Source organism: Vigna unguiculata, chromosome 6 (genome assembly GCF_004118075.2).
Source record: "Vigna unguiculata cultivar IT97K-499-35 chromosome 6, ASM411807v1, whole genome shotgun sequence".
In the NCBI taxonomy this organism is placed as follows: domain Eukaryota; kingdom Viridiplantae; phylum Streptophyta; class Magnoliopsida; order Fabales; family Fabaceae; genus Vigna; species Vigna unguiculata.
The window spans coordinates 7102840-7174928 of NC_040284.1; the positions used below are offsets into that span (position 1 = coordinate 7102840).

Below are 72089 nucleotides of genomic sequence, written 5' to 3' on the forward strand. Positions count from 1 at the left end.
AGATTTGCAAAATGTTTTTTTTTTTGGATCGGGGCCCTCTACGTGGTAATGGTTGTCCAATCTTTTGGATGTAGACCCTCTCCTCGGAATTTGGTTTAATCTTTTTTAAAAAAGAAATAAAATTTGCAAAAAGGACATTGTTTTTCCAAATTGGGGCCCTTTACGTGGTAATGGTCACTAAATCCTTTAAAAATAAGGTTTTTGGATTGTGACATTTGTATTTTGGTCATGGTTTTCGTTTAAACATAATCATTTCACGTTTTGTCATCTTTGTTTCTTTTGAAATCAGACAAAATTAGGATCTTTATCTTTACTTGTCTTTTCTCTAAACATATAAAAATGTAAATTCTGAGATTATCGCAAGCAAATCTAAGTAAAGAGGACAAGGTATAAATAGTGCGGATACCTACAAATATAATTTTTTTACAAGTGGTAGTGCCAGCTAAATGATGTAGGATTTGATTAACTTTAATATATAATGCATTTAATAAAATTATATATTAATGCTGTTTTAGTCAAATTAGAATTTCATATAATGTATTTAATAGAATTATAATATTGAATTGTTTATGTCATATTTGATGATTGATTATCTGCCTCTGTTGTAAGTATTGATTTTTTTTTGTCATATTTGATGACTAACTTTCCGCCTATGTTCTAAGCTGCAGAATTGGAATCAAGGATCACATTTCACAGTCCCCTCTGTACTTAAAGCTACTAGTTCTTCCATCACACACACAACCCTAATAAATTTAATTGACAACTTCTCTCTAAAAAATTTGAAAGATTGAAAGGAAAAAAAATGAAGAATATTCCTCTGATTCTAATGGGTTGTGGAGGAGTTGGTCGTCAACTTCTCGAACACATTGTCTCTTGCCGTTCTCTTCACTCCACACAGGTAATGTCCCTTTAGATGGATTCTTATGTTTCCAAATTGTGCTTCAGTTTCCTATTTTTTTTGTCATGGCTTTAACCTGAAAATGACAAGTTATTTGGGTTTCTGATATACCATTTGTCTTTTGAACTTTTTTTTTTCTTTCTGGGGTTATTTGTGCGGGCTTTTGGCTTCTCTGCCAAATGAATCCAGCGATTGCGCTCCGTGATTTTATTTTTTGAAATTGATTGAGAATGGGTATAGAAAAATGTGCATTTTTTGTTTAGTTGATTGATGTTTCAATTTATTTATTGTGTTTGAGTTTTTTTTTTTGTTGGCAGGGACTGTGCTTGAGAGTTGTAGGAGTTGGTGATAGTAAATCTTTGGTGGTGTCGGATGATTTGCTGAATAAGGGGTTGGACGACAGCTTTTTGTTACAACTTTGCCGGGTCAAGAGCGCTGGCGAATCTCTATCAAAACTTTGTGATTTCGGTTGATATTTATGCCTAATTTTTCTTGATGGTGATATGAAAATTTATATTTTTTAGAATGTTTACTTGTTGTATGTTATTTAAAGGGGAATGCCGGGCGTTTGGGCATCCGGAGTCAGAAGGAAAGATTCTAGAGATTGCATCTCAACTTGGTAGAAAAACAGGTATGTAAGCAATCATTCACCACCATGAACTGGTTATGGCAGTACCCATGAAACCTCCTCTGCTGTTGTATCCTGCAACGCCCCATACCCCAAACATATTTAATCCTTGAATTTTTATTATAGACTGCATTGCTTGCTTACTGTTGTGGATTTTAAAATAAATTTGAAATGAGAGTGAACCTTCACAGCTTCATGCACTAAATCACTGAACAGCTATTTTTTTTTTTTTTTATTATAGGTTTGGTGCTTGTGGATTGCTCTGCTAGCTTTGACACTGTTGTGGTGCTAAAGCAAGCAATTGATATGGGTTGTTGTGCTGTTTTGGCAAATAAGAAGCCTCTTACATCTTCAATGGTACAACCATCTTCATTATTTTATAACAATTGTTGAGATGAGAGTTGGGGGATATTTATCAAGTCAAGAAAGACTATTTATTTTGATTTTCTTTTGCTTCTCTATATGTAACCCTTGGTACTGATGTACACAAAATAAGAAAGAAAATATCCAGTATACGGGCTCCAAGTTATGGCCTTGTACGTGGTCATAAAGCTTAATAAACATTCTATGTGATCCTTAAACACTATAATTTTTGTATTGTTATCCTTTTGTTTGATTTTTGTCAAAATTTGTTGTTCTTAAATCACAATTTTCATACTTAAGGACTGTAGTGCTCATGGCCGTTTTTTTTTATCTTGATATAATGCTCAAGCAAGAACTTACATGTATGTGCACATAGCATCTTCTCCCATGCTTTGATCTTAGTCTTCCCTTCACGCTCATGCTTCTTTAGATTCTCCACCTTGTGGAAGCATGCTTCTTTAGCATAACTGTGACAATCTTGACTTTTAGATCCTCATGGATTTCCTTAAATTCAAACATTTCTTCGTCAGTTTGGATCCAATCAACAAATTCTTTAGGTTGTAACTTGCCATCAAAATGTGGAAGCTTGACCATAATATCATTAATCAAAATTGCTGTCTTCTAGAGCAACATTGCTATTGTATGAGGACACTCATCAGATTCTTCACCCAAACATTTTGTTTGTTCTTCTATTAGAGCTTGTTGAAGTTCACAGTGGCTTGAAGATGTTGAATTTGGCATCTCAGTTCCTCCATCTCAATTTCGTTATTAGGTCTGTCTTTTTGGTATTTTGTGGGTTATTATTGGTTTAAAGGGTAAAAGTGTAAATTTGAAAATGTTTGGATTTTTTAAAACTTTACGGTTCAAATGGTAATTTTGTAACAAATATGGCGTAAAGGGTGACTTTTTAAAAATATAATGCAAGGTAACATGATTTTAGAAACTTCATTATTAGCTTGTCCCATTACTCCTGAAGCGTCCCAATTATCATCATTCACGACTGTATTTACATTTTCAGAAAACGTACTAGAAATGTTTAAATAATGAGGTGATAGTTTTAATTGGTGCATATTCAAAGTTTCTGAAACAAGGAGTGCATTATCCTAATTGGACGGGGCAGTATTTTACATTTTCATATTAAGGTTTCAAAAGATTTTGGTTTCTTCCTCTCACTAGTATGTTTTTACGTAGTTGTGCATCCTTCATCCAAACAATTACCTCTTTTATGTGACAGGAGGATTTCAAGAAACTTTTCATGTATCCACGTCATATCCGGCATGAGTCAACTGTAAGTGATACTTATTTCTTTCCTTAACTACACATGTCTCTCTAGCAGCACGTAGCAGGATTATCACATTTGTGATAGCATTGAAAATATTTATTAAAATGTGTATTTTCCACTAAGTGTAATATAAAATTCAGCATTACTGCTTTAATTTCTTTGCTTGGTTATGCTTTGTTGTTTTGAACACTGGTCTCATACTAATCAAATCTAAGCCTTTAGAAGTTCTGAATGACTTGTATGGATCAATAATGTACAAACTGACGCTTTGCTTAAATTTTTTAAGCAAAATTTACCTTGATAAAAAAGGAAAATTAAATCCACGGAAAAAGCCACATGGTGTGTTTTCCAGCTATTGATGATTCATCTTCTCCATTATATTAAGAAGGGAAAGATGAATTGCGGTGTGTGGCTGACTTGTGAAATTATGTTGATGAAAATATAAAACACGAAGAACAAAACTTAACATATGAAATTCAATTCCCTTTTGAAACACAAGGAGTATATCTTATTTTCTTTCTTTGAAAAGTGATCTTAAAAAAATTGCTTTTTATGTTGTCGTTGAACCAAATGTGTGTTTCTTTTGAAGTGTAATAGTATGTGATGAATCTTATGATAGTCATTACACAATTTTTTGTTTCTATCTCCTGTTTTCCTTGTTACTTGTTCAAATACACTCCAATTTCGTTCACAACCCAATGAACTATGTTAAAATTTAAAATTTTGATTACTAGCTTTTGTAAGTTTAGAGTTGCATGCCCATAATTCTTCCACCATTGAGCTACAAAAGCAAAGAAAATAACTTAGAATGTAACCATTATATCTTAACGCAATTTAGAAAGCATTGATGTGTCTCATCGGGAATGTGGTCTACCTTGATTCTTTGGCAAAGTCATCACCAAAGAGTCCACTTCCACTCTTATAAAGAGGCAACTCAATTACAATTTTTTGTTGCACGTCTTTACTTGGCACCAACCTCTTGATGCAAGCATACAATCCATTTGTAACTTCCAAATCATATTCCATTTCTAGGTTGGAATAATAGAACTTTGGGTTCAAAAAGTGACTAGCTGCATGCAAAGGGCGATGAAGTTGACATGCCCATCTATTATCAATGATTGCAAATACATTTACTTTCATTGTTGTTGAATGACTTCATTATTGTTTCCATCTAACTTTGATATGCCTAACAAATCTCCTATAAACACTTTTTCCATATTGCAAGAATTCAAAACAAACATTAAGATAAGTCCCTCTATAGTGTTTCCTTATAGTAATTTTTTTTCTTTAATACTTTTCTACCTCGAGGGACAACACATTGTTAGGAATGTTCATGGTTCCAGTCATGGTTATCAAACTTGCGAGTTAACTCGTTAACTCGGACGAGTTTGTGATTCTAGACATGGCTTCTGAGTTAACTCGGAATCAAACTCGATTTTTATGTAAACTCGGTGGAATCGGAAGTAGGCTCGTTAGAATTGCGCAAAATCGCAAGTTTGGAACGTGTGTGCGAGTTTGAATGGGTGAAAAAACTGAAACGAAAACGACGCCGTTTGGGGGAGATCTGACCTGATTTTGAAACGAGATTTAGGGTTTTTGGTTTTCGAATTTTTCAATCGTGTTTGCCCTCTCTGTGTGTTAAGCTCTCGTCGCGTCTGGAGATCTTGGCCACTGCAGTCGCCGTCGCATCTGGAGGTTGCCATCGTTCTCGCGTTCACGTCCTGTCATTGTTCACGTTTGTCGCAGCTCGCGTCGCATCCTTGTTCGCATCGCCTCGCTGTCGTTTCCCCTCGCCGTCGTCTCGCCTCATCGTTGTGTCGTGGTCTGTGACAGTCGTCGTGGTCGTCGCATGTGGAGGTTGCCACTGCGCTCGCGTTCGAGTTCGTGTCCCGTCACTGTTCGCATCGCCTCGTTGTCGTTTCGCCTCGCCGTTGTCTCGCCTTGTTGCGTCCTGGTCTGTGACAGTCGCTGTCACCGTCGGTCACCATCTCGCCGTCAAACGTTGGTTGCATCTTCCCTATGCAGTGCAGTGCGTAGTGTGATCTGTCCCTGGTAGCTCATCTAGGCTTGTTATTTATAAATAGAATTATTTACTTAATTTTTCTTTTAAATAATTGCAGTTTTATTTAAGCCCTTGATAGATAGGTTTAGTTCAACTGTGATTTTTTATATGTTAATTTTGTAGTGAAAATTTACACCACTATGTCTGGAAATGCTTCAAATTCAGTGGATACTAATCCAAGTGCATCCTTATCTTTCAATAGTAGAAGTAAAAATGCTCCGGGGAACCGGTCTGATATTGGATGGAAACACGGGTTTGATATTAATGGCAATGGTAGAAAAGTTAAATGTAACTATTGCTCAAAGATTGTGAGTGGAGGAATATTTAGATTCAAACATCATCTTGCTGGAACTAGGGAAGATTCTGAACCTTGTGCCTCTGTTTCAGGAGAAATAAAAAATTTGATGATAAAGATAGTTGCAGAAGCTAAGCATGCAGCATTAAAGAGAAGAAAGTTGAATATCATTGATGAAGAAGATGAAGGAGGACATATGTTGTTTGGCTTTAAAGGAAAACAAACAGTTGCCAATGCTAGTAAAGGGGGAGTCCAAGAAACTATAAATCAAATGATGAAAAAAGGATTCAAAGAAGAGGTTGATGCTCAAGTAGCTGAAGTCTTTTACACTAGTGCCATTCATTTCAATGTGATTAGAAATCCAGCATTTGCAAAGATGTGTGAAATGATTGGTAAATATGGAGTTGGCTACAAACCACCCTCTTATTATGATATTAGAGAGAAGCTCTTGAAACAAGCTATGAGAAAAACATATTTAATGCTTGAAGAATACAAGGAGTGGAAGAGAACTGGTTGTACCATTATGTCTGATGGTTGGACGGACAAAAAAAGACGTTCTATTTGCAACTTCTTGGTGAATAGTCCTAAAGGGACGACTTTTCTTTATTCACTTGACACCTTAGACATTTCAAAAACAACTGATAAAGTATTTAAGATGTTAGATGATGTTGTTGAGTATGTTGGAGAAGAAAACGTAATTCAAGTTGTCACTGATAATGCTGCAAATTTCAAGGCAGCTGGAGATTTGTTGATGCAAAAAAGAGAACGATTGTATTGGACTCCATGTGTTGCACACTGTATTGATTTGATCTTTGAAGATTTTGAAAAGAATTTGAAGGTCCATGAATTGACAATCAAGAAGGGAAGAAAGATTACCACTTACATTTATGGAAGAACAATGTTGATTTCATTGTTGAAAAAGTTCACTATAGGTAGAGACTTGATAAGACCGGGTGTGACTAGATTTGCCACGGCATATTTGACTCTTGGTTGTCTTCATGAATTGAAGGCATCATTATTGACCATGTTTAACTCCGATGAGTGGAAGACAAGCAAATTTGGAACTTCACAAGAGGGGAAAGGAATAGAACGCGTGGTATTAGACAACCGAGTTTGGAAGAATGTCTCCACATGCTTGAAGGCTACTGCCCCTCTTATGGTGGTCTTAAGATTGGTGGACTCAGATGTAAAACCCACAATGGGTTTCATTTATGAAGAGATGGACTGTGCAAAAGAAAAGATTAGATCCAATTTTAACAATATTAAGAAGAGGTAAACTTCCAAACTTTAACTCATTAAAAGTTTAATTCCTTATGTCTGAAATTTGTTTGGTATTGAATGTAGTTATGAAGATGTTTGGAGAATAATTGATGCTCAATGGGATAATCAACTTCATAGGCCTTTGCATGCAGCTGCCTATTTTCTCAACCCCCACTTCCACTATGAACCTAACTTTAGATGTGATGATGGTGGAGAGCTTAAAGAAGGATTGTATGAGTGCATGAGAAGATTAGTGCTAGATATTGTAGAAAGAAGAAAAATTAATTTGCAAATTGTTCAATTTCATTTTGCTATAGGTCTTTTTGGAATGGAAGATGCAAAGGAATGCAGGAAAGCATTAAATCCTGGTGAATGGTGGGAGATGTTTGGGGATGCAACTCCGGAGTTGAAGAGATTTGCTATTCGAATTCTAAGCTTGACTTGTAGCTCTTTGGGTTGTGAGCGTAGTTGGAGCTCATTCGAGATGGTAATTTAAATTATTTATAATTTATAATTTTCTTTATTAGGTTTATATCTACTAAAATTTAATATTTCATTTTAGGTTCATACAAAGAGAAGGAACCGTTTGTATCAGAAAAAGATGAATGATTTAGTTTATGTGATGTATAACTTGAAGTTGAAAAGTAGACAAATTCGAAAAAGTGTGCTCCACCATTTGATGACATTGAATCAGATGATGAATGGATAACTGAAGAGGCAGATGATGTTGTTGAGATTGAGCAAGCTGAAGGTGAAATTGATGTTCACTTAGATGGACCAACAACAAATCCAACTCTAGATGCTCTTGATCTTAATAACATAACTTTTGATGCCAATGAGGATGCACGTTACATCAGGGGAGGAGTTGGATGAAGATGATGATGATGATATCATTAGAGGATCAGAGGATTACACATAGACATTTGATATTTGAATTTATGTTTTATAGTATTTGTATAAACTTATTTATTTCAAATACTTTTAAGCTATATAATTTTATGGACTTGTTTGAATTAGGATATTATTTATATAAATTAATTTTTTTTCCTTGTGAAGTAAACTCTTACGAGTTTACGATTCGAGTTTACTGGGCTTTCACAAGTTTACGTAAACTCTCGAGTTTGACAACCTTGGTTTCAGTTACCCGATGATTCAACTTGACCCAATCCAAATGAATTAGATTGGGTTGGTTTCATTTATGATTGAGTCAAACCTGACCCAACACAAACTAACTTACTCTTATACAATTTGAGTGATGGGTTTAGTATGGCTGACCCAAAATCCAACCCAACACTCACTCTTATACTTGTGTTATGACAAATTGTGTTATGTTTTTTTCTTCACAGCTTGAATTAGTATGGTCAAACTTGTTATAACTTGACTTATCTACTTGAAGCCTTAAATTAATTTTTATAAAGATGTTTCATCTTTTAATTAGAATGAAACTTTAAAACTAATTTTTTAAACAAAAAATAAAGTTTTCCAAATTTCTATTCAATTGATCCAACTCAAGCCAATTCGCACAAGAGTGAGTTGGGTTGCATTGAGTTTTAACATAAATACAGAAACCCAGCCCAATACAATATTTTTTTAGTGGGTTGGGTAATGGGCTTGCCTAAATCCTACCCAACTCATCCCTTAAACACCCGTACTCTTCCTCCACCTTATTTATATGTTAAACATATTGTGTTATTCCTCTGTCACATATTTATAAGCATGAATGAAGTTATGCACATTAGATTTTTCTCTCGCATACACATTCTATAATGATTTAAAAGATTCTAGAATAAGGAACATGTTGGACTGCCATAGTTGAGATGTAGAAGGTACATGAATGCACTTAATTAATTCATGATTACTCATGATTAAGGTAGTTAAGTACATACGTGCACCAAACTACCTCATCGCGTGAATGTAGTAGCTTCTGCATTTCAACATGACAATAGGCATCCAAAAGGGCTTCATTTTGTTAAAACTTTTATCTTCAGAAGAATGTAAATGACTTATCACCTCCTACACAATTTATTAATTGGCCATAATAATATAACAATGTAAAGCAAATAATAACCACAATCAATTGTTACTTCTGGATATTTAGTCCTACATCACTTTTTTAATACACGTACTAGAATCCATAAAGGAATTCATGTAGTTAGTCATTTCAGTGAGAAACCAATGCTCAAGAAGCCATTCCAACAGAAATGAAAAACTAACAGAAACAATAAGCATGAAATTATAACACAGGCCTCACTAAAAATACCTTTAGTCTCTTTTCTCCATTGCTCTCTCTGTTTTAACCTGTTATTTCACTACCTGCCACACGAGCGGGTTTTTACCACTCAAATCCATTCTCCTTACTCATCCTCTCCTCATTGCGCTTAATTGCAATCTCCTGCTCCTCTTCCATTTTTCTGTGGCACAACATAGATTTGGAGGGTGCTTGTCATATTCTTATTAGACTTAAATGCAATTGAATTATATTGATGAACTACTACTGAGCTGGTAATTATATTTTTAAAGGTAGGAGCTGGTCTTCCTGTAATAGCATCCCTGAATCGTATAATCTGTTCTGGTGATCCTGTTCATCAAATTATTGGCAGTTTGAGTGGTATATATCTTTTACGATCCTATAATTACACATTATTTTTGGGTTTTCCAACATGCATTATTTGTACAAAATTAACTCTTTTGATACTGTATTCTGTTACTTGCTCTTGTTAGGGACATTGGGGTATGTAATGAGTGAGGTTGAAGATGGAAAGCCACTCAGCCAAGTTGTTAAAGATGCTAAAAGTCTCGGGTATACTGAACCAGGTTAGTGATGTTACATTTGAAATTGTGTTGTTGACATGTGAAACTGATTAATCTATGTCATAGGTAATTTCTACCCTTGAACCTTATGAATATGGGGATATTATCAGTATTATGACTTCCTTTGGCTTGTACTAGTAACACTACACTAGTGTTTGACCAAATTATAATATAAATTGGACTTGGGTCCGAATCGCATCCATATCAATCTAAATATTATTCTCACATTTCTTCTTCCCCACCTAAATCTTATAATTCCTATGATTTTAACATTTGAATGTATCATGTTTCCATTAGTTGTGGAATATGTGGAAAAGCACTTAGGGAGGGTTATGGTTTAAGGCTCCAAAGTCTGAAATCCAATAGTGGGTAGGGGTGTATTTGATACATTAAGTTCAACAGAAAATGGTAACTTACTATAATATGTCAATGAACACACACACAAAAAAGAAATGCTAGACCAGTTATTAGACCACATGATGATACTAAATTTGGGAAAAATCTGGTGTACGGCTGAAGAGGAAAGTCCATTCCAGAATCTACTCATGTTCAAGAGTTCAACCCTATATTATTACACGAGGTAAATGTGTTTGACCTTATAAATTCTGATTCTACTAACTTTTATGAACTACTTCCTTCTGTAGAACCAGTTGCACAAGTACATCAGAATTTAGATCTCCTAATTGCCCTTAGAAAAGGAACCACATCCTCCACTAAACCATGTTACCCTTTAGCAAACTATCTATCCTTTGAAAAATTCTCATCTACCCATAGAACCTATCTAACAAGCTTAAATACCACAACTATAGTTTCTTATGTATCTAAAGCATTGATTGACAAGAAATGGAAAAAGCCAAGATTTGGAAATTGAGGAAGACAATACTTGGAAACTAGTAACCCTATCACTTGAAAAAACAAAAAAAAAAAGCCTGTTGGGTGCAAGTGGGTTTACATAGTAAAATACAGGGTTGGTGGTGGGACTATTGAGAGGTATAAGGCTAGGCTTGTAGCAAAGGGTTCACTTAAACTTATGGAGCGGATTCCTTGAAGACCTTTGTTCCAGTTGCAAAAAGGAATACAATCAGAATAATTTTTCCTTTGGTGGAAAATCATGATTGGAACTTGAAGTAATTTGATTTGAAAAATGCATTCCTCCATGGGACGGGTTGAAACCATCACCTAGAGTATGGTTTGGAAGATTCACCAAAGTTATGATGAGCCTTAAATACAAGCAGAGCCAAGGGGACCACACTTAATTTATCAAGCAGTCTAATTCAGTGGGAGTAAGTGTTTTATTGGTCTATGTGTATCGTATCATTTTTATTGCAAATGATGAAAAGAAGCAACAAAGGTTGAGCCTCTGCCTTGCCAAAGAGTTTTAAATCAAGGCTTTAGGAAAGTTAAAATACTGTTAGGAAATAGGTAAAATAGCATGCAATAATGATGTTGTTGTGGATAAAACAATGTACTAGAGCCTTGTGGGGAGACTTATTTATCTTTCTCCCACTAGATTTAATATTCCTTTTGCTAAGTCTAGTCAGACAATTTATGCATCAACCAAAGGAAGCACATTTACAAGTTACACTTAGAATTATCCAGTATTTAAAAGGGACACTAGAAAGAAGAATTTTGTTCAAAAGAAATGAGAATGTTAGTGTTGAGGCATATATTGATTTTGATCATGCAGGTTCAATTATGAACAGGAAGTCAATTACTAGATATTGCACCTTCCTTGGTGGAAATCTAGTAACTTGGAAGAGTAAAAGAGTGTGATAACTTATTGAGCAATGGTTGAAGGGATATGTGAACTTTTATGGCTGAAGATTACATCTGAAGACTTTAATACAAAGTAGGATGAACCTATGAGGTTATATTGTGACAATAAATCTGCAATCAACAGTAGCTCACAACCCTGTACAACATGATAGAACTAACATATTGAAGTGGACAAACATATTGACACTGGCTTAGATTTGCAACCCATATGTGTCTACTCAAGGACAACTTCTAGATATACTCACAAATGGGTTGAACAAGGTTGTCAAACTTGATAGTTTATGTAAACTTGTGAGATTGTGGTAAACTCAAATCGTAGACTTGAATCGTAAACTCGTAAGAGTTTACTTTAAATAAAATATATATATATATATATATTATTGTTATATGATTTTATAAATAACTTTTTTAATTTTTTTAATGAAATATTATTATTATTATTAGATTATTATATACTATATTTTATATAGGCCCAAAAGTCGATAATAGAACAAAGAAACCCTAAACTTCATCTTTAACCAAACTTTCCTCCTACCCTTAGCAACCCTACAATGGCGAGTGAGCGCAACGATAAGCGAGCGTGATGGTGAGAAGGTGCTACAGTGACGGCGAGTGATCGCGAGGACAACAACTTGTGACAACATTGGCGAGCACAGTGACGTGAGTGCAAGAGAGTGCAACTTCAAATGAGTGACACTGGGCCCTAATCAGGTGAGTGTTCTTCAAAAATGCATTCCATACGAACAAGCCAAATAACTTGCAAACTCGCGAGTTTGAACGAGTTCACTGATTCTACGCTCGATTCTACCAAACATGAAAAGCGAGTTTGCTTGCAAGTTGACTCGGAAGCCATGAGTAGTCATGTAAGCTTGTCCGAGTTAACGAGTTAACTCACAAGTTTGATAACCATGGGGTTGAACAACAATAACTTTTGAGAGAGGATTATATCCAACTTGGGAATTGAGAACACTTATTCACCAACTTGAGGGGAATTGTTGAGATATTTTAGGACGTTTTAGATTTTATTTTGTTGTATTTTGGTTTTATTACTAGCATACCAATTCCACAATCTCAGGAATTTGTTTTCTTGAATAGGCTATATGTATATATGTGTATATATGTGTATATACGTATATCTATCTAATATATATATCAAATGTATACAAATGTATACACAAGATGAATAAGGGAGAAATTATTTTCTTCTAATTTTGAGGTAAGCAACTTTTTTTTATGAGGTAAGCAGCTATTAACATCTTTTTTTGTGTGAAGAAAGCTATTAACATTATGAAGTATATTCGTAGGTTATTGTCATGATTAATCTTCATGTTTAAGTTATTAACATCTTTTTTTTTTTTTTGTGAAAAAAGCTATCGACATTATGAAGTATATTCTTAGGTTATTGTCATGATTAATCTTCATGTTTTTGCTCGTTTCCTCTTGAGCTCTGTAAATTGCAAAAGTTAATGATAATTTGACTTCAATGTTTTAAATAGTTAGTTAATGATTATTTATCTATACATGCTATATTGTTGCAGATCCACGTGATGACCTTGGTGGAATGGATGTTGCTAGAAAGGTTCATGTAGTTTGCTTAACCTTGAAGATTAATTTTGTAGCTATTTCTGATCTGTGTAAAAGCTGATAATGTCTCACAATCAATATAAAATGGTTTGGTCTCGCAAGGACATTGTACATTACTGCAGCCTACATATAAACAATGTCCATTTTGGTCACCAATGAATGATGCCCATTCTTTGGTAATAGGCTGTGTTATTAATATCGGATTGCTGATTTATAGCAGCATGCCGTTGCCAGTTATGGTGGATAAAATATCTTTAGAATTTTTCTGTTCATTTCACCTTATTTGAAAGAGTTTGAATCTTGGAATTAAAGGTGAATAAAATGTAATTTGTAACGACCCAAGAAATTTGATTATACTTTCCTTGTGTTCCTACAATTTAGTATTAAACAGTACCTGGCCATGTAATTAAAGGGAAACATACATAACCCCATAATAATAGTGTAAATTACAATCCTTACATAGTCACAATCTTTCAAAACTACTTAGGTTTATAAAAGTTTTTCAAAATACACTTGAAAACAAGTAATCACATCATTTCATATACTTATATGCATACTTCCAAAATATCCTTTCCTTTAAGGACCATTGACTTACTGGTTAGTCACATCACCACCTACAGTCCTATCTGCTCACGCCATGATAGCGGTCATAGCAAAAATAACATAATAACCAACAAACAAAAAAGGGTAAGCTAATGATAAAATTGAGAAATCATAACAATCAAATAAATTCAAAATAATACTCTTAATCATACACTTTGCAGTTTAGACTACATTCATAGACACATGACTTCTAGACTCGATGTTTATCCGGATTTATGCATTGACTCAGATATAAGAAGCTATGCACTTGTCATAAAAGTGGATTGCGGTAAAGGCCCTGGCTCCAGTTGGCCTAACCAACATGAATCAATTACCTCTGGACAAGGTAAGTTACTTATGGCATCGCCAGTTTAGTGGTCCCACCTCTAATCTCGCCATAAGAACCTCCTTCAACTCTCACCACCTAAGTCACTACACTCTATATGAGTTTGTAAACCTAATAGAGTATAGGATAGCTTCTGACCAACACATATCCCTAGTCATGCATAACAAACTCCTAGTGGGGATTGTACTTCTTCCTTAGAAGCACAATCCTTATACAACAAACAATCAGTGTTATTAAAAACCGGTTATGGCAGCGTTATGGCGTAAATCGGGGGCGGTTTTTTAGCCTGACACCATACAAATGCGGTGGCGATGCGGGTTTCTTATGGCGGCCATGGCGGCTGCTTTTTTTGTAACGGGTTGCGGGTGCGGAACGACTATGGCGAAAATGGCGGGACGACGTGGAGAAGAAGTGGAGAAGAAGCAGAGAAGAAGTAGCGGCGGCAGTGACCTTGCGAGATGCAACTGAGCACATTGAAACCCTAATTTCAGGGTTGAATACTTCTCTTCTTTCTGTATTAAGTGGGTTAAAAGCCCAACTAATGTTTTAATAAAAATTTGGGTCAGGCCCAATAAACACTTATTTTAACCTATTACTCCCACTAACCCTTTCCAAGTCTATCTTCTTTTTCTTGGACTGACCTTGCTGCTTGCTGCTGGTCGCCACCACTCATCATCGGTAGCCGCCGTCCAACGCCGGTCGCCGCCTGTCTCCGCCGTTCACTGGCAGTGGCCGCCTCTCACATTCTTCTAGACAAAATATAATTTTTTTTAATTATTTATATCTATATATTATATTTCTTTCTATTCTAATATTTCTGCCATAACCCGTTATTGATTCCGCCATAACTTTATAAAGGATTTTTAGGGTATCCGATATTTTCCATTATCCGATATCAATAACACTGCAAACAATTCAAATCATCTTCTTTGATTCCATTCCACTTATTCTCTTTTATACTTATAACCTTATCACTTCTCCACAAAACATGATCTCACACCGAGTTCCTCATACCAAACAATCATACAATGCTTATTCATCATATTTACATATCATATTTCATATTTTCATGTTAAAGGTGAATAAAGCAAACAAAAGGTTCCACAAGTAACCTGTGGATTTGGCTCCAGGATGCAGAATTTACACTAGTGTGTTCCACAGGTAACCAGTGGATTTAACTACGAGAAGCATAATTCAAAAAGCAGGTTCCATAGGTAACCAATGGATATTTCCACAACCTGTGGATTCAGCTACGAGGAGCAGAATTTCAAACCATACAAGCAAAAACAATCATACTCATCACAGATCAAATTCATCAACATGCATTCATTAATTTCGAAAAAAACGCTACAGAGTAAAACAACACTAGCTTCCCTTACATGATTTAGGAATTCCTCTTGATCTCCCACAACCCCTAATCGCTAGATTTCACGAAAGCTCTAAACAAACACAAGAAAGAACCCAAATTCAAAATCTTAGAAAACATTATGAGACCGCATGCACAACCACCACCTCACAATCATGAGAATTGATTCTTGATTCAAGAGAAGAGAAGGGAAACTTACTCTTTTGAAATGACCTAGTGAAAATGAAGTTTTTCCCTTTTCTAGAGTAGGGTTGAAGAAGATGGCTGGAAAGGGGATGGGCTCTCCTCCCCTACGGTGTTGCTGCGCCAGATAAGAAGAGAGAAAAGAGAGAAAGTGAAAAAAAAAAAGGTGAGGTGATATGGGGTTTACATAATTGATGTGATTATCATCAATTAAATAATTCTTTATTTCCTTATATAGTTCAAATTGATACCCAAGCTCATCTTGAGAGTTTTGGTGCTGTTGCGGTTTAAACATTAAAAATTTTAAAACACTTAGAAGAATACTTAGAGTTTGAGTTATTTTCTTAGTTGTTCACCATGAGATGTAGGTTTCCTTGATGGTCATGCAAGCTCAAAAACAAAGAGACCGCGACAATTCATATAATTGGCCATTTAGAATCTTTTGTTGCACATCTCTATAGACTCCAACCTCTTCGTGCAATCATACAACCATTTAAAAAGTGGACTTTAACTTTAATTCAATCTCATGAAACCAACCTACATAGTGATATTTGTATTTACGTATATATTATAATTTGATCATATCTCTAGTCAATGTGAGATATCTAGGACGTCTCAAGTGTAAAAAGAAATAAGTTTTCGTTAGCTTAGATTTGTAAAATTCATGCGTGTCCATTTGATGATTTTGGTTATGAAAAGTAGTGGTATTGGAAAAGTGTATACACTTTCTGCAGATGGTGCAGGGAAATGAATGTTAATTTCGAAATGATATTACAATACTGTTGGTTGTTTGTTATTTTCAATTATGAATGACATAATTTGCTAATGCTAACTTTCTTTGTTTGGGCCAATATTAAGACAGGCTTTAATTCTTGCTCGAATACTTGGCCATCAAATTAATCTAGATAGCATTAAGGTTTGGATTTGCATTAGTATATTCAACTTTCCTGTCCTTTGCTTTTCTGTTTCTGTACCCGTTTTTCTCCCTTTATAATAAGTTTGTTATATTTTTTCTATATGCATTTAACAGATTGAGAGCTTGTATCCCAAAGAAATGGGACCTGATATAATGACTGTTGAAGACTTCTTGGACCGAGGACTCTCGTTGCTAGATAAAGATATTCAAGCTAGAGTTGAGAAGGCAGCCTCAAATGGAAATGTTCTGCGCTATGTCTGTGTGATCGAGGGTTCAAGGCATCTTTTTTTATCCTCCCTTCATATTGTGTCTTCAATCAAGCATTCATTTCACACCTTTTGCACACTTTTTCTCCATTTTTCGAATCACTCTTTGTATAGACTTCTATAGTGTTCATTGTTTGCAATTATTCACATTCAATATCGTGTTTCCTTTTCTACTATTTAACCTTTTCTCTTCGTAGGTGTGAAGTTGGTATTCAGGAGCTACCAAAAAATTCTCCCTTGGGAAGACTAAGGGGAAGTGATAACGTCGTAAGCTTCTTTTATTTTCTCGATGTTGTGTTGAGCATTTTTAATAGTGATAGGTGATTGAGGATGAAGAAATGTCGGGTCAGCTATCCCGCCGGTGGCGGGACATGTTCAATTTTCAACCTGTTTTCTGATGTTGGGCTGGCCTGCCCGGCCTGAATTTTGACGGGCCAGAATTCACACTCCTAATTTTCAGAAATTGTTTCTTAAGTGCACAGCATAATACTAATAAAATAAAATGCATATGTAACTTCTAAAACAGATATATAGAGCATTTGCTGAAAATTTAAATTAAGGGAGGTGTTACTTGCCTCATGCATTATGTGCTTCCTTTGCCTTGGTTTTCTTGCCACTTCTTTGAAGACTCTTGGATGTGAATCATCTCCAAGACTGAGCTTGAATCACCTTTTGTTTGTTTTTCTCATTGATTTCTTTTTTCTTTGGCCCAAGACATATACATGCAATAGACGTGTCAAGAGACCCAATTAAATCTATTTACTAATTATACCTAAGAAATAAATCGTAGAGAGTAAAAAAAGTCCAAGAAATACAAAATGAAGAAAGGAGTATGTTGTTGAACAAGTGACAACTGTTTTTCTAGAAATAGGGTATTGCTCTTTTTTCTCTTTTATTCATGTACTCATCATATATTCTGTTTTATTGTGTATACAAATGGCAGTTGGAAATATACACTCGATGCTATAGTAAACAACCACTGGTTATTCAAGGTGCCGGAGCCGGAAATGACACCACTGCTGCTGGTGTTCTTGCGGATATCGTGGATGTTCAAGATTTATTTTCTTAAAGGGAAATTTTTTTGTATCCTGATTAGAGAAAGTAGAAGGTACAACCGCTACTGATTTGCCCTGGAAAGCTGCTGATGTGCGTTTTTTGTTTGGTTGAAGCCAAAATAAGTGGCTCGTAGTTTTTTTAAGATATTAGACATGAAGCTTTAGTGCTAATGTTGGTACATAATGCTGAACCAGATACAGATGGAATTGATTTTTGCATTTTTGTTTTTCTTAAACGTACAAATATCATGACTATTGGAGAATTTTGATGATTAGTTTGAAGGTTAAAATACACATTTAGTTCTTATTTTTATTCGATTTTGTCAATTCAATACTGATCTTCTGTTTAATAAGGTTTCAATTTGTCAATTTTGTTCAATTTTGTTTTTTTACTAGCACCATCTAAATCATTAGTGGACAGTAAACTGTGTATGTCACGTGTCAGTTTATGATTTTTTTAATTTTTAATTTTTTTAAGTTTTCTTAATTTGAAAAAGAATGTCCATGTGTCAAGGTAGCATCGTGTTATGTGATAGTAGCAGTGTCAGATGTCAGGTCAGTGACACGTGTTAGTGTCAATGTCACACAAGATCTGAGTCATGTGTTAGTGTTTTATATTCAATTTGATTTTTATATTTATTATTTTTGTTCAATTCAGTCTCAATTTTGTTTTTAAAATTAGTAATTTTGTTCATTATCAAATTGAGATTATTTAATTTTTATATAAATGTTATGCCAAATTTTAGCTTAGACTATGTAATTAATTTTTAACATAAAAATCATATAAAGTATTAAATATTTTTAACCTAAAAATTACATAAATTTATTAAATAATTTATGTGATTTTTAAATTCTTAAATTTTTAAATTAATGATGCTAGTTTTCACTTCTAAAATTTTCATTCCAATTCTAAACCAACTCTAATCCTAAATTCGGAATATTTTAATAAAAAATCTATCAAATTTATATAAAATTTAAATTTGGTCTTTATTTGAAAATAGACAAAATTGTTCAATTTTAAAGAAATTAGTACTAAATTGAATAAAAATAATGAATATAAAGATTAAATTAAATATAAGATTGACACGTGACACTCACACGTGTCACGAACCTTGACATATGGAACTACTATTGCTATGTGACATGATGTTGGCTTGACAAAAACATTTTTTTTAATTAAGAAAAATAAAAAAATGAAAAACAAATTAAAAAAATTCATAAACTAACATGTAACATACATTATTTACTATCTGTTAATTATTTAGACATTGTTAGAAAAAATGATTAAATTGATGAAAATTGAGATTTTATTAAATTTTATTTTTAATGAAGACTGAATTAACAAAACAAGTGTAAATATGGATTAAATGTGTATTTTTAACCTAGTTTGAATAACACAATACTAATTCAAAAATGGCAAATTCAAAAAGATTTTTTCTTTACTACGCTTTTATTATTTTAAAAAATATTAATTAATATTAGGCATGAGTATCCCTTATTTGAAATGGATGATGGTGAAACAAATTTCACACTTGTTGGGTATAGGAAGAGGAAAGGATGTGATTGTACTTGGAAGATAAAGATTTGGATAGAAATGACTTTGAACTTCGAGGATGGAGATGAGATATTCAAATTTGCACTTATCTTGGCTCGTTGCTATCTTTAGGTCGAATCTATCTTAATTTTGATGAATAATTACTGCATTGACTAAATATGGTATGCGTATAGATAATACAATGTTTTATAAATCAAGTATGGAGATAATATTATTTTCCTAATAATAATAATAATGAATATGTACCTATCTATTTCATGCCCGTCCCACACGTGTTCTTATACTCATTCTGTTTTAAAGTACCAAAAGACTCGTAGTTTGATAGATAATCTAACAAACTTATTTTCATTGTTTTCTTTTTTGTCTTCAGTTTCAAATTATTTGACAAACCTTGTTTCTTTCTCGTCTTCATTCTCTCTTATTTCTTATTTGACTTGTTTAATATTTATAAAGTTTACTTTTATTTCTACCACAACCTTATTATGTATAATTTTTCTTTGTGCGGTTTCATTCAAATGATATATTGTGTACTGCACCTAGACGGACCAAGGCAACTCATACACTTCCAAGTCTTTGACACTACACTTCTCCCGACAAAGGTTGGGGGACTAGTGTATTGCCCCTAGGCGGACCAAGGAGACCACACGACCAAGACTGCCTACCTATAACCCCACAAATAAAATTACTAAGTATATAACCAATCAAGCAGAAATACATAGCGGCCTAGGCCGCCTACTTCAAAGGATAAAACATAATAGGTTGATGACATTAAACTTGGAATATTGCAGACAAAGCCCCTGGTATCAACAAACACTAACACAGGGCCTGGGTCAAGCCCAGACCCACATAAAAATCCAAGTATTGGACCAGCCCATAAAGGTGGCAGCCACAATTAATGACTATATAAATACACGTGAACCCAACAATTAATGACTATATAATTCCTTAATCCAAGATTTGACTTTTTGAGAGCCCTTTTGCTGACTTGATCGTCGGAGTCCTCTGCGCATGTAACCCCTTAAGGGTCCAAGTGTGTACGCTATCAGATGGCACTTGCAAACTGAGAAGGAGCCAGCTCGAGAGGTCAATGATTGAGGTAAGACGTTATTTATGTTCCAAATATCTTTTATTTGTTTTTGCAAGAACATATTGTATTTCAAAAAAACACAAATCTCAATCTCATTAAATCAAATACGTTTTAATACATTAATCTCCTTTTTAATATTTTTAATTATTATTTGTTTGTTTATACGAGAATATCTCAATTTCAAGTATTCAATTATGTAAATTCTAATATGCATTTTTTTATATTGAAAAATTAATAATATTATTTTTGTGATTTTTATCACTTTTACGTAAAAATATTATTTGACCAATATTTTGAAAAAAGTGTGAGGACAAGTATATTTGTTACTCGATAAAAATGAGAATAAGACAAAAATTATATACACATATTAGGAATGTTAAAGCGGATTAGGTCCAATGAGTTGGCCTACCATCCCGTCAAACAAATGGTGGGTTGGGTTATATATCTGAACCTACCAGCTCGCTCATCCCGCCTTGCTCTCTAGCCCGTTGGGCCATAAATAAGCCCGTAGCCCATTTTAGTTTTAAATGTTTTGTTTCCTTTTTTTTCTTCATTCAACCACCACCCACATGACAGAGAGACGCAATTTGACCTAGGCTACCACACTGAAACATAACCCTTCTTCCCACTTCGACCAGACAGACAATAACAAAATAACGATAGTGTTCGTTACTCAAGGCACACCATTATTTTTGTGGTTCGTTTATGGCTTAGGATTTAGGATTAGGTGCAATAGATAACCTTTTCCACTGTGTAACTTTATTGAACTTGCTTCAACCCTTTCAGTGGCGATTGCAAAGCAATCTAGGGAGGAGGACCCTGCTTCGGTCCTTCCGACGATCACCTCTTTGAACCTCAGTTAGACCTCCTTTTTTTTTCTCCTTCACTATGTCAATTTCAAATCCCCTCAAGAATTTCTCATCTTTTTCTATTTTAGTTTTTCAGGTTTCGACAATTGCAAGTTCTAAAATGCCCCTAACAACACGAAGGATGCAATGTTGCAGAATAGGCAGGCCAGCCTACCCATTGGTGGGCCGAGTTCAAGCTTTGGTGCCTTCTCCCTGCACCTCCAAATCTTCTTTAGTACTCCAAATTTACCATTTTACCCTTAATTAATTTGTAGCTAGCAATGGATGAAAACGGATGGAAGAGCAGTAAATGATATTTACTGCGGCAACGTATTTTACTTATCTGAGCTGCACCCCCAATATTCGACAGCTTCTTCCTCTTCTTCGTTTCTTCTCCAAGTCCAATTCTCTTCTTTGTGCTTCATTGGTCCCTGGTCCAAGGTTCTCTTCAGTTTCATTAATTTTATTTTTGAAAGCTCTCATGTTTCTCATTGTGCTTCATTCTCTTCTCACTGTGCTTCATTCTCTTCTATCCGTCCTTGAAGGTGACCCTTGCTCCGAGGTTTAGTTTCATTCGTTTTTTTAGGAAAACTCTCCTCTTGTCTTCTGCTGGTAGGTTAGCCTCCTTCCAGAATGTTTTGGAATTTAATTTGAATGGTTGAAATGTTAATATCAGTTTTGTATTTTTTTCCTTTTTATTCTGTTAAACGGATTTAGTGATCTTTTTCAAGAAAAAGCAAAATGGATTTCAAAATTTGTTTGGTATTTTTTAATTTTTTTTTCCAGAAACGAAATTCGTAATCCGTTTCAGAAATTTCCATGTTTTTTTTTTGAAACGACTCTTAGAATCTGTTTCATACTTTTCTGAAACGGATTACGAATTTCGTTTCACAAATTTTAACTTTTTTTTTAGAAATGGAATTCGTAATCCGTTTCAGAAAAGTATAAAACGGATTCCAAAATCTATTTCATCAATTTTAATGTTTTTTTATGAAATGGATTTCGAAATGAAACGGATTACGAATTCCGTTTCGTGATTGCCCCGCCGTCATTTCTTTCTCCCATGCGGACGTGGATTTCATTTCATTTCACAACTTGACAATGGGGTTTTGGGGTTAGTCATCTTTATTCTCTTTTCTCTTCTTTCTCCTTCGACCTTCGACGTAGTTCTAAATGCACAAGCAATCAACTCTTTCACTTCTTATTCTGAAATTTTCTTTTTAGCTTCTAATATTTTGTTTCTTCTTTTTCATTCATTTTGAACTCTTCTATGTGTTTTTTCTATTTTGCATTTTCGTTTTCATTTTCTTTGTGAACTCAGGGATTGAAGTCAAACTTGGCAAACCGTGTGCTTAATGTGCGACGGATGTTGCACGTTACTCAGGTTCTTCTTTCATGACTCAACGTTTTCTTTCGAACATCCCTGCGATTCCAAGATTTTTTTTTCTTGTATTGGGTTTGTCTTATGCAAATAACTGTTGCTCTTGTTTTCTTTGATATTAAAGTTTGGAATGTAATTTCATTGTGGGGTTTTGACAGAGTGAGGGTAAAAGGGTGCCTCAATTTTGGCGTAAAGGTTAAATTTTGGAGATGAGGAAGGCATAAATGTTGCGTAGAGAGCCATTGGAGAATGCACTAGAGCTTCGATAGATAGTGGTGGAAGCTTAAACTGAAAATTAAAGACCTAAATTTTAATGACCCAGCAGAGAATGCTGCACTGAGACGACAGTTCTTTCTTCTTCGCTTCCGAATTTGCCATTGACATGAAACAGATTTTGACAGAGTGTGTGTGTGTTTGCAGTGTTGGCAATGGAGTGTGCAAAGAGTGTATCGGGGGTGCAGGGGTCTGGTGCATGAAGAGAGAGAGGATTATCTTTTCACTTTTTTTTACTTTTTACCGTGGGCAAAGATGGAATTATATATGTTTTGGGAGTACAGGAGAAAAGGTTGGAGGTGTAGGGAAAAACCCCCTCAAGCTTTTAATCCGTTTTTAAATGTTGAACTGGTCCGATTTACCCCATTTTGACTTGCTAAAAGTGGGGTGGGCTGACCCATTTTAACATTCTTAAATTTAGTTATAATTTTTTTTCTATGTCATTTTGTTCATATTATGTATTGCATTTGAGGAAACACAAACTCTAATTTTATTAAACCAAATAGTTGTTAGGGTATACATTTGATTATTTTTACACCTTTTTAATACTTTTTTTAATTATTTATATGAGAGTATCTCAATTTAAAGTGTTCCCTCGCATATGTTGTTGCAATGAGTGTCCTTTTGATATTGAATCATTCATAATATCATATTTTCTTCAGAATGATATATTAAATATTTGATTGATATGTTGAAATAGTAAGGGGGTGGGTAGGGATATACTCGTAATTTAATGGAAATAAGATAAAAAGTTTAGATTCAGATTTCTAAAGTATTTTTCCCAGTAATACGATCTTGATTATATATATATATATATATATATATATGTTTAAGTTATTTATTGTATCTGAGGAAACACACTTCAATTTTATTAAATCAAATAATTTTTGGGATGTATGTATGATTATTTTTAGTTCTTTTTAATATTGTTATGTATTGTTTATTTTATTCACATGACAATTTAGGAACTTAGAGTGTGGTATTCAAGTGTAACATAATTTTAATAAGTGATAAAAACAAATTGAGGATTATTTTTCTCAACTCATCCACCAAAATTGAAGACAAAAACATAAAGAAAAAGATAACAAAGAATCTTTAAAATAAATAGAAACTTCAATCTTTTAGAAGATATGACTGGATAGAATTGTTGATTAAATTATGTCTTTGAACTTTTTTTGTTGTGAAATATCAATTTGATCACTTTTTTATGCGAATTTGATCCCTATTTTAGAAAATATGATGCAATTAGGTTTTTTATGTTTGTATGATACTAACAATATTAAAGAGGTACATTAGTTAATTTGTGAATTTATAAATGTTTAAAAAAATTTAAATTTTTTTTAAAAAATAAAAAATTTGTCATTTGTCAAGTTGACATCGTGCCACATGACAATAATAATGCGATATGGCAGTGACAATGTCGTGTGTCATTGTCACACTAGGTATCATTATCTTAGTCTCAATTTGGTCCCTGTATTTTTATTTTATCTCAATTTGGTCCTTGTATTTTTATTTTGTCTCAATTTAGTCCAAATGTTTTTAAAAATTGAACAATTTTATCCCTCTCCAAATTAAAACAAAATTTAATTTTTATATAAATGTTATACAAATATTTTTGTTGGAAATGATATATTTATTAAATATTTTTAACAAGATTAAAATTAAATATTTTTCAAAATAGAAATCAAATTAATATTTCTCAACAAAATTAGGTATAAGACCCACTTTTTCAACTCTAATATTTTAGGGCCTAGCCCCATCTGTTGGGCCTAAGGGCCAACCCTTAGGGTGCTCCCCAAAGGCTCTTTTTCAGCCTCTTGGCTTTTCATTCTGCCTCTTTACCGAAAATCTCACTCCTCTCATTTTCCCTCAAACAGTGCTCTGCTAGGGTTTGGAGCTCATTCATATTCAAGTTAGCTCAACCATATTTTCTGCTCAACGTAAGTTGTTCTGCAGCTCATACTCTTTTTTCTCCAGCTTGTTTTAGTGGTTTCTGTTAGGGTTCACCATAGTAACCCCGTTTTCATTCTGTGCCACTATTCTCAACTCTTAAGTCTACTCCTAGAGCTGTTGGGTTCGTTGGCTTAGGTGTCGAAGCCTTTTGGATAACATATTCCAGGTAAGGGCAGCTATAACTCCTTTATCTTGGAAATACAGTGTACTTATTATCGTTCTGGAATGAGTATGTTTGATTGATGGCGCTACTTTTTTTTTCTACACTACACACTTTTCGTAAATTGAAGGTTCCTACTTCTTTAACCGTTGGATCAAGCTGAAATTTTAACAGTTGATCCTTAGCACATAATTCTTGACTTTGACCCGTCAGATCTTGAATCAGAGCTCTGTAGTGAGAGTAGTTTTTATCGCAAGATCACTGTAATTGGGTTGTTGACAAGATTGACCTTTGTTGTTTGTTTGATGCATAACTTTCTTTATAGTTATTCAATTAAGTTGGTTCTTGTTTCATTTGGTTCTTGATTCAATCATATTTAATTTGAATATAAATACAACATTTTTGGAGCTTTACACAAGCTGCAGTTTTATTTCTAAAATCCCAAATCGTTTGCATAATGTGTTGTTAAGTTGGATTGGATAAAAATTATAAGAATTAGTTATTTTCCAAGAGAGAAATATGTTGTATGATTTTAGTATGTGTCTTCAAATTCTTGTGTGAGAATATAGGAGATTCCATGGGGGAGATACTATTTGATTTAATTAGTAGTGTCTTCATTGGTCAGGACGTAATTCCATGAATCTCTAGGTGAGATCTCATGGTGGTGCCTCATTGGTCAGGACGTAATTCCACGATGGTTGCATGGTGGTGCCTCATTGGTCAGGACGTAATTTCATGACCCCTGTGATGAAGGATTGACTCCAACCAAGGATGGAGGCACATGCTTAAGAAGACTAAGCATGTTTAGAAAGGAAGTTCACTAATCCTTCATCCCTTTCATTTGTGTTTGTTATTTTTTATTTCCCAAGTTGACTTAGTTGAATCAACTTTAGTTGACTTGTTGACCTTTGCCTAGGTTTGACTTGTTGACTATAGTTGACTTGACTTAAGCCAACATGCTAATCTATGTTTATTTGCTTTGTAGGTTAATTAGGAGTAAGAAAGCAATGCTAGGTGGCGCATGGTGATTGGGGAGCATAAATGATGTGGAGGAGAGAGTAAAGCAAAGACATAAAGCATAAAGTAAAAGGCATGAAGCAAGTGTACCTATGTACCTTTGGTCTCCTTTGTTTTTAGCACACTTTGGCCACTTTTTAGAGACATATGGGACATATTCTTTGCCACCTTTTGTGCTAGAACGAAATTAGCCTTGCACACACCATAGTTAGCTCTTTTGTCTCTCTTTTTTGTAACCTTATTTGACCTAGTTTCTAGAAGCTAGGGTTAGATTTTTGTAGAGACATCCTTAGGTATCTTTTATTTGCTTAGAGGCCCCTAAACTCTTCTATATAAGGGGTGCTCCTAGACATGTAAAAGGGTTGAAGATTTTGAAGTAAAAACACTCTTGTGTCTCAACCATTTATGAGAGTTTCCTCCCTAGGGAGTGAATACTTTTAAGCCTTATCTTGCATAGCAAGTGGCGACACACATCCACTCATCTTCAAGGTTGCCATGGCTTCTAGCCTAGCCTTGTAGTGGCGTGCTTCTCACATTTTTACCATTCCTTTCCTTTCCATTTTATGTTTTCTTCTTCCTTTAATTGTTCTTGGTTTTCTATGGTTTATGTGTTTTCCATTTCCTTTTTTTTTTTGAATCAATCCATCATCTTCTTCTCTTGAGCTTTGTGAAAGGAACCTTCACATCTAGATAGCTTGCTATCTTAATGTCCAATGGGGATTTCACTTAGCTTTCTTAATCAACTCACACCATATTCAACAATGTTAAAAAGGAACAAGATAATCCTTCATGACCCTATTAGTGGGAGCTCATGGTGGTGTCTCATACTTAGGACGCAATTCCACGAAGTTTGTGAGACCCGAGAAATTTAAATAATTAAATAAATCATTATTTAATAAATGCAGGTCATGGGAGCCTTTATAACATTTAATGTGGTTTTTTATGATGTGAAAAAGTACTAGTTCAAGTGGTTAAGAGTACTTAGTTATGTTGAAAGGACTTAGGTTCGAGTCCTATGTATGTTATTTTAATAAGTGTATTATTTTAATGTTATGTTTGAACTGAGTAGTGATAATGTAATCCTGAAATTATAGGAATTATCATGAAATATGAATTGGTTGAATTGGTTGTGCATTGACTTTGTAATTGAGTGGTTGTGGGTTCAAACCTTACTAAGAATGAATTTAACTTTCTTTTTGCCAAAATTTCCTTTGGCATGGAGATGAAAAGGCAAAAAACCCTAGCTACCAAGGGAGGCAGCTTAGTGGGCTGGGAGACAACCAATTATGGTCTTTGAATGGTCACTAACACCTAATTCAAAGCCATTTTTTTCCGTTATCATTAACAAGCATTAAGGCTTAGATAAGGGTCTAATTAGAGAGTTTTTGGGTGAAGAAAGAAAGGAAAACGTGAAGGGGTAGAAGGTGAGTTTTGTGTGGAAATTGATAAGAGCATCAAGTGTACTAGGAGAAGGCCAAGGTTGGACTAGTGGTGGCACAAGAGAAGTCTTGATTCCTCCATATTGAGCAAGGATTAACAAGTTAGAGGAGTTCCTTTATGTGTATGAATTATCTATGATTATTATCGTGTTGTAATGTTTGAATATGATGCTCTGCATGATCAAAAGCTTGTTGTTTTCATGTTTCTGGAAAATTTCTAGAAACCGCCTGGCGGCTTCGAATATACCGCCAGGCGAAGCATGAGAGTTAACCTAATTCTGGGTTTTTTGTGATGAACCGCCTGGAAGCAACGGTGACTCCGCCAGGCGATGCGAATACTGTGCAAAAATGCTATTTTTGTACTTTTCACGCAACAGGAACCGTCGGGCGCATGTTTTATACCGCCAGACACCAAGCTCTTCATTTCTGGGTGCTAGGCGCCACATATTTTTCTGGTTTGCGCAGTTTTTGTAAAACTGCGTTTCCCGATTCGTTAACTGTCTGATTTAGATGAAATTTTGGAAGATGATTCACAACATGTTGTTCTTCACTTTGAACTGTGGAGATTTGAATTGGATACCTGCAGAGGGAGATATACGTCACTCATGATTGGTGGTTTGAATTCCCTAATAGTATGAATACTAATGGATGATTAAGTGTGCTCAAGTGTTGGTAGGCCGGCCTTGATTGGTGAATGTATATAAATATAAATATATATATATATATATATATATATATATATATATATATATATATATATATATATATATATATAAATGTGTGATTGATGAGTGTGTTTTTGGTAGTGCTTGCTGAGACATGTTGAATATATGAACCTATATATGTTAGCTCAAATGTATGATGTTATAAGTGTGTGAATAAGACCACTATTGATGATATCACTATGACCGAGTGTTGCATAATCATGACGGGTTTTGGGAAAGTATGGGAACATGAGAATCATACTTTAAATGTAATGGAATTGCGAGGGCATGCATAATAAGTATATAACTTTGATTCTGTCTTATGTGGGGTTTGTGAATTGTAAGCATGCAAAGGGTTGGGAAAATAAGAAGGGGAAAATAAAGTGTGTGTTGGAATTGATTTAAGAGGTAAGTATATATGAATTATAAAAGAGAGGAATGTGTGCTTATACTTGAAAGATGCATATGTGTTGTGATGTTGTAATTTGGAATATATGAATGTGTATGTTGATTTCTGGATGTTTGAGAATTGAATGGTTGAATTATAGGAAATGAAGTAGAGTACCTAAAACCAGTAGTGTCATATTACTGGTGTAGCGCCTGGCGGTGTAGAGTGAACTGCCAGGCAATAGTAGGAAACATGGATGTCTTGTGAGTTGTGGCGCCCAACAATGATATGGAACCGCCAGGTGGTCTGTACTGCCATTTTGCTAGAAGCGCTTAGGCTACGCTAGGCGATGGTGTAGTGGCAGGATGCGTTGTGATATGTTTTGCATGACTTGTTGTGTTGGTCCTGGTCTGGGATATGCTTGATGTGCCATGAGCAGGTTCATGGATGGTGGTGAACACGTGATGATATGAGTAGGAAGGTTCATATCCTATTACTCTCGTGTGGGGATACGAGCGAGGTAGGTTCGTATGTTCTATGCTCACACTTGAGAGATGCTGCGTGCGGGGAGGTACGTATCTAGTGGATCACGTGTGTTGGACTACGAGCGGGTAGGTCTGTAGAGTTGGACTACGAGCGGGGAGGTTCGTAGAGTTGGACCACGAGCGGGAAGGTTCGTGGAAGCATTGAAATCCCTAAGACCAACTTGAGTATGTACCTTGTGTAGCGTAGTGTGCTTTTCTTGTTTTTGTTATCATGCTGTGATGTGAGACTTGAATCAGGGGATGCTGTGCCATGAACGGGTAGGTTCATGGATGGTGGTGAACACGTGATGATATGAGCGGGGAGGTTCATATCCTATTACTTTCGTGTGGGGATACGAGCGAGGTAGGCTCGTATGTTCCGTGCTCACACTTGAGAGATGCTGCGTGCGGGGAGGTACATATATGGTGGATCACGTGTGTTAGACTACGAGCGGGTAGGTCCGTAGAGTTGGACTACGAGCGGGGAGGTTCGTAGAGTTGGACCACGAGCGGGAAGGTTCGTGGAAGCATTGAAATCCCTAAGACCAGCTTGAGTATGTACCTTGTGTAGCGTAGTGTGCTTTTCTTGTTTTCGTTATCATGTTGTGATGTGAGACTTGGATCAGGGGATGCTGTCCCATGAGCGGGTAGGTTCATGGATGGTGGTGAACATGTGATGATATGAGCAGGGAGGTTCATATTTATTACTCTCGTGTGGGGATACGAGTGAGGTAGATTCGTATGTTTCGTGCTCACACTTGAGAGATGCTGTGTGCGGGGAGGTACGTAGTTGGTGGATCACATGTGTTGGACTACAAACGGTAGGTTCATAGAGTAGGACTACGAGCGGGGAAGTTTGTAGAGGCAGGACCACGAGCGGGCAAGTTCGTGTGAGCATCATAAACCCTAAATCCGAGGCTAACTATTTGTGTGTTGTGAAGGTTGAAAAGCCTTGGGGATTAGGGTCTTGGCCAAGAATTAATTAGAATAAAATAGATGGGTGTATCTTGATTTTTATTAACTTTTATGTTAACTGTTTATGAGCTCACTCTATCTGGTTTTGTTTGGCGATGATCATGTAATGCGTTACACGAGAGTAGATGATGTTGCAGGTGGTGCTGGTGAGGCATAGCATCGGAGAGAGGGTTAGCTGGGAAAAGCTTTTACTGGAGTTTTATCATTATTGTTTTTATGAACTTTCTAAATAGTGCTTTACTGATTTGTGAATTTAGATATTATATTGGAGTTTCATAAATTATGGATTTTTGGATAACTTGCGATTAATAAATGTTTTAAAATTTCGCGCGTTTTTAGGAAGCGAAGTATAATAAATGAGGTTTTCATCATATTTCTTAATTTTATTACTTAGATTAGTAATATCTGACCAAGATGTTACAAAGTTCGTGGTGGTGCCTCATTATATAATTTAATAAGGATTCAAGGTAATTATTGCATCCTAACACTCTAAAGAGTCAGATAGTCTCACGTAGAGCGTACTGACTCAAGTGGTGAGAGCAATAGGAGGCCTTAGATCTTTTAAGGCTAACCTTGTAAGTGATAGGGTGAAACCCATTGGCAATTGGCTCTGCATAGCAGTAAAGGCCACCATAAGTGTAAGCATTCGGTGAATTCCGACTAATTATATGTATCTGGATAAGTCATGTCATGAGTCTTAGTGTATTGTTTGCGAGTCATCACATGATTGGTTGAGGTATGTATCTTTGATTGTGAAAATGTATGCAATCGTATGATAAAAATGTTTTTCCTACTCTAGCTTACCCTTTGTGCTTGTTTGTATGTTCTATATGTGATTTTCTCCCTTTTACGATGAATATCAATTTATTGATGTGAGTATATGCAAGAACACCTCGTGGTTATCTGGGTGATGGAGTTTCCGCTGCTTAACTTGTCTTGGGTCTGACCCCGCTTCTCCGAGTTCTCTTTTAAGGTTGTAGCCCATGTATTACCTTGCTCTTTGAACATTCATTTTAAGTACTGTTCAACTTTTATCTTGTTTAGTCAATGGCATCGTAGTGTGCCTTAAACTTTTCTCTAAGTATTTGGGATTTATTGTAAAGAATGATATTATACTCCACAATGTTACTCTTTATATTACTTTGTGTGATGTTTCATTTAATTATGTTATTATTTAAATGGGACGTTAATATAAAAGATCAGAAATTAAGCAACAAAAACTATAAAGAAGGAAGATGGGATGTGATTTTGAAAAAAAGGATAAGAGAGAAAAATAAAGGAAAGAAAAAGAGACTAGACAGAGACAGGTGTAGAGTTTTCACAATTCAAAAATTTGGATTCTTTATTGAGTTGTTCAGTATTACTATAATGTTGTGCGTTCAAAATACACTCACGACTACTATTTTTATGGTTTAAAAGTATCAAAAGTAGAATGTTTTTAAAGTATCCTTTCTTATTTCGCCTGATTTTGCCATCATTATTTAAAAATATTATCATAAAAATATCATTTATGAGATACTTTTGTAAAATCTAAATAATTAAGAATATCAGAATATCTCTTTCTATTAAATACAAGTTAAATAATTATATTAATTAGAAATAATGAAATATTTACATCTATTAAAAAAAATATTAAATGCTTAAATTAATATAAAATATTAAAATATCTATGTTATAAATTTTTAATTTAATATAAATATATATTTTAGAAAATTAAAAAACTTAAAATTAACCAAAATATATTTTAAAAATAAAAAAATTACACCGAAGACGAATGATTTGTTTCTGGTAAAATTTTTAAAAGTTGAGGTGAAAATCAGTTTGTAATTTTTCATCTGTAAAAGGTTCAAGGTATATTTAAGTAAATAAAAGTAGAATTCAAGGTATATTTAAGTAAATAAAAGTAGAATTAGGGTATCTATATCAATATATCAAGAGGATTCCTCTTTTTGTGTTCATATTTTAAAATACTAATTTTATCCTTTAAATATAATAATTTATTAAATTTTTAAAAATTGATCGTTACTTTTACAAACTCTTTATAAAATCGGCTATGTCTGCTTCACTTTATTTTTAATAAATATAATTTTCGTTTATATATTAAATTAATAACATTACAATATTAACATCTACTAATATAATATCACGCATATTTAAAAAATACAAACACACAGGCGTGATAATGTCTGTGTTTACTCTAGTTTAAATAAATAAAATACAGCAGTATATTAAGAAAAGTCAAAGTTGGCTCCCAATACAAATAAAAAGAGATTATTTAGAAGGTTTACTTAAAAATGGTCTAAATCAATTCAATTTCATATCTCTCTATATATATATATTGTAAATATTTTATTTATTTATTTAACCTTTATAAATACAGCTTTTTTTATTGATTTTTAAACAAATTACTCATCATAAATACTAGTCAATGTAATTAAAAATTAAAACTACTGTTATTTTATAATTATAGTGTTATAAAATTGTTTTTTAACTATAATAAAAAATCAAGTGAATACACTATACAAACGTGTAATTTCCACCAATAGACAATAATAACAATTAACGTAATTTATTTTGTTTTTATTATCAAAATGTTTGGAAAATAAATAAAAAATCATTTACTGAAAACAATTGAGTAATTTCAGAAAAAAAAAAAATTAAAGCTATGGAGACGAATTAGTCAAAACTTGAAGGAAGAAAGAAAGGGTAATGTTGATCACGTTTTTTGGTCAACCCAAACAAATAAATAAATGAATAAATTGTAGTAGAGGAACAAAATAAAAATAAGAAACGACCACAAATTAAAGAAGTGAACATGTGATGCCCATCAACAGAATGGACAAAATCTGTTGAAATGGTTAGCATCATAAATGCTTTCTTATTCTTCCAAGGTATCTACTTCCAACTTCCAAGAGAGAAAAAAAAAGATGTGAAATCAAACTTAACTCTCTCACTTCCCCAAACTAGTGGACAACTCTTGGGGGACCACACAGAAGCGTGTCATGAGGGACATGGTTTGATTGATGCATGCAACAAACTCTAAGGTCATTAAGAAAACACGGGAAGTGATTAAGGAAACTATTGTTTGCATAGTATCTTAGAAAACTTGTTAAGAAATTACATGAAAACGATATAAGAAAAATTACAAACATATTTTAGTTGACAAGAATAATTGGGACATTGTTTAATACTTTTCAAAAAAAGTATCATTTAAAAAAAAAAATGTAAACAATATCTTTTATTAAAAAATGTAAACAAAGTTGCAAAGTTCTCGAGTTCGATGGTGATGATTATAGGATCATCTTGCTGTTGATCGACGTCATGGAAATCGGCGTCAGTGAAGGTGATGGGGGGCATTCGGCGTCTATGGTGGGAGTGAGTTATGTGGTTGATGGACTGGATGTTGCGAAGGTGTTTCTTCCTAGTTGATGAGGTGGAGCCACCGCTGGCGAAGCCCCCAAAGATAGTGCTGATTGTGCCGCATAGGGAGGGATCAACTTGGTTGACGTCAGTGCGGGCTGGCTGATGGTCTGGACGGTCATTAGTGTTTGGTCAATTAGTGTGACGGGTATCGCACGGGGGGTGGTGGTTATCGGATTGTTTGGGATGAGATGGTCCATCTTTTCTGAGAAAATGGCGGAAGTGGCCGCCATGAATCAATTCTTCTATTTTATCTTGAAGCGCCTTGCATTCATCGATGGTGTGGCCATTGTTTCGGTGATATTTGCAGTACTTGGTCATATCGACGTTGGGGGGTTCAAGGTTTTTCGTGGTGGTGGGATGAGGTGAGCATGGAGCGCTTCGTCAAGAAGACGTGATCTGGGGACATTGAACGGGGCATATCTAGAGAATCATGGTTGTCTAGGCTCTTTGGGCCTGGATTCAGGTCGTGGAGATGGTTTGTCTGCCCTGGCAGATGAGGGTCTTCATCTCCTCCATGCGCATGTAATCCGCAGCACGCAGCTTAAGTTCATGCATGGAGGCTGGAGGTTGAAGGTAGACATTGTCAGCAAATGGACCAGGTTTCAGGGTTAGGGCCATGCATTGCAAGATCATCTCTTGAGTGAGGTTAAGCATGCGGAGGGCGGCCTTTCTAAAACGACCGATAAAGGCCCGCAACATCTCGTCTCTTTCCTGTCTGACGCTGAGGAGGGATAAGGGTGTGGTTTGATGTGGGCGGCTACCGGCAAAGTGGGTGGTGAAAAGGTGGGAGAGGGTGTCAAAGCAGTCAATTGAGTATGGCGGAGAGAGGTGAACCATTCTAAGGCGAGGCCTTTGAGGGTGATAGGGAAGGCTTGTAGAAGACGGCGTCGTCAGATGTGTAGAGGGCGACATGGGTGATGTACACCTTAAGGTGTTCGTCTAGGTCGATGTCTCTTGCGTAGCGGTCCAATGTGAAGGGTTCCCACTGGCTAGGGAGGGATGTGGTGGTGATGACGTCAATGAAAGGGTGGCGACGTCTAGGTTGGTGTGGTCGTAAGGGATACGGTGGTATGGGATGTCAGACGATGGTGAGGAATGTGGTGGTGTAGTGGTGAGGAGGAATATGAGTGGTGGGAAGGGTGGCAATAGGGTGATTGGCTGCTGGTTGTTCAAGGATGGTGGTTGGATGATGGGTGGTTGTGTGGTGGGTGGAGATGATGGGTGTTTTCTGAGTGGTGGTGAAAGTGTGTGGGGTGGGGTTGTATTTACTTTCTTCTTCGCTGGGTTGGTATATTGGGGACTAGGGATCCTCTGACAACTCTTTACCTTTCCCCTTCTGGGTAAGATCAGCTTCAATTTTCCTTCTCAGTCTAGAGTTCTCTTACCTAAGCGCTTCCATCTCGTCAGCATTGCGCTTTTTTAGGTCAACAAGTTCTTGTTGCATTTTGGCTTGCCCCTCAAGGATAGCGGCCAAGTCCGGGGTGTTGCTTGTAGGCATAGTAGGGTCTGCCTCCGGGTGCTTCACGATTCCAGCTCTGCTGCGGGTGGAGACCATTCTCGACGTGTTCGGATTGCTTGGTAAGGTATCAATTCGTGCCCCACGGTGGGCGCCAATTGTTCCTGCAGAAACAAATAAGAGATACTAGGGAACCCAAATAATGCCTTACCTCAATTCTTGACCTCTCGAGCCGGCTCCTTCTTGACTTGTACATGTCATCTCCTAACGTAGACGGTCTGGACCTTTAGGGGTTACCTACGAAAAAAGATCTGACGATCAAGTCAACAAAAAGGCTCTCAAAAGTCAAATATCAGATTAGGGAATTAATGAAAACATACCTTTAATTGTTGGGGTCCACACATATTTATATACTCATTAAATGTGTCTGCTCCTTCTTGTGGGCTGAGCCCCTTTTTGAGTCATTTTGGGCTAATATCTAGATTCTCTATGGGCTTGGGCTGAGCCTAAGTTCTGAGCGTTTGTGAGAGGCCTAAGTCTGGAGTTAACGACCCTATGTTCAATATGACATTTTATAGTAGGCGACTTGGGCTGTTATGTGATCTTGTTTAACCGGTTACTCATATACTGCTTCTATTTGTGGGACTATACCTAGGCGATTTTGACAGTGTAATTATCCAAGTATGCCTAGGTATAATACATCTTTTATTAAAAGTATAAAAGTTTGAAGATTAGATATAACATTTAATAAGTTAGAGGCTTAATTCTAATTTTGGCTCTACATTTTACACAATCCCATAACTTTAGTTTTTTTTTTTTTTTTACTTGTAATTCTATTCCTTTACTTTTGATTATCTATAACATTTTCAATTCAATTATTTATAGTTTTTTTTTTCTTACTTTGATCATAAAATACGTACCGCTGTAGCAAATGTAGAATTAGCTATGATTATTCTTTAAAACTAGAAATTAACAATAAATATAAAGAATTGAAAGTAAAGAACCAAAATTACGTAAAACAACTAAAGGCAAAGTTAAATATAATTAAAATTTAAATAAAATTGAGGAAAAAAACTTAGAAATCAAAATACAAATTATAGCAATGATATATAATAATACAATACATTATAAAATAAATTCAATAAATAAATAAATAAATAAATATATATATATATATATATATATATATATATATATATATATATAAAGAAGTAGTATCAATTTGTGCTTCAACAATCTTATCAACATCAACAAAAGCATCTCGAAAACGTCTTTGTCACGTTAAACCACTCATCCAGTGAAGATATCTAGAAAATGAACTCGTCCTGCCTCTCAGCCTAATAAAACCCATTGTTATGATCAACAAGGACAAGTTTTTGGTATTTCAAGAACTCGACCTCGACACTTTCTCGTGCACTCTTCTCCTTGGCCAAAGCAGCATCCAGCTCCTTCGCTTTGTCCTTACCATTCTTCTCCAACTACAGGCAGTAGTTCTTCCAACTGTTAAGTTCTTTTTCTAGCTCAAGAGTGTATCTTCGAAAGACTTCCTTTTATTTTGTAGCCTCCTTTTCTTAAATAGACACTAAAGAAAATATTTACATTAATATTCAATAAGGGGGGATTGGATATTTCCTATTTATAGGGAGTAATTGAAAATCCCTAACAACTATATATTAAAGGTATAGAATAATCTATTAAAGACAGAATAAACTATATTTATACACACGAACACCCCCCTCAAATTGATGCTGGTAAATTAACCAGCAACAATTTGCCATAAGAAATTGATGGCGTTGTCGAGTCATAGCTTTTGTAAAGATATCTGCAACTTAAAGATCAGTGGAAATGTAAGGAAGAGAGATGACATTGTTGGTCAAGGCTTCTCGAATATAATGACAATCCACTTCAATATGCTTGGTACTTTCATGAAACACTAGATTTATAACAATTTGAATAACACTTGTATTGTCTGCATGAAGATCTGTAGATGTAGGTTGGAAAACTCAAGCTGGTCCAAAAGACTACGTAACCACACAACTTCAGCACAAGTAGATGAGATTGAACGATATTCAACCTCAGTAGAAGATTTAGAAACACGATCATGCTTCTTACATTTCCAAGAAATTAAGGCATCACTAAGAAACATACACCAACTAGTAGTAGACCTACGAGTATCCAGACATCTTGCCCAATCAGCATCCTTGTATGCCATAAGTTGTAAAGATGAGGCTTTGGGAAAGAATAACCCACATGTAGGTGATCCTTTAAGATATCGGATAATACGACGAACCGTAACAAAATGAAGAGTGACGAAGAGAAGAGATAAATTGGCTGACCTGGTGAACAACATATGAAATGTCAGGTCTAGTAGTGGTGAGATAGATAAGATTGCCTACCAAACGCCGATAGAGAGTGGGATCAGGCAAGATATCTCATTCATCTTTCCTGTACTTGACATTTACTTCCACAGGAGTATCAAATGATGTAGTTCCAGCTAAACCCGCCAATTTGATTAAATCTTGAATATACTTTTGTTAGTTTAAAAAAATGCCATTGGATCGATAATGGACCTCTAATCCTAAAAAATATGTGAGTTGTCCAAGATCTTTCATGCGAAATGTTGCATGGAGCTCAGTTTGCAACTTAGTAATTAACCCATGATCAGTTCCCGTAATAATGAGATCATCTACATAAACCAAAAGGAGAACAATATCAGTGGGATACTTGTGAAAGAAGAGAGAATAATCATATTGAGTTTGCGTAAATGAGAACTTAAGAAGAGAGTACGAAACTTCTCAAACCAAGCTCGAGGAGTCTATTTAAGCCCATACAAGGAACGTCGAAGTTTACAAACATCAGAAGAGGAAGAAGGAAGCATACCAGAGGGAAGTTTCATGTAGATTTCTTCTTTGAGATCACCATGAAAAAAAAGCATTCTTCACATCCATTTGATGCAATGGCTAAGGTTGAGAAGCAACAATAGCAAGGATAATCCGAATTGTAGTCATCTTAGCAATAGGAGCAAATGTCTCCTCATAATCAATCCCATACTCTTGTCTATTACCAAGAGCAACCAGTCGAGCTTTATAACGATCTAATGAGCCATCAGATCGAAGCTTGATAGAGAACACCCATTTACTTCCAATAGGTTTTACCATGGGAAGACAAGACACAATATCCCATGAGTGATTTTCTTGAAGTGTATGTAGTTCTTCTTGCATTGCCTTTTTCCAATAGCCATGTTTCATAGCCTGAGTATAACTTGAAGGAATAGATATAGACGACAATGTAGTGGATAAAGAAATAGGTGTAAAGAAACCATACCTTGATGATCGAGTGGACCGACGAAGAGGTAGAGCAGATGTGACAGGATCAAGTGTCGGCAAATGGTCAAAATCAAGTGTCGGAGAGAAATCATGAAGGGTACCAGAAGGAAGACGACTTTTATATACCAAACCAAGCTTGAACCGTTCAATAGTGTGAGAAGAGTCTAGAAAATGTAGCATAAAGGAGAAAGATGAAAATGATGGTGCAACAAGGAGGGAAAGAAAAACTGATTTTCAAAGAACACCACATTCCTAGAAACTCCTAATGCGACGAAGTTGCAGATCATACTAAACATAACCTTTTTGATTAATAGCATAACCTAGAAAAGCACACTTAACATATTGACTAGTGAGTTTATGACGTTCATGGGGAGTAAGATGCACAAAATAAACACAATCAAAAGTACGAAGATTAAAGTAAGAAGGAGAATACCTAAATAACTTATAGAAAGGAGAAACATTACGTATAGTAGGAGATGGTAACCAATTTATTAAATGAACAATAGTGAAGAGAACTTCACACCAAAAATGAGGAGGAACAGAGGATTCTAACAAAAGAGTGCGAACAACATCAAGAAGATGACGATTCTTTCTTTCAACAACACTATTTTGTTGTGGTGTGGAAGGACAAGAACGCTGAGATATAATTCCCTTATTTTGAAGAAAACTTTGAAATGCATTAGACATATATTCACCTCCAAAATCTGATCTCAAAATTTTTATGTGAGCAGAGAATTGAGTCTTAAGGAAAGAAACAAAACATTGAAAAATAGAGAAAACTTTTGCTTTAGAACGAATAAAATATACCCTGGTAAATCAAATGTAGTCATCTATGAACGTGATAAATTATAACCTGCATGAGATATAATAAGGGAAATTCCCCAAACATCACTATGAATAATGTCAAAACAATGATTTGCCCGAGATGCATTATGAGGAAATGGTAAAGTTTTACTTTTACCAAGTTTGTAGGTAGTACAATCAAACAAAACAAGTGAGTTTTTATTGCCCAAAGAACTAGATTTAAACAAGGTACTAAGTACATGAGAATTTGGATGGCCTAAACGATTATGTCACATTTTATTTAGTTATCTATCATCAACACAAACTATAGAAAAAACAGGACAATATGTGGAAGGCGAGATGCATAGCGGAAAGAGCCGTCCCATTTTAGGTCCCTTCAGAATGATCTTCCCGGACACTTGATCCTGGACAACACAACCAGAACGAGAAAATTGAACATTATAATCATGATAAACTAATTGGCCAGCAAATATGAGATTTGTGGAAAGACTAGGAGACACAAAAACATTAGGCAAAGAAGGAGAAATATCACCAATAGCACTAATAGGTAAGGAGGTTCCATTAGTTGTGTAAATTTGTTGATTGTCATCATAAGGTTTCACATTGGATAGGGACACAATGAAATTTGTCATATGGTTAGACACTCCAGAATCAAGATACCAAGGTTGAGAAGAAACAAGAGTATTACCTGAAAGACCAAGGACAAAAAGGCTAACACAATCATTTGTTGTACCATTTCTGAAGCAAGAGTGTTTGTAGGAGGTGTAGGAACAAAAGTTGGAGATGGCAAAGCAGCAGAACTCGAAGCACTAACAAAGACATGATAAGTAGTGCATTGTTTCTTTGTAAGGCTAATAGGACAACCGGTGATAATATGCCCCCTTTGTTTGCAATAGTTATAGAATTTTTATGAACAATCCTTTGCAAGATGACAAAATCCCTTACAATTGTAGCATTGGACAAAACACATATCTCTAGGCTTATTCTTTCCTTGGGCGGCATAGGCCACACTAACCAAAACAATATAATTCATATTTTGTTCCATAACTGTGTGCATTTTGATTCGTTGTTCTTCTCGAAGAAGCTCACTCAAGAAAGCATCCAAAGTAGGCATAGGGTCACGATTCATTAGATTGGATCAAGTAGCATCAAAATCAAATCGTAGCTTCATCAAAAATTGATCTCGCTTGCTAGTCTCATGCATCATTTGGACAACTGATAGGGCTTCACCTGAAATACCCACATAAATAATATTTAAGTATTCAGCCCAAAGATTTTGAAAATCAGAATAATATTCCTCAATCGATAGACTTCCATGCATGAAATTAGCCATCTCATACTCCAATTGAAAACTTCGAGCTGCATTGGCTTGATGACAAACCTTTTTTCAAATAATACCACATTTCCTTATCAGTGTTGTAAGGCCGAAGATTAAGGATAAAATGAGGCTCAATAGAGTTAAGAATCCAGGTCATGATTTGGGCATCTTTCGTTTCCTATTTTGCCAAATCTGTTGCAGCTGTCAGTGTAGGAATTTTGCCATCAATATGACCCCATCTTTCTACGGGATTGGCCAATTTTTTTACTTTTCTTTTTTTCGTGGTTTGGAACCCTCTCCTTGGAAATGGTTAAATTCGTGACCTATAAAAAATACCAAAAAAATATGAATAAAACAAATCAAATCAACTTTTAAATGCTAGTTTAAGAACTATGTGATCATTGATTCTTCATTGTGACTAGAGATACGTAGGAACAAGATCAATCATTATCAGGTTCACTTCCAAAAAGTCAAATCAGTTTTACAAATTATATTTTTCCAAATAGTCTTATCCAAAAAACTATGTAACATTGATTTTTTATTTCGAATGAGAATACGTAGGAGTAAGGATTAATCCTTGTCTAGCCCAAAAAATGAAAAAACATATTTTTGTTTCTTTTGCATATTACTTTCTTATTATTTTTGGCGAAAATAAACATTTTTGAAAAAACCACATCTTTTTATATACTTGGTTAAAGGTAATGTCCTTGGATGGACATTGTAGGGTACTAGCACCTTCCTTACACATAACCGACTCTAGAACCCAAAATCCGGTTTTCGTACACCTTATTTTATCTTTATGGTTTTCCATAATAAATTATGGTAGTGACTCCAAAATCTATTTCTAAATCTCTATTTTTGGTTCTCCGTCTCGTAACGATTTCAGTAGCGACATAGGTATAGTAGCCCCCTAGCCTCAAGAAGCATAGCGACGAAGAGGCTTAAGTATAAGGCTATCAGGCATGCATGAGTCAATGTGAGGCTAAAGAGGTGAAAAGTTACAACCTCTGACAGTTAGATTTAGGGAGATCTGAGGATTGGGATCAAAGAAGTGGGAGACGAAAAGTAACCATAATTCTTCTATAAATACCGTACGCACTGGTCTCGTTTGGTCACTTACTCTAGCATTCTCTTCTTTGTTGCCAATATATGTTTCAAGAGTCTTAAGGTCTTATTGTCAACTAGTATTAGGTATATCTTCAAGTAGTTATAACATGTTTGTTAGGGATAATCTAGATTCCACTAGTAGTGGGTATTCGTCTAGTCCTTCTCAAGGTTCTCTCTTGTGAAGTGAGAGGTTTCTATAGAGACGAGGGTGGATTCGGGCAATGAGATAGTTGAGTCCAATTGGTTGAAGAGAGGGGGTACAATTGGGTAGATCCCACAGTAAAACTATACATCTCCAAATTCAGGTGGTCTTCAATGCTTACGTCGTGGCTAAACAGTATATACATGTACGAGTGTGTCGAGGTTGAGGACATTGTGTGGTCGAGAGGGTGAATGCCATAGAAAATGTTTGTCATAATCGTGAGGATTACCCGAAAGACTTCTTTTATGTATATATAGCCTTCCTTGTCCAATCGCACACCCGCTTACCTTTTGACAAGTTTACTATGGGTGTGCTACGCATTTTGAACGTAGCACCCATGCAAATGCATCCAAACAACTAGGGTTCTCACCAAATATTGAGGCTTGTTTGTAAATCATTAGGACTAAGCCCTACACAATAGTGTTTTTTTTTTTACATTTATATAGTACTCAGCATCCCTTTACTTGACTTTCTTTAGTCAATCGGTCAGGAACATGCTTATTGGGTTCCTACACCTAGTCTTTCTAGAATTTTAAAAATGGTTTCTTTAGGTTCGTGGTAACCACAAAAGGTTATTTTCATTCTTATAATGAGGACAACAACCTTAAGTTTCCTTTATACTGGACAAATAACCTGACTAGGTATTAAGAGTGGCTAAGAGAGAATATCATTAAAAAGGATAAGAGAATTTTGAGTCTTCTGGACGAGCTTCCCTATTGGCTTCCTACTAGGAAAATTTTTAAGATATACTTGTCTCCCTAACCATTGACTGACATGTTTGGTAAGTATATTTATTCAAGTTGAGTATGGGCTAAATTTCAACTAATCTGAATATATTTTGGCATTTACAAGAGTGATGGCCCAACAGGAGCAAAAGGTTTGAAAAGATAACGTCTTTTGTAGCTTAAGGAATAATATATTATTGGGTAGCAAGAATCGGGGTGAAGTGTAACATCCCGCCAGGATATTACGGATTTTTAATAAAATAAGCAAAATAATAAAGATCGTTGCATTTAATAATTCCTCATTTCCCAAAAATGCGGGAAATTAAAACTTTATTAATGAAAGCCAATATCCATTATTTATCAAAAATATGGAAAATAGTCTAAAACATTTCATAAGAGTTTACATATGATATCAAAATCATAAAATACAGTAAAGCATAAAATTCTCGAGCTATCCCCTCTCCGTGGCTAAGCTCCACCAGAACCACCTGCATCAACATCATCTGCTCACGTATACCGTGTATACGATCATCGCCAAACACAAGCAGATAGGGTGAGCTTAACTGATAAAGCATAGATGAATATATATATATGACTTAATAAAATTTCCAGTGTGAAACACAATAATTTCCAGCCCTGCACAGCCCCTCCTAACAGATACTCAATGAGTTTCTATGCCATTTTCATCGTTCATCTCATGAACATATCAATAAGCTTACCCATAATCGACTCTAATGTGACTTAATAAAATTTTCAGTGTGAAACACAATAATTATACTCAAGCCATCCACATTTAACTCTATCCACATTGTTCCATTCCATTGAATCGTCGACTACATGTAACTCAGGGACATTTCAACATCAAATCATCATTAAATAATAAACGCTGGTTTTTCCCCGATCCGAACCAACCCAGAAACCCAAAATCATCAAAATTGAATCAAACAGACCCGCACCACCTGGCGGAAATTCATCACCGCCAGGTAATTCCTAAGAAAACCCAAAACTGGGTTACAGGCTTTTGTCGCCTGGCGGTACATGATTTCATCGCCAAGCGGTTCCTTGCGGGAACCCAGAAAACACACAACAATGGATGAGCTGCCTGGCAACTATGTATAGCCCGCTAGGCGGTTTCTGAAAAAATCCCAGAAACTCCAAAAATTTAGCAGAAACTCGACGAATTCATGCATTTCACAATATACACATCATGCAATTCTGACTTAATGTAAATTAGACGCATAAAACTCCCCTAACCTAGTTTCCTTGCTAAAAGGTTGAGAATTCCCAAGGTTCTTCTTTGCCCACCCAAAGTCCTCTTAGTTCTCCCTCCAATACAGCCTCAATTCTGCTCTAAACCTTACCACTCTCCAATTTTTTGTGCTCAAGTTTCTGAGTATAATCACAGCTTGCCAAAACCCTCACTCTTACTATAATTTGGCCTTTTATATGGTGCCTTATTTCTAGGTTAATTACCAAAAACGAATCAAGGCACAATTGGTGATGTTAATAACCATTTATTGAATCTTATGGTTTGTTTTCCAGCCACCCTTGGCTGCCAATTCCTCTAGGTTTTACGTTAACTCTTCACATTCATGCCAAAACCAAAAATAGCAAAAATAAGGTTTAATTTGGGTTCTCCAAGGTTTGAACCCATAACCACACCAATGTTAAGTCAAAGTTAAACCATCATACCAATTCATGTTTCTTGCTAACTAATATAATTCAAATATTATATTATTCCACAACATGATCATATATATAAAAATATAAAAATCACATAAATAACACATAAATGGCATAGATAGAACTTGAACCCAAGTCCTCTCACACAATCAAAGTACTCTCAACCACTTGAGCTAGTACTTTTCCACATCATACAAGTTAGAATTAATTACCATAAATGTTCTCCCTACCCACATTTATTGATTAATTGTTTAATTTAATTAATTAATTTTCGCAGGTCTTACATGAAGGGTCCTTGAGTCCTACCTTGAAGGGGCCAATTGTATACATCCATCCTCCTCAAGTTGTCGCCCCTTAGAAGATCCAACCTTCAAAAATCCCAAGGAGTGGGAAGGACAAGAAAAAGGCTTAATTCGCCAGAGAGGAGCTCTGACTTTAAGGTTGTCGGCTATAGGGGACTACTCAGTCCTCAATTAAGCATGAAACAATGTATCCAGTTCAATTTTAATGAAGAGAAAAACCGACTAGTGAAGGAAAGCGATCCTAAGGTCTTGATGAAGGCGTACCTCAAACTTCACAACCGATCTCTCACGTATTGCCACAACCAAGCTTATGAAAAAAGAAATAAAAGATGAGGGGAAGATGAAATTGGCCAACGAGTTAGCGGCCTTAAAGCAACAATGTGTTGCCAACAAGGAAGCCTTGGAAAAGGAGAGAGAGGTTGTGAAGGAGGAGAAGAATGTGTTAGTGTGTATAAATATAGTTTATTCTGTCTTTAATAGAATATTCTATACCTTTAATACATAGTTGTTAGGGATTCTCAATTACTCCTTGTAAATAAGAAATATAATATAATCCCTCCCCCTCCCTCCTTTTATTGAATATTAATGTAAATATATTCTATAGTGCTTATTTAAGAAAAGGGGGTTGCAGAATAAAAGGAAGCCTTTCTAAGATACACTCTTGAGTATTGGAGTATGTTTTCATATACCGTGATTTTGTGACATTGTATTAGAGCTACAACTCTGAACCATGGTTCAATCTTGTGTTCTCCATCCCTGTCTTCTTCTTTGACCTATTATCGAGCTTCGCTGCCTCCATCTTCGTCACACTGTTCACAATCGCTGGTTTTGAACTTGTGATTGACGTTCACAATCGGTGGGAGTTCTTCAACCTGTTCACTTCTTAGTTCGTTTCAGTTCGTGTTCGGTGGTGGTTTGCGAATTTGTTCTTGTTCATGACTTTGACTCTCGTTCGTGTCACTATGATTGCCATGTTCACAAATTTGTTCTTGTTCACAACTTTGACTCTCGTTCGTGTCATGGTGATTGTCATATTCGCTTTGATTTGTTCTCACGGTTCGTCCATACTATTGCTCGCTCACAGTATTTTGTTCTTGTTTGAAGTTCATTGTTAATCGCAACACCTTTGTCATCTTCTTTGGTTTTGATTTTGAGAACCCATTCTCTGCGTCTTTGTTCATCATGGCCTCAGATAAACTCAACACTTTTCTAGTTTGATTTAATGGAAAAATTATGCTGCTTGAGAGTTCCAATTTAAGCCTATATTAATAAATGATCAAAAGAGAAACTATTTTTCATCTTTTTATTCTTATATTTTTTTAATTTTTTTTATATATCTTTTATTTTATTTCGAAAACATTTGATTTTGTTTATATTTTTTAATTATAGAGAAAAAGAAACGTATCAAGTACTAGGACGACATGTGCGGTCACATAAGTACTTGTACTCTTATTTTAAACAATTATACGTAAAAAGAAAGAAACATATTTTTAATTTCTTTTTATAATTATATTGTTATTTTAATTTTTTGAAAACTTTTATATTTTAAAAGACTATTTTTTTTTTAATTATTGTTTTTATTTTTCTTTATTAATTTTATCTTAAAAAAACAAAATCTGTTTTTTTTCATGTTTTAATTGTTTTTAAACTATTAATGAAATAAGTGTAATAAACTAAAAATGGAAGCTTTAAATACAGTTAATGTGTGTAGTAAGGTGGAGGTAATGGTAAGGTGGAATGCATGAAATAATATTACAATCCAAATATGGTAGAAAAGGAAGGAGTGGGGTTGAGAATATAAAAATTTTGAGTTGTTAGTTGCAGGATAGGGTGGTGTGGGTGGATAAAATATATTGGGTTGGAAAAATAAAATTCAAAGATGTAAAAGAAAAATACAAATATGGGGTTTAGAAATGTCAAAAATAGATTGGATTTAATAAAATTAAACAATAAAAAAATTCTTTTATTTATTTCTTATTTTTTTAATATATATGTGTATATTTTAATGTAAACTAACACCAGTGCAGTAAGGGCTTTTGGCCTCAGTTGTTTTTGTTATTTTGTCTCGGTTTTAGAACCGAGACATATTGGGATGAGGTAAAAAGGAGATGATTTTTGGCCTCGGGTGTTAACCGAAGCCATAAAGTGCTTTTCTGCCTCGGGTCACGCCTGAATCGAAGCCATAGATTCACAAAAATTTTAATTAATTTTTAAATTGGCCGCGCATTTGGCCTCGGTTATGGTAAGAACCGAGGCCATAGGGAACATTTTTTAAAATACCACTGGCATTTTTCATCATCACCATTTGCACACAACAACATATTTCCTAATCACACATTCAAATCAGAAACAGAGAGAAAAATTATTTAAGTAATGAATGTGCAGAGACATATTAACCAAACACCAGCGGCATAGACACACCCAAACAACCTAATCCGAATTTTGCAATCTTCACGCTACTTATTTAAGTAATGAATGTGCAAAGAAAAATTAAATGATCAGATGATGCGGCGGCAAAGGGTAATCCATCACCCACGAAGAGCTTGCAAATCTCGATCCTTGAATATGGTGCCAAGTACTTGTTCAGCTCCAACACATAGCTACGAAGAGGCTTAAGGTAATCCATCAACGGTGCATTAGGAGGCACAACCACATATCCAGCCCATAGGGTGATGTCCTCTAAGCAATTTTTTTCTTCCGCAGCCACTGTGTCCTCTGAACCCTTTTGCTCTCTGACAATCCCCACATTCACCAAACATTTTTTGCTCTCTAACAATCCCTGCATTCTCCAAACATTTTTTGCTCACTAGCAGCCGCTGCAACATCCTTCGAGCATTTTTTCCTCGCTTCCGCGTCGCTGATAGTGCTGGTAGTGAAGTGGCCCAGTTCTTTGCATTGACGCTGGAAGACGCGCCCCTTGTTTGAAGCAGCGGTGCCGGCGATTCCTTCGATGGTGACGGCAAGACAGTCGCGGGATGGCACGGTGAAGCAAAGATGGAGGTTGGTGTTGTCGGCAGCGATGAGGAAGAAGAAGCGTCCTATCTCGTGCAGGAGAGGAAACGAGGAAGAAATTCGTGGTTGTCCAACACCGTCTTCGTTCCAGATCTGGTTAGCACTACTTCTGCTTCCCGACTTTGGTCCAACATCGCCAATGTGCCCAGATCTGCCAACATTTGAGCCCCCTGGTTTCATCCCCTCCTCCACTCTGCATTTCAGCCCCTTTTCAACAAACCCTAAAATCAACAAATAAAATTTAATCAAGGAAACAGGAAATGGAGGTGCAGCGAACCAGCAGCGGTAACGCGATGGTGGCCATAGCGGTGTGGTTGTAGCGACAGTGGAGGTGTAAGTTGCAGGGAGAGAGAAGAGAGAAATGGAGTTGTAGAGAGAAATGGAGAGCGCGGGGAAGAAGAAAAAGAAAAAGGGGTTCGCATTTTGGCACCGGTCCTTTGGCACCCGAGGCCAAATAAAGGGGTTCGCATTTTGGCACCGGTCCTCTGTCACTTGAGGCCAAATATGTGAGTTTTTGGCTTCGATTCTCCGTAATCGAGGCATATGCTAGTTTTTGGCACCGGTTTTTTATCAACCAAAGCATAAAACCATTTTTGGCTTTGGGTGCTTTGTGAACCGAGACATAGAAATTGGGTGGAATTACAAAAATGCCACCGCGCCATTATATGCTTCGGTTTTTTGATAACCGAGGCATATAAAGCGAGTTAAAAACAATAATTTGCACTAGTGTAAAATTTTCAAAAAAACTTATTTTAATTTTTTTATTAAAACCTATTTTTTTGTAAAAAAATATTTTTATTAAGTCTGACGAAATCAGGTATTGACAACCACCCTTTTTACTTATATTTTTCCAGATAAGAAGGAAATTTGATATTTTCATATTATTAGAGTAAAAAATAAATAAAAATAAAGATATTAATTTCGTCCAGTTTCAAAAGGAAACAAAGAAATTACTAAGCTTAAAATGGATACTATGACCAATTCCATGAGTATGGTCATGTCCCAAAAACCTTATCCTTCCTTCATTTTTTTTCATTTTGACTTTTTGACAAACGAATTAGACCAATCCTTAGGAGAGGGTCTTGTCTAAAGGATTGAATGACCATTACAATGTAGAGGGTCTCAATCCAAAAAACCATACCCTTTTTTCAATTCTGAAGTTTTAAAAAACTAATTAGACCAATCTCGAGGAAAGGATCTATATCCAAAAGATTCGACGACCATTACCACGTAGAGGGTCTTGATCCGAAAAACCTTATCCTTTTTGTAATTTTGACTTTTTAAAAAATGGATTAGACCAATCCAGAGGAGAGGGTCTATATCCAAAGGATTTGGTGACCACTACCACGTAAAAGGTCTTGACCCTAAAAAGAACATCTGGACTTGACCATTCTCAAGGAGAAGGCCTTTGTCTGAAAGGAGAACTTGAAATTTGATTTAGATGCAAACAAACAGCATGTGAATGCCTATTGAAAAAGGAGAGTCCAAATGAGATTCATATGAAATGTTCTCTTTTGTGGACTTCTATTTCTATTTTTGAAAAAAAAATTTGACTTGATATTAATTATTTTTTTTATGAATTATGATCAATGATCTGATGTGATGAATGCATGGTTGTATGGATGAAATTAATTTGAGATCCTTATTTTCTTTTTCAATTTCCCTTTTTCTTTTTTTTTGTCTCCATCTTTCTTTTATTTTGGGGGCCAACAAAATTAGGCTTAGAGGCTAAACAAAATTGGTCTTAGGGGCAAGACAAAACTGGGCTTGGGGACTAGTGTGGAAACTAGGCTTGGGTCTAGTGTGAAACCTGGGCTTAGGGGTCTAATGTATAAATTGGGCTTGAGGGCCACATAAATACTAGGTCTGGGCCAGATAGACTAAGCTTAGGGGCCCAATGTGAAAATTGGGCTTAAATGCTAGAGTTAGGCATATACTGGCATTAAATGTAGGGACCAGGTAGATGTTGAGCTTGGGTCTAGTGTGGAGACTAGGCTTACACATTAGTGCCAGACAAATATTGGGCGTAGATATAATGGCAAGTAGATATTAGGCTTGGGGGCCAGGCAAACTAGGTTTAGAGGGTATATTTGTCATTTATATAAAAAAGGACTATCAACCTAAGGGAGATGTCAGAGAGGCAAACTTGCAATATTAATTTCTTATTTTTTTGAAAATACCGTTTGATTGAAGGAGTATGTTGCATGATTATCTTGACTCATGTTTTGATGTTATGAGATGAGAATGGTCATGCATGATTGAAAACATATTCACTTATTTCGAGCACAAGGTGTCAAAACACTAGTGTATCCCTAATATGCATGAATGCATGATGAAAAACCTGTTATGCTTTGGCTTTATTTTCTAGGCATGCCTAAGTCAACTGTTCTATTTGCAATCATCAAACTTACTGTTATTTTTAGTGCTTTGTGAAAGTGAGGAATGTCATAAATCTCGAGGTCTAATGTTTAAGAGGATTATTGCTTGACTTTCTCCTTCGCTACATTAGTGCAAACATGCTTGCATTCACTAGTGATTGAAAAACATAAGAGAGATGCTTGGGAAGGCTTTGGAGGACATTGAGATAACCATGTGGGTATATCATACACTCCTCAAAGGAGATACAAGGTGAGAAATGAAAGAGACCCAAAAGCTGCCCCAATTTTGGTGCATGGGGAAAAGTGTTTGAGAATATGGATCTATGAATGTCAGGGTGAGAAAATCATGTGACCCACAAAGCTACCCCAATTCGGGTGTAAGGAGAAGAATTTGAACGAAGTATGGTTTTCGTTCAGAAGAGCTAATGTATATGGAAATGGTTGGATGAAAAGGAATGCCCCAATTAACTTATTTTCCTTTCATTTGCTTTTGGCTAGCTAATAGGGAATTCCCCTATTCTTGAGACATTATTTCTTTTTCTTTTCCCATTTTTCGCTTTTTTGTTTCGCTCATTCATTTTTTTAAAAGAAAGACTGCATTGTTAGTCATGTTGCCTTATTTCTAGAATTAAGTTTTATAAACATTAGAGCAACCATCCTTCAATCTGTGTGGACTTTTATTTGGCTTGTAATGTGGCTATGAGCTAAAAGGTTTTTGAAAGAAAGTTATCATCTTAGTATTGAATTAAGTATTTATCAAAACTTTTTACGCACTTAATATTTCACTGATTCGATTTTCATTCTTTCATTCTTCATCACTTTATGATTCTTTTTATTTTTTTGGCTCATTTTTCCCTTGATGAATTCCTTTCCTTTTATCACTAAATACTTTATTTGTGTATCTTGAGCTTACTTTTATTGTAATGACAACCTTTGTTTGGGAATAATTTTGAAAAAAAAACATTATTGTTTTGGCTCAACAAAAAACATTATTGTTTTGGCTCAACAAGCTAGTAAGAGATTTTTGTTTTTGTTTTTTTTAGATGAAGAAAGACGAACACACATGATCTCAAATCCTGATTGCTTTATTTTTAAAATGTCAACTATGCTACAAAACTTAATAATCTCAACACAAGTCACCTTTTTCTTTTCTTTTCCTTCTTTTGTTTTGTTTGCCCTTTCAAATTTTTAGCTTGACAAACCTTTTCTTCTTTTCTTCTTTGAAAATTATTTTTATTTGTCCTAACAAATTTGGGGATCATCTAACTATCACAAGCAATGATAAACTTGAAAAATCTGCCCCAATGTAAAAGTTTGTTTATTTTTCAGGCAATATCAACAGTGTTAGGGAATATCCTCTAATTTTGGGAAAGTCAGGGGAAGAATGTTTTCAAGTGACACTTACACAAATGGTTCAAAAGAAAATGTCAAGTTGTTATTCTTGGTTACATTTGACCTCGGAGAATCATGACACCCCATCATCCTTTTCTTTCATTTTTTTTTTTAATTTTATTTTTTATTGAAAAACAATGTATATGATGATTTGCAAGAAACCAAATGACTCAAAATGTGAAAATCTTGTTTTATTTCCTTTTACAATTTTTTTTTTGCGACACCCTTTAGGACTTGTTCTTAATGAAAAATAACATATCTCGTATACTTTGAAACTTGAGAAGAAGAGCATGATGCAACTGAGTATATTCATCATAACAATACGAAAGAAAATCCAATAGTGAAAAGCATAAAATTGTCAATGTTTACAAATCCTTGGATTACTTCATGTAGAGATGTTTTTATGTCTTGGTAAAGGATTTTCTTCAACATTGGGTGTCCCTCCTTCAAAGACCAACCATCCTAAGCCATGCATGCTTCTATTGAATTACCCGATGCTTTCCCATGATAATCACATCTTGCATTTAAGTCATAATTCTTCGGGTACGGAGGTCGTACAAGCTTGGTGGAACAGACGTCTATGACATTATTGCACATGAGATTTAGTAGTAGCTTCGTGCAAGTCATGGGGATAAGAGTGAAATTCAAAGCCTTTTTGTCCTGATTGTAATTTTCTTGCCTAATGACCTTGTCAGATTTCTCAGACTAAGTCATCAAAGGATAGGCTAATTGGACAATGGGATATGAATTAGCCCTTTGTTCTCTTCTCCTCTTAGATTTAGAACCATACTCGTTCAAATTTGCTATTAGATTTGGGCCAAGAGTAACTAAGTTATGGCCCTTTTCACAACATTTTCACAACAGTTGAGGCACAACTATGTGTGGAAATACTAATGAGGAGACAAATTTTGGTTGGGGTTCTCACGATAGCCAAACAGGAAGTATGTCCCAAGTGGCACCGCTACACAACCCCTCTAGTTCTATGTTACACTCGGACTCGGTATAGGGTCCCACTCATGATATGCATAATGTGCGTGTTTAAGGGAGAATGCCATGCAAAACCAAAACCGTACCTGTAAAATAGCAACAAACTTCCCATACAAATATAAACATGTCTCCTACCCTAAGATTCAAAACAAAGTTTTCAAATACATGATAAACAAGAATATTCCATTATTCCAATCATCCAAAAATAAAGAAGAACCAGCATAAAGACAAATAAACGAGAAGGACAAATATAAAAAAAAAATACATCAATTTTGCACATCTCATTAAATGGTTTGATTCTCTGACGTCTCCAGCGGAGTCGTCATCTGTCGCAACCGAAATCACAACAAGATGGTGAACCAAAAATAAAGATTTAGATATAAAGTTTAGAGTCACCATCATAATTTATTATGAAAAAACTATGGAAAACCATAAAGATAAACAAGATCTACAAAACACATCACCGTTAGAATATCCAACCAATATCATCATATATTACATTCAATCACTCAACCTTTCCCAACATATTCACATATCAACTCTAGATAAAACAAGAGCCAAAGAAAAAAAAAATACCTGGAAGCTAATTTTGCTGATGAATTTTCTCGTAGGTGTATTGAGGTAATAGAAAAGAAAAGTAGATATCTCCCGAAAATGTTTTTTTCTCTCCTTTTTCATATGAGAGGTTGTGTATTTATATACACATATTACAATCCAAATGTATTCCCACAATAAGGTTAGTCTTAATTATAATGAACTATAAAAGGCAAGAATAGGTCATGACAGAATCACATTACAAGAATCAAATCACAACAAATCATAGCATGAAAATCAACCATTATTAATAATATTGATTTTAATCATTAGAAAATATATTATTTCTAATTATTATAATCATATCATTAGTTTCTCTATGTGAAACAACTTATATATGAACAACAAAGATGGTAGAAAAATATGAGTGGGAGTGAGAATATAAAAATATTGGATTATTAGTTGTATGAAAGGATTATGTGAGTGGATAAAATATATTTGGCTTAAAAAATAAAATTCAAGATATAAAAGAAAAACACAAATCGAGGGATTAGAAATGTCAAATGTAGATTGGATTTAATAAAATAAAACAATAAATTATATATATATATATATATATATATATATATATGTATATATATATATATATACATATATATATATATATACATATATATATATATATATATATATATACATATATATACATATATACATATATATATATATATATATATATATATATATATATATGTATATATATATATATATGTATATATATGTATATATATATATATATATAAGCGATTCTCATAGGCCTACGGTCAGCCCACTAGGGGGACCCCAATACTCTGTCCAGCCCCCTCACAATCTCACTTTACTCTTTTTTCAGAAAAATAGTTTCTCTCTTATCTCTCTCTATGAAAGCATAAGCTCTGCTAGGGCATAGAGAACCTTCCATCTTCGAGCTAGCTCAGCTTGTTCTACTACCAAGTAAGTTACTCCTCAAATCTGTTGTAGCCTCATTCCCCTTCCTCCTGTTGGGTGCTTTTGTTGCATTTGGGGTTCATCCTCTTACTCTCATTTTTGGTCCTGGGGTTTTTGTTTCAGCTCATCATCTTAGTCTGTGGAGTTGTTGCGCCTGGGTTGCGTTCTTTGAGTTGCTGCTCCTTTTCTTGCGTCTAAAAAGGTAAGGGAAGCTAGGTTTTAAGTGTTTCAGAGCTATTTTCTGCGTGCTTTTGGTCTGTTCCATGTTTTTATGCTTGAATGATGTTTTGGATCGTATGAACTGGCATGTTTGCGTTCTGGTATGTTACTATTGAGTATGTGTTTCTGCTGCATGCGTGTAATAGTGGCGAGTACGGTCATTCTCGCCCAAGCGAGCTCGTCTCGCCTAGGCAAGAATAGTTGAGACTCGCCTAGGTTCTGCTTGAGCAGCTCGCTCAGGCGGAGGGCTCTTATTTTGAGCGACGCATTGTCTCGCTCAGGCGAGAGTGACTCGCTCAAGCGAGTTCTCGAGGAAACCTGGTGTTCTTGGCTCGCGTTCTCGTCCAGGCGAGGGATTTGCGTTTTGGGCGAAGGGCGGTCTCACCCAGGCGAGATGGGTCCACTTAGGCGAGGACTCGTAGAGTGCTCAATGTGCTACTGTTTCAAGTCTCGTTCAGGCGAGAATGCCTAGCTTAGGCGAGATCATTGATGTCGCCTGGGCGAAGGCGTTTAGCCTAAGCGAGAACAGTTCGAAATTTCATTTTATTTCCTGTTACTGTTGTGGCTGAATATTATTGTGAAGATGCATGTGTTATTGGATTTGTATGAAATGGAAGTGGCATGTTTGGATTAATGTATGGCTTGGAACTAGGGATGTCAACGGGGCGGGTAGGGTACGGATAGTAGTTTCCCCGTACCCTACCCGCTGAATAAATATTCGCCCCGTATCCGTACCCATATCCGTCGGGTATCCGTTATGCGGGTACCCGTCTTTTTTTTTCATATCCGCGGGTATCCACAGGTACCCGCGGGTATTTACAAAAATATTTAAGAAAATAATTATTTAACCATAATTATTGTTTGGATCAACAAGTCCCCTTTCTCCGATTGATTTTTGAAAAACAAACAAATAAAAAATCACTACCAATTTATATTGTGGTTTATTTTTGAATAAAATATTAAAGAAATTACTAACTTCATCAATGTCCACCTCTTGCAACATTGTATAAAGTTTCATGTTGTCTAATTTTAATCCAGAAGAGCCTTAAAATATAAGGAGTTTAGTAAAAATTTCTAACAATCACTTAATTAAAATATCTAAGTAAAAGTGTTAATTTCATTACCTTCCATGTTGGTCAATAACCAGTCTTAAAGACACATCAATGCCTCCACAATATATGGAAGTAATTTACTCATTTGTGGGGTAAGAATCTGACCACCATTATTGAATGAAGACTCATAATGTTTTTACTAATATATATATATATATATATATATATATATATATATATATATATATATATATATATATATATATATATATATATATATATAATTTTTCTGAATTAAAGTTTTTACTAATATAATGAAGACTCATAATGTTTTGACTCATTTGTGGGGTAATAATTTTTCTGAATTAAAGTTTAGCGGGTACGGGTATCCACGGGTACGGATACTATGATACCCGTACCCGCCCCGTTAACATGCGGGTATCAAAAATACCCATATCCACGGGTAGCGGGCATCCATTTTTAATATCCATTTCCTATCCATTGCGGGTTTTATCCGTGGATACCCGCGGGTACGGATTTTTTTGACATCCCTACTTGGAACTATTGGATGATGGAAATGTGGCATGAGAATTGGATGTGTGAGATAAAGGTGGTGGTTATGGTATGAGAGACATGAAATTTGTATGTGATAGGCGTAATTCCATGAATCTCGTGGGGAGATCTCATGGTGGTGTGTAGTGTATATAATTGAGATAAGGATTCAAGTAAGGACTGCATCCCGAAACTCTAAAAGGTCAGTGAGTCTCATGTAGAGCAAACTGATCCAAGTGGTGAGAGTAGCGGGAGGCCCTAGTCTCTAGCAAGATAATGGCCTTAGACGCTTAAAGGCTAACCTTGTGTGTGGTAGGGTGAAACTCATTGCCAATGGCTCTGTAGAGCAGTAGAGGCCACGACAAGTGCAAGCGTCCAGTGAATTTGATCTTATTATATTTATCCAGATAATTGAGTCATAGTGTCCTATTTGTTTGCTATTACATGATTTGTACCTTCTGTGTTGCATGTTTGGGATTGTTTTGAGTTCTTGTCTGCTGTAATATGTTAAAGTTATTTTACACTAGCTTACCCTTTCATTTTTGTGTATGTTCTTGTTTTGTTTTTTCTTTTGCGATGATCACCTTTTGGTGGGAGCAGATGGGAGAAACACCAAAGATAGATCTAGTGGTGGCAGCGACACTGTTTAGTGGGGACTGAGTAATGGCTCTTAAGAGTAGTTTTAAGGCCTTGGTGCCTTTGTATTTCCTTTTCCTAGGAGTAGCTCTTTCGCTAAACTGTTGAACCTTTTTGGATTATGTTTTTTGTATGACATTGCGGTATGCCTAAGTTTTCATTTCTGTACACTCTTGGATGACTGTAACAGCTGGGTTCTTATGTATGTTGTTCATTTGATTACTCTCCATTATTATAACTATGTGATGTTTTAATTTAGTAGATTTTACTCTATTTAAATGGGATGTCAGAATTCTCATTATTATCTGTACAATTAATATTTTTATGATATTAATTATACAATTGAATTGTTAATATGTAATTGATTGGATAGTCCATAGTTAATATATACATATAAACTCTTCTTATTATTAACATACTATATATATATATATTTAATGCATATTAATATATAAATTATAAATATATATATATATATATATATATATATATATATATATATATTAATTACAATTAATGATAAGATATACAAAATTGTACATTAATTATTCCTATGATACCTATGTACATTTTACTAAAACTATTTCTTATATTATATACATATAAATTAAAAAATTATAATAAAAAGAAAATAATTCAATTTCTTAAAATAATCCAATTTTTGGTTGTAATTAAGCTTATTTACTAATTTGGTCTCAAATGGAAGATGATGAAATTGAATGATTTTAAAAAATTGGGGTACTAAATTGAACCAAAAATTTAAATTGGGGTACTAAATTGAAAACAACTATTACACTGCCACGTGTCATGCTTGTAAGCTGCCACGTGGCACGATGATAAACTGATACGTGACAGTTTTTTTAAATTTTTTGAAAAAAAAATTAATTTTTTGAAAAAAAAAATTAATTTTTTGAAAAAAAATTAAAAAAAAATAAAAATTTCATGGCTTGACACGTGTCCTGTACGGACACGGTGTTAACTCCAACTTAACGGAGAGGACCAGATTGAACCTCTTTAGAAAATTGAGGTACCAAATTGAACATTCCTAAAGTTCGGGTACCACATTGAACTTTTCGAAAAAGTTTGGGTACCAAATGTGTATTTATACCTAATGATAAAATAAAAATAATAATAATAAATAAAAATATTAATAGTAAATTCAAAATAATAAGGAAATGTGATAAATAATTCAAATATTTTTCTTAATTTAATAAAGTTGTATAAAAAAACAAAAAAAAAAAACAGGTACGCAATCTAAAACTAGTTTTATTTAAAAACGAGAATGAAATAATGTAACTCTTTGGTGACATTAACATCTATAAGGAGTGATGATAATAATAATAACATCTCTCCAAATTGTTTCCGAAATAGTAGAAGAGTAATAACTGTAGAAGACTTTTGCTGGTAAGACCATAGTAAACCACATTGATCAAAAGTAGCAGCTATGTCTAACCGTTTTAATCACACAGTTGTGGAAATGGCTCATAATTCGGTTCACACAGATTTCAGCAACAAGTAATGCAGGACTTTAATTTTGAGAGGAAAGAAGTTGCAATAGCAAGAGAGAGAAAGAAAGAGAGAGTTGGTTAGGTGTTAAATTCATTAATTTCAGCCACCAAAAGTTAGGAGCCAAATTTCCAAACTAAGACCCTCTATTTAACTTCATCTCACCTATCTCTTCATATGCCAAAATTTACCCCTCAATTTCACACTCCCTCTTCCCTCAACCCTTCTCTTATCTCTTATCCTGCAACAGCAAAATACTTCACAGCAGCAACAAAATGACCACAACCACTGTCACCATCACTTTACTCCTTGCACTGGCTTGTTGTGCCGCATCTGCGCCATCTCCGGCACCGGAAACCGCCGCGGCTCCGACGCCGGGAGTGGATAGCTGCTTCATGGCACTAACAAACATGTCAGATTGCCTTACCTTTGTGGAAGAAGGGAGTAATTTGACGAAGCCGGATACAGGGTGCTGCCCTGGGTTGGCAGGGTTGATTGATAGCAACCCCATTTGTTTGTGTGATTTGCTTGGTAAACCTGACGCTATTGGAATCAAGATTGATTTGAACAGAGCCTTGAAGCTACCTTCTATTTGTAACGTTTCTACTCCCCCTGTTAGCGCCTGTTCAGGTAATTTTTCAATGCTTCCTAATTAGATTTGTGTTTGTTGTTAAAGCATCTTTTGAACTTGCAAATCATGGGAGAGAGTTCGCGAATCCAATTTGCTTTGCTATAGCTGTTCAAATTTTAACTTGTTAGGGACATAGTGAACCAAATTTTACCACTCAAATATTTAATCTATAATTAAACGTGGTGATGCTGAAAGGAATAGATTTGAACCTTTTATATTAACACTCAAATCTAGCCTACCATTGAAAATATTTTTTAAAATGTAAAATATACGTTTTTTTCTTTATCTTTTTAATATGTTTTTATTTTATCATTTTTAATATTGGAATGAATGTCTCATATTGTTTATTAGTTCAAATCAGAAATGATTTATACATTTTATTTTCTTTCTTAACCTAATTATGAGTGAGATTGTGATAATATAATTGATATTTGAATCTCCTTCTAGGTATGGATCCGTTAAGTTAGGTTTGATGTTGTATTGAAGTGTTGGCGATAGTGATAAAGATTTTGTGTATTAATAATGCCACCGACTCCACCGGCATGTGAGGAAGGTCCACTTGAATAGGGATGGTACTATTTTTAAAATATTATTTGCAAACCCTTTTGGAAAATAATATCATTAAATAAAATAAAAATAAGTAAATTAACTTATATATCTAATAAAAAATGATTTTTTTCTTATAAATGAGAATTAAAATAGCGTTTATCTAAGAAAAAAATACCAGCAATTACATTGTTTTTTGTAGTAAGTAATGTCTCTGGAGCATTAATTTAAAAGTTAGAGGTAAATATTATTTTAAAATTAGCACTGTCAGTATACAAACACCTTAATTTGATGTATTTGATGTAATAGGTTATTTACCAAGACCGTAAAAATTTGTGTAGCTACTTTGGTAAAATTATAGGAAATATTGAAATAGCTATATAGCTCTATTTTCAGATCTCAATTAATGCTACCCAATTTAACTTTTTTACTTTATCTTTTATTGATATAGTTATTGTTCACCTCTGAAGTAGCTTTGTTTTCGTATGCTACCCCCAATTCACAATTAATAGCAACTGGAACTACCCAACCATATCAACATTGTAATTTAGTACTGTGGGACCCATATTTATTACTATAACAGCTCCAATGATACTTTACATTGTAATTTAGTACTTTTTTCTTTATTATCTGAAGAAGAAAAATATAAAATTTAGATTCATACCTAATTCAATTTACTTGTAAGATTAAATTTTAATATATATATTTAAAGAAATATCTTTCATTTATTTATTCCATTTTAGTTTATTTTCGGGTGAATATTACGGAAGAAAGAAAATGAAAACGTTGTTAACTACTAGTAAATAGTAAAGTGAAAATTACATGTATGTTGTAGTGAGATAGGATTAAAAAATTCAGAAATAAATTTGATACTTGTGTTGATATTCTATTGCTTATCGGTTTGATTTTTATAATTAAAAATAAGTCACAACCAAATATTAAAAAAAGATTCTAGTTGGATTTTTGTGCTGAAATATTTTTTTTTTCAGTTTTTAATTTTAATTTTACTTTTCTATTAAAATTATTTTTCCGTTTTAAAATTAAAATAGAATAATAAAAATTTATACATAAAAACTAATAAATATATAGTTAATAAAAAATATAACACTAAATAATTTAAATAATTTAAAACTAAAATAATTTATTTTAAAATATTTGACATAAAAAAATAATCCTTTTATATTAATATTTGATATATTATATTTCTTTTGAGTATGAACATATTTACATGTATACCCATTATCCAATAAAAGAACAAAAATATTATATTCATCCCTACGTGGTTTATTCTTCAAACGTAAGTTTTTCTCAATTGATGTTTGTCCTAATTGTTCAAACTTCAAACATCAATTGTACAAAGTTAGACTTTCTGTATTCATATTACTACTCTGCTTATAAAAAGTTAATGTACTATTGAACAAATAATTAATTTTGTATTTGTATATTGAAGATTATTTTAATTTGGATTTTGTTTTCTTAATTTCTCATTTGGCAGCTGTAGGAGTCCCCGTGTCTTTACCTCCATCAATTAGTGACGGTTCTCTTCCACCAAGTAAGTTTTCTATCACTTTTTTATTTTCTTTTCCATAGATTGAAGGAAATAAATGAAAAATATAGCTGCGTTATACATTGTTAAAATTTTATTTTATCATTTACGGACACATATGATTATCTTTTTTAACAATTGAATGACACATTAACATTAAAATTGCTAAATTTTCTTCGTCATGACTTATTTTGTTTCTCTACACTATAATGAAGGTATAGCACCAGAAGCTGGTAGTCCATCAAATAATGCTGCTTCTAGTCCTGGTCCTGGTAAGTTTTCGAAATGTTATGCATCTTCTTATTTTCAGAACTTGTATTCATGTAGTGAAATTTTATATGAAAATAGAAGAGAACAAATAAAATATAGCCAAAATTATATTTAAGTGAAATAACATTCCCACACACTGGAGTTAAACTTTAATGATACAAATAAAATGCACCCAAAATTAATTTAAGTTTACCATAGAAACACTCATTAATTATGTTTATGACTATTAAAAATAAAGTTTATAACTATCAAAACAAGCACACCATCTTTCTAAAAATAATTCTTAAATGTCTTTTTGTTTCTAAAATATAGTTGTATTTTATTTTTCATCTCTTTTTTGTTTTTTTACTTAGCTTTGATTCTTGTATTTTTATTTTTAAGTTTTCGTCATTGTTGTTTTATTTTAGTACTTATATCATTTTTTAATTTTAATCCCCACAATATATTCAATTCATTTGTTTACTAGAGTTAAACAAAAACATTTGACAAATAAAAAATGAAATACAACTTATAGTGATAGGAAAAAAAAAACATTTTGTTACCATCTGCATAACAGACTTTGGTTAAAATTTATCATAAGATACTACACTTTTTGTTCTAATTGAAGATAAATAGTTAAAAAAATTGAACACATAATAAAATCGATTATGCTAACCTGTATTTTTAAATTACTGATTAATGCATTAAAACGATAATGTTATTATTTTTAGAAATTTTTAATGCATTTTCTAATTTTCATATATATATATATAAAGATCATGCAGGTGGTCCAGGGCCTTCTTCTTCAGATGCTTCTACAAGCCCTACTGGAAGCAAAAATGGAGTTTCAGCCATAAAAGCCTCTGCTATGATAAACTTCATTTTTGGAATCTCTACTCTCTTTGTCTCTTCATTCTTCTGATTTTACACACATTTATTCTCCATGTCATTATTTTAGTGGTTGGTTCTTTTATTTCCTCATTATTTGTGTATTTTGTGAGCCACTTTCACTGAACTTTTTGTTGTAATTTAATGCACTCTTCCAATTATTATTGTCATTGTTTGTAGTGAATCACACTTTAATTGGTTCTTCCTTGCATTATTAGCTTGTCATTTTTTTTAATAAAAGGTTTTATATGCCTTACAAAACAACACTTATCTCGCCGTTTACTCACCTAACATGTACAATACTTATCAATTAGCACTTAAAATATATTTATTTAAATATAATAAACATTAAAAGTAATAATATTTTAAAAAAATTAAATATAATGAAATTCTCATAAGATACCATTGTAATTTTTTATGTTAAGATTCTTATCGTGTAACAACCTAAGTTAGCATATATCATACTATCAATTTATTCATCACATGATTAATAATAGTTAGTAGCATCATAAAATATAATATGTTCTTATCAAGCTGAATATACTTTCTAAAGACTTCAACTCCAAACACTTTAAGTTCCAACTTCAAGGTACTCGTTCTCTCCAAAAGTATTTGTCCTCTCCTATCCAAATGGAGGTTGTGCCGGTAGAAGACTCACCAATGCTCAAGTAAGCCAAGTGCGTTAGATGATAATAAATGCAGTAATTAATGAACATAATTAATGTACCTCTTGTATTGTACTATTTATAATATTTTTATGGGCTTTTTGCATGGATGGGCCTGATCCATGTAGCCAAATTACCTTGATTAGTCTTTAGTTAACTGATTTGCTAATCATACCTTAATCATGGTCTTAAAGTAAGATAATTTTATCAACATTCTTCAAATGTCAATCTTGGTTGGCCGTGTGTAGTCAGCCAAGTTGCCATGATGTAGGACCATACCATGAGGGTCGAGTACATCTAGGCACAAGAGATTGAGATATTCACTTACGTGTATGGTAAACTAGCCCTTAAACTTGATATTTATATACTCGTTCTTCATGGAGCCGCTTATGGTGTCGATATATGGTGTCATCTAGTGCAAAGAAAATTTATATTTCATTGTGTTAGAAATCGTGCAGCGGAATGATTCGCGTTGGACAAAAACCAAGAGGGATGGTGAATTGGGTTCTTAATAAAAAATGTTCTTTTAAAATTTTTCCATTTTAATATCAAAGTTCAATTAAAATTCTTTCCTTTATTTTAATAACTACAATAGAATAAAGAGAGTAGGGAACAAAAAATTGCATAAGGTATTTATACTAGTTCAGATCAAAAGACCATACGTCCAGTTGTTAATATCTAAAAAATGAGATTAACTCAATCACTAAAATAAATCAGAAATACAATCACAGATAAGAAAGTTTAGGATTTAGAAAACACCTCTCTTGAAGCTATAAGAGATGAAAGACACCTCCCTTGAAATCCACAAGGGATAAACACCTCCTTTGAATCACACAAAGGATGAAGACATCTCTCTTGAATCACACAAGAGATGAAAAAACACCTTCCTTGAATCACACAAGGAATGAATACCTCCTTTGAATCCCACAAAGGATGAACAAATTCACCTAACAACAACAACAACACTCAATCACTCAAGATCCCACTTGATGAAAGTTATTGCTCTACCCACACTAGGTTTCCAAAGCTCTGCACATAAAGTTCTCAAGTACTCAAACTTCTCTAACTTCTTTGTATTTCCAAATAAAAGCCTACCACTTTATTTATAGAAGCCTATTTAGAAATTAGGTTAAGAGTATGAGAAGTTAAGTCACAACTGCCATAAATAAATGATTATCTAAAGTGATAATCGATTAGCGGTGGGTGATAATCGATTATCAGTAGTGATAATCGATTATCATAAAAGCTTTTCTCAAAAATCACTTTTAACTGAGATAATCGATTATCACTAAGAATAATCAATTATTCTAGTGAGTTTTGCAAATAATTAAAATTCTCATAGTGCTTTACTGTTTGGGTTTTGTCTTTGGACTCTTGACATAAAAATTTAACTATTTTAAATAACATACACAAATTACAAGACCTAAACAACTAAACCCCTAAGTCTTCAATGAATCTCTTAAATCCAAACATTCTTTAATTCTTCAACATTTTTCCATGCATCATCATTAAGTCTTCCATACTTCTTCATAAGTCATAATCATAATCATCATCATCAAAACTCCTTATTGAAGGAAGGTGTCTATCTTTTTCTTTTTGTCAAAAATTTAGTCTTGTCCTATAAGTATAGTGCCCCCATCCCCGAGGAGCAAAGTGATGAAGAGGTTTGAGTGATGGGGTGTTAAGTCTAACTAGATGTGATTGTTGAACAATTGTCAGGTTCATAGGAAATGAAGCGACGCTAGGGAGGTGGAAAGTTGCAATCCTTGGCCATTAGATGCGTATAGATCTAGTGGTTGAAGTTGAGAGGGTTGGGAGACGAAGGGTTACTAAAATCCTCACTTTAGTTAAGCACATTATTGTTTAAGATTTTTCTCTATTGTCGATATCTTTCAGAAGGGATTCCAGTATCTTAGACTCGACCACTAACAAGGTATGCTCATAGTGGTTCGAACATAAGTTATGGTGAGGGTTCAGGTAGTGATAGTAGTTGGGCTTCATTCTCCTCCAGTGCCTCATCATCAAGGGCTCAAGGGGTAATCCGAGAAGTGATCATAGAGAATCGAGAGGCTCCTCTTGAGGAGATTGTTGAGGACAACTTGCCTCTAAGAGAAGGTTATGAGTGGGCAAATCCTTTAGTTAGGAAGTATTTTTCTAAGTTTAGGTGGTTAAAACTATTAAATTCTTAGGTGAATAATATATATATATATATATATATATATATATATATATATATATATATATTTGAGAGTGAAAAGGTAGAGGATACTATGTCTTTTAAGAGGGTATGTGCCATAGATAGTGTGTGTCATGGAGGGGTATCAGGAAGATTTCTTCAATATGTACATGTCTTTTTTATTCAACTTCACATCTGACTACCTTTTGATGAGTTCACCATGGGTGTTCTTCGTCTTCTTAATATTGTACTGATGCAACTTTATCCAAATATTTGGGATTGTCTCCAAGCGTTTAGGTTGATATGTCAAACTCTTTACTTGTCGCTTTCACCTAAGTGTTTTCTTCTTTTTTATCTCACTCGTTTAAGGTCTCCAATCACGTGGTTGTCTTTGGTGAGTAAGTCGGGTACATGCTTACCTAGTGCATACTCTTAGTCATTAAAAAAGTATAAGAATGGATTTTTTAGGGTGGTAAATAACAAGCCAAAGTTTCTATTCTATTGGACTGACGAGCCTTTTAGATATAAGGAATGGCCAAAGGACATTATGTCCGATGAGGATAAAAGGATCCTAAGCATCTTGGAGGAGCTCCCTCTTAAACTTTCTACTACGAATATTGTTAGTGTTTGCCTATTGCCTTATCTAGTTACTGACTATTGCCTTATCTAGTTACTGACCTGCTTGGTAAGTTTAAAATTTCTTGCAACTTGGATATTTTTAAGCTAATCTAAAGATTTTTTGGTGTTTGTAGGATATATGGCTTAACACGAAGCTAATCTAGGAGCAAAAGACTTGTTCCACAGTCTTAGGAACAAAACAGTGGTTGAAGCCAAGAAGAAGGGGCCTCTAACTGTTAGCACTTTGTTAGACAAGAACTCTATATCTTGTGAAAAAAACTTTATTCACCTCTTGTTGTTGTTGTAGTTTATTCATACAATACATAATATATTTATAGACCCACATTTCATTACCATTGTACTTCCAACGGCTATAAACGGCTATAAACGGCTAACTCATTACCTAGACTCCAACGGCTAGTGCATTAACCACTCACAACAGCTAGTTTCTTTCAACGGCTAATTACCCATAATGGTTAACACATTTAAGTTTATTAAAAACCCAACAAAACTCCCCCGTAAACTTAAATGCTTCTTTTATTCTCAATCTCTATTCCTTTATTCTTCATCACGGCTTCCAACTTGCAATAACTCTTCTCACATTGTGCTTGTCCCGTTCATGAATAGTTAAGTTTTTCGCTTTCTTCATGATTGACTTCCCTTCCACTTTATCTATGGTCGACTTGTACTTCGCTTTCCTTATGGCTAACTTGTTATCTGCTCTCTCAGTTTTTGCATCCTTACTAGCAAATTTGTTCTTCTCTTTGACCGACTTGTTACTCATTGGGTTCTTTGTCTTTGTGGCCGATTTGTCGTTAACTGAGTTCTTATCAATAGGTTGACTTCCTTTTGAAAGATCATACCACACCCTCGTATTGTTGTGCTCAATCTCCTCAATCTCCTCATCCATTTCAAGTCGCCACTTCTCATCTTGCACTTCCAGTGCAGTTCTCAGATCCTTCTTAATTTGTAACAGTTCTTGCAAACTTGAAGCATCTTCTTCAAATTCCAAGTGCCGCTTTTGCAAAGCCTGTTTCTCTTCTTGTCCTCGGCTTCTACCACCAGGACCGCTTCTTATACCTTCTCGATATCGTCCTCTACCTTGAGTGTTCTGAGCTTTGTCATCTTTAATTGACATCTTTGTTTGGAGTAATTGATCAAGTGGCTCCCACTTCTTCTTCTTCTTCCGTTGCTCATACGCCTCAAGGGACCCGGCAAGCTCTTCAACCGTGAGCATTGACAAGTCCTTGGACTCTTCAATCGCACATACCACATTCTCGAAGTTGTTTGTTAATGACCTCAAGATCTTCTCCACAACTCGGCTAGCGGGTAACGTCTCTCCATTTCTACTAAGTTGATTCGCCACAGTTTCAACCCGAGTAATGTACTCGGCTACTCCTTCGGTCTCTTCCATCCTCATGCTCTCTAAATCGCCTCTAAGTGTTTGAAGTCGCACCTGCTTCACTCGGTCATCTCCCTTATACGCCTTCTCCAAAATATCCCATGCTTCTTTTGAAGATTTGGCACTTGCAATCTTCTCAAAGCCAGACTCGTCCACAGCTTGGTACAGGATGTACAAAGCTGCCTTGTCCTTCACACGTGCGTCTTTCAGCACTTTCAATTAGACATTTGACCAACCTTTAGTGTTGGCTGGTTCATCGAAACCATCTTCAACCACCTCCCAATTTTCTTGGGATCCAAGAAGGGCCTTCATTTTGAGACTCCAATTGTCATAGTTGACAGCCTTTGTCAACTTGGGCAGGGAAATATTGTTTGTAAGACTGGCATCTCACTTTCTTTTTTCTCAAACACTTAGCTCTCCTTTCTCAAGCACTCAAGCTCTCTAGCTCTCTCTCTTTTCCACTCAAACACTCAAGCTAACTAGCTCTGATACCACTTTGTTAGCACTTTGTTAGACAAGAACTCTATATCTTGTGAAAAAAACTTTATTCACCTCTTGTTGTTGTTGTAGTTTATTCATACAATACATAATATATTTATAGACCCACATTTCCTTACCATTGTACTTTCAACGGCTATAAACGACTATAAATGGCTAACTCATTACCTAGACTCCAACGGTTAGTGCATTAACCACTCACAACGACTAGTTTCTTACAATGACTAATTACCCATAATGGTTAACACATTTAAGTTTATTAAATACCCAACACTAACATGGTACCCGACTTGACCGACCCTGTGGTGGACACTCGTCGAACTCAAAGTACTGCCAAGAAGATCCAACCTACTAAGGGGCAAGGTATAGAGAAGGATAGGAAGAGACTAAGGACTGAGTTCGACACCCAGGTTGACAGTTCTAGAGGCAAGACTAGTGAACTTGGTGGGTTGGAGAGTGCCCAAATTAACATGCACAAGGGTGTTCACATATCTTTGAGTGAGCATGAGATGAAGCTAGTGGAAGAGAGTGAGTCTAGCACTATCATGTGTTTTTTTCGAGAGCTTCATATGCATATAATAACTAGTTTGCTAAAGAAGATGATCACCGATGAGGACAAAGCGAAAATGGTCGATGAGTTGGCCAACTTGGAAAAGAAGTATGAGTCTGATAAAAAAAGTATTGGGCCGAGGGGAAGAAGACTCTACAAGGGGAGAGGAACGAGAGTGGAGAAAGGCTAAAAACCTGGAAGACCAGGTGTTTTGATTCTGGGAAGAATTTAAAGAAAAAGAAGAAAGCCCGCAAGGAACCGGAGGTTGACTTGCTTCAATATCAGTACTTTATCCTTTTTAAGCATACTAATGGCTTCAACAAGGTGCTACGACAAACCCGAGTTCCTTTATCAAGAGGTTTCTTCTAAGGATTCAAACTTTGACGTCAAGAAGGACATTTTTGAAGGTCGAACGATGGATGTGGATGATATAATGGCCACCAAGGCAATTGGTAATGTGACCATGATCGAGGACATCAATGTTGGAGGTGAGGCGATGATGAATCCGATGAAGCTGCAAAGGTGACGTCTTGTACTGTTGTCGACCTTAACCATATTGAGGAAAAGATGATTAACTCTAATGATGATGCTTAGAATAGTTGTTAGTGTTTGTTGTTGTTGTTTTTATTTTTTTGAAGGTCGAGATACATATGGAGGCTTGTTCTTGTAATGGTTGCCCTATCTGGATTCTTTTAATGAAAGTTTCCTTTGTTTAGTAGTCGTCTCATTTTCTTGCCTTTTATAAATTGTAATTTTTTGGGTTAAATATGTTTTTAGTCCTTTAACTGTCAGTGAAAATTGGAATTAGTCTCTTTTCAAAACTTTAGCCCAATTTAGTCTCCCTACTTTAGATATGTTTGAATTTAGTCTTTTTAACCATATTTTGTTAAGTTTTTTGACGTTTCAAATGTATTTCATGAAAGTTTCTTAGCTGATATTGAAGCATAAATGTGTCAAATGGTGTTAACAACTCAAATGCTATCAGGAAAAATGTTTGAAACATTAAATAAACTTAACAAAATTTGGTTAAAAGGATTAAATCCAAACATTTCTAAAGTCGGGGGGACTAAATTTGGCTAAAGTTTTGAAGAAGGACTAGTTCCAATTTTCATTGAAAGTTAAAGGACCAAAAACATGTTTAACCCTAATTATAAGGTAGACAACCAATGACTTTGTATTGAGTTCAACCAGAACATGTATGGTAGTCAGTAGGGAACTATTTGATGAGTTCAACTAGGATCAACATGGTAGCTGACAGGAAACTATTTGAAAATTTCAACCATGACCGACATTGTAGCTGACAATGAACTATTTGATAAGTTCAACCAAGACTGACATGTTAATCGGTATGGAACTATTTGATGAGTTTAACCAGGATCGACATGGTAACCGACAAGGAATTAAATGACGTGCCAAATTCTCCAAGTTAAGAAGGTATTAAACAACAATGTATACAAATGAAACCTCAGATTTTATTGATCAAGTGCCTCATTAAAACCTTCTCAACCAAAAGCCCTCTGATAAACCTTTTAGCTGCTATAGATTTAGTCAAAACTTAATTTCCTCACTAACTAATGTAGTATAGTGATTAACCAAGGATCAATCCTAGGAAAGGCAAGTTAACTTCAAATGATTATTGAGTGTGTTTTGTGAAATGGAGGAAATTTAGATGAGATATACTAAAACAAATGCTAAAACTACTAAAAATGGTATGGAGATCTATGTATGCAAAGTGTTCGATGAAATGCCTAAAAAGACTAAAATTTATGCAAAGTGTTTTGTGGAAATGTCAAACTGATTTAGTTATATCAATTAATCAATATTCTAAACATACATGCATGCTTCATGCTTCAGATCTAATGCATGTAGTAGGCCTTCCACAACATGTTAAGTCTTTTTATCACTTTTGAGCTTTGGTTCTAGCAGGCTTTTCAGGTTTGATTACTTTACCAAAAAGAATCGTAACAAAAGGAATAATGGTCCCAACGTAATTAAATAATAGAAACATTTAAAAACCTTGAAATCCATATTAGCATGTTTAAGGTTGAAAATAGACGTTGTAAATGTCAGAGTTAGGAAGCTAAGAAGTTACAGCTACTGTAAACTCCAAAGGGACTATGAAGAATATAAAATTGCTTTCACTACTAAAATAGTTCATTTCTTTCTTTAACACATTGCCAACTATAGTGCTCATCAATACAAGTAGGATTGCAAACATGATTGACACTTCAATGTTGGTTAAAATACTTCTTGTAGTAAGATTTAAACAAGCTTCCTTCCTCAAATCATTTCTAATATGTTATCAAATCCTCTATAATCTAGCGGTCTAAAATGTTCATCCTTGTTATATCTCTAATAAAAAGTTGAATTTCAGCGAAGGTAAGTGGGTCTCTATATCATCCACGAGTGAAACAATCAGGTCTTCATATAATTCATGATTCTATAGTACATAATAACTCAAGCTTTTACATTAAATAGTGCATGAGATATGTATTTACTAGCCTTTTCTTTTTCTTTTTCTTCTTTGTTTGGGCTCATTATTTACTTAAACAACATGACTTTTTCATAAATGTAAAATTGACATGTACAAATGACTTTGTTCTTCAGGATGTGGACATGCTTTCTTTTCAGGATTTCCAAAGATCTAACACTCCAATGGTGGCCATAGGAATGGTATACTACTAACTGCATCCATTTTTTTATTGATTTAGTTTATTTCTAATTGTATTATTAGTATAATTCATTTACTTTTCATAGATTCATGATCATGAAACAAATCACCATGCTATCATGTGTCCAATTTGTGATCTTCAACAATATTAAAGTAATAACGTATAACAAATATTACACTTCTTTGTCAAGCTTAAAATAATGCTTTTAGTTTTCACTTTTATCTATTTTGTTCATTTCCATCAAATCTAATAGACAATTTCCATCAAATCTAATAAACAAGAACCGACTCTATAGTACCAAATAAAAAGTCTTGATTTCTAAAAATGACATTTAGATATCTCACTATTAGAGATAAATTCTTTGTAATGTGAGAAACAAAGCTAATTAAAACAAAAATCTCTTTTCAAGATTGAACGTTTAGGGAGACTCTAACCTTAACAAGCAACCGATCAACCAATCACTCTAAATAATCACTTCGATGAAACCGAACTTGAACTCGATGTCGTTGAAACCTCTCCAAACTTGGTTCTCTTTAAAATAGTTCATACATCAAGAAACTTTGTTCTACAAACCAACTTTGAAAAAGCTGAACGAGAAATGATAGAGAGGTCGAGATAATTAACCTGGTTTAAGGAATCGAACTCAACGTCACTACAACCCTTTCCAAACTCTCATCCATGCTTCTCGACATTATCCAATGTGAACTCCAATAGTGTTCGATGTACGAACTCTGACAACCTTTGATGCCTTCAAAACCCTAATGTTTGCACTTCGTTGTTGTACAAACTCTAAAAGCCTTCGATGTTTTTAATGCGAGCTTCTATACCGCGAGTCTCTGACAATTCAACAAAGGCCAAGTGATCTAAAAATTGTTGGAAGGCAAAAACAATTTGTTCGAACTTAGAAGCTTTGTGAATAGGAACGTAACGTGTCTAGAAGAGTTTAACTACTTTTAAGGTTTAATATTATTAATTTTTAGGTTTTTAATTTGTTGATTTTAATTTTATATTTAATATCATTTTCTTTTATTTGTAGAATATATATATATATATATATATATATATATATATATATATATATATATATATATATATATAAGAATTATATACTAATATTAATTATTTTTTTAAATTATTTCGTTTAATAAAAATATTTAAATACTAAATTAATTTTAAGTGTATAATTAAATTAAATTAAATATTCATGTTTTATAAATAAAATATATACATACAATTTATTTTTATTTATAATGTATCATAATTAATTTATTTCATATTTCAAAAAGTTTAAAATATAAACATATAAAACAAATTATACTATTAATATAATAATATGTAACACTATAAATTAATTAATAATCCTTTTATTTCAAATAAATTGACATATAAAATACAAAAAACAACATAAAAGATAATAAATAATTCTAAATAATAAATAATCATTTCATTTTAGATAATTAATAAAAATTGTTTTATTATTTTTTATAATAATATTTAAATGAAAAAATATATTGTGTTGTGTCTAATCCCCAACTAATTAGCTTCAACTTAGCTACCATATTATGTTGTGTCTAATTCCTAACTAATTAGCTACAACTTAGCTACCATATTATGTTATGTCTAATCCCTAACTAATTAGCTATAACTTAGTTACCATATTATGTTTTGTCTATTCTATCACTAATTAGCTACAACTTAGCTACAATATTACTTTGTCACTAATTCTTTGCTAATAAGCGACAAACTAGCGAGCAAAATTTTCCCTCGCTTATTTTTCTCGCAAATCACCAAATTTGTTGTAGTGAGTATAGGGATGGCAATGCAGGTCGGCCCATTCCGTTTTGGCCCGGCTTGCATAAGGCCCACGCATCGCGGGCTGGCCCGCCCCGCCTTGTACAATTTATGCAAGCTGCAACCACTGGCCTGCCCTACACATCACTTGCTCTGCGAGCCCGCGGGCTGGCCCGCTTTTTTTATTTATTTTTTAATTCCTAGGATAAAACTTTGAATGTTTAAAAATCGCGAAACTTTAAAAAGCTCACAAAATTAAGTAAAGACTTTGGGGAGTTA

The 72089-nt window shown here is 34.5% G+C and overlaps 3 protein-coding genes across 4 annotated transcripts; all 3 read left to right on the top strand.

Moving 5' to 3' along the window:
• The first annotated feature begins 594 nt into the window (after nucleotides 1–594).
• LOC114187975 (homoserine dehydrogenase) lies at nucleotides 595–17980 on the top strand. Its single transcript, XM_028076431.1, has 12 exons — nucleotides 595–898; nucleotides 1216–1366; nucleotides 1452–1529; nucleotides 1768–1883; nucleotides 3124–3177; nucleotides 9309–9396; nucleotides 9510–9602; nucleotides 12914–12954; nucleotides 16299–16352; nucleotides 16467–16630; nucleotides 16816–16885; nucleotides 17562–17980. The coding sequence occupies exons 1-12, from the start codon at nucleotides 803–805 to the stop codon at nucleotides 17685–17687; spliced, it is 1131 nt and encodes a 376-aa protein (XP_027932232.1). The 5' UTR covers nucleotides 595–802; the 3' UTR covers nucleotides 17688–17980.
• On the top strand, nucleotides 5339–8178 carry LOC114187974. 2 transcript variants are annotated; one of them, XM_028076430.1, is made up of 4 exons: nucleotides 5465–5541; nucleotides 5621–6800; nucleotides 6873–7275; nucleotides 7351–8178. In XM_028076430.1, exons 2-4 carry the CDS (start codon nucleotides 5638–5640, stop codon nucleotides 7495–7497), a joined length of 1713 nt encoding a protein of 570 aa, XP_027932231.1. In that variant the 5' UTR covers nucleotides 5465–5541; nucleotides 5621–5637; the 3' UTR covers nucleotides 7498–8178. The 2 variants fall into 2 exon arrangements, with proteins under 2 accessions (XP_027932229.1, XP_027932231.1); XM_028076428.1 differs by having other exon boundaries at nucleotides 5339–6800.
• Nucleotides 17981–57621: 39641 nt separating the features above from the next.
• On the top strand, nucleotides 57622–61652 carry LOC114187356 (xylogen-like protein 11). The gene is made up of 4 exons (XM_028075593.1): nucleotides 57622–58208; nucleotides 60251–60307; nucleotides 60517–60573; nucleotides 61327–61652. Exons 1-4 carry the CDS (start codon nucleotides 57854–57856, stop codon nucleotides 61470–61472), a joined length of 615 nt encoding a protein of 204 aa, XP_027931394.1. The 5' UTR covers nucleotides 57622–57853; the 3' UTR covers nucleotides 61473–61652.
• The last annotated feature ends 10437 nt before the right edge of the window (nucleotides 61653–72089 follow it).

Excerpts from the sequence above, each read along its gene's own strand:
- LOC114187975 (XM_028076431.1), top strand. The coding sequence starts at position 803 with ATGAAGAATATTCCTCTGATTCTAATGGGTTGTGGAGGAGTTGGTCGT. Across the intron at positions 1,367-1,451 it reads ATCAAAACTTTGTGATTTCG|GGGAATGCCGGGCGTTTGGG; the intron begins GTTGATATTTAT and ends TGTTATTTAAAG. Across the intron at positions 1,884-3,123 it reads AGCCTCTTACATCTTCAATG|GAGGATTTCAAGAAACTTTT; the intron begins GTACAACCATCT and ends TTTATGTGACAG.
- LOC114187974 (XM_028076428.1), top strand. The coding sequence starts at position 5,374 with ATGTCTGGAAATGCTTCAAATTCAGTGGATACTAATCCAAGTGCATCC. Across the intron at positions 6,801-6,872 it reads TTTAACAATATTAAGAAGAG|TTATGAAGATGTTTGGAGAA; the intron begins GTAAACTTCCAA and ends TATTGAATGTAG. Across the intron at positions 7,276-7,350 it reads GTTGGAGCTCATTCGAGATG|GTTCATACAAAGAGAAGGAA; the intron begins GTAATTTAAATT and ends ATTTCATTTTAG.
- LOC114187356 (XM_028075593.1), top strand. The coding sequence starts at position 57,854 with ATGACCACAACCACTGTCACCATCACTTTACTCCTTGCACTGGCTTGT. Across the intron at positions 58,209-60,250 it reads CCCTGTTAGCGCCTGTTCAG|CTGTAGGAGTCCCCGTGTCT; the intron begins GTAATTTTTCAA and ends CTCATTTGGCAG. Across the intron at positions 60,308-60,516 it reads TGACGGTTCTCTTCCACCAA|GTATAGCACCAGAAGCTGGT; the intron begins GTAAGTTTTCTA and ends ACTATAATGAAG.